The sequence below is a fragment of the Lygodium microphyllum genome, chromosome 8 (genome assembly GCF_053477565.2).
Source record: "Lygodium microphyllum isolate KBCC chromosome 8, Lygodium_microphyllum_v1.1.10, whole genome shotgun sequence".
In the NCBI taxonomy this organism is placed as follows: domain Eukaryota; kingdom Viridiplantae; phylum Streptophyta; class Polypodiopsida; order Schizaeales; family Lygodiaceae; genus Lygodium; species Lygodium microphyllum.
Genome location: NC_141142.1, coordinates 111115686 through 111187774, shown reverse-complemented (window position 1 = coordinate 111187774; position 72089 = coordinate 111115686). Strand labels below are relative to the sequence as shown.

Below are 72089 nucleotides of genomic sequence, written 5' to 3'. Positions count from 1 at the left end.
AGGTCAACCAGAGCTCAAACCGATTGATGCAACTCTTAATCCTTACGGGGAACACCCACAAGCACTTCTAGGGAAGTGCAGAATCCTTGTAACTATTGAAACAGAAAGCTTGCCACTCCTATTCTATGTTCCTCCCAATAGCGAGAATGGTGGAAAGGAAATCCTCCTAGGAAGGCCCTTCAAAAAGGCTACCAAGTGTGAGGCTGACTATGTAGCTCAGAGGATACACTTGACACTACCGGGGGTGAGAATAGTCGCGACCTTTAGCAAGGGTGACCTCAGCGAACCTCGAGGGAAAGGCAAGGAAGGTGCTGACATAACAGTCAAGCCTACTAACGAGGGCAAGGACTTGTTGGAAGAGTTGATACAAGCACAGGTCGAACAACGAGGACCAGTGAGTGAGGCCATGCTTGAAACAAAAAGGTCAGGAGACAAGGCCAAGGATGGAGTTGGGACTTACAGATATCGTAGAAGACCACGAAAGAAGTCCAAGCCTTATAGACGGAGGCGTCGATGGAGAGCTAGCACAACGCCACGATGGATATCCAAGGCGTTGCTTCGGGCTCAAGGGTATTACGCAGGAAACCGATGGATTTGGGTGCCAAAACCTCTTGTTAAACCTCCCTGGTCGACTGAAGGCCAGATCGTATCAAGAGCAAAGAAGCGCAGGAGGAGATCTAAACGAAAAACCAAGTCTCGAGTCAACAATAGTGGAGTGACCGAGCCCCTCATGGTCGAAATTAAGAAACCAAACGGGACCAATCGGAGGGTAGATCCTCAACCTAGCATGCTTAGCAAGTAGATATCAGAGGTAACTCTCAAGCGTGCACAAGGACCACGAGTGCTTAAGGAGCCTTTGATTACCCAAAAGAATAATGAGCACCACACGCACAACATGGCTCATGATAAGGCTGAATGCTCAACAAAGCAAATAACAAAATCATCTAAAAGCCAAGAGCAAATCTCCCAGCCAGAGTCAAAACCACTTAGGAGTCCCAAGTCTCCTACACCCTCTTCCCCTAAACAAACATAGGAAGCACTACAGCAGTTGTCAAGAACGACTACTCAATTCCAATCTCTATCTCCATCTAAGTTTCCAACCATCCAAGAGGTGGGACATGACGCCATCTGTAGCTCTCGACCCCAGGATATGCCTGAGCCACCTAATGTGACTAGATCAACTCATGTTTGATCTACATAGATGAGTGCTCAGAGGCCAACAAAAGACACAACCACTTCTGATCACCCTAGGGACTTGACACCGCAATCCACCAAGGGTAGCCAGCCCACTAAACCAGCTGCTACTACTTCCAATCAGGGATCACAATGGTCATAGCCCTTGGCCGTGACAATGCCCCTTGCGGAATGTGCCCTTAGTAGCTTACCTGTGGAGGAGGTGTCGCAACCAAATCCCTCAACAACTCCAGCACTTTTAAAGTGTCTAAAGCCTAGGCTGGAGGAGTTAAACACAAGGGAGTTGGCTGAAGGGCCAGACTCTCCGAAAAGGGAGGTAGTTGTGCTCTCACAACCTAACGAGGCTATTCAGCAGGCCACGGCCATGTCCCGTAAGGACACACTAGAGAAAGAGAATGCTGAGGCCCAACCAAGCACATCAATGGTTGACCTAGTCCAGGGTCTTGAGTCGTTGAGAGATGCACCTTCATTGACCAAGAAAAAGAGGAGAAAACATCAAAAACAACAGCAGCTACAAGTGGTTGTGGACCTCAAGAACATTGAGACGAAGGATGCTGGAAAGCTGATGAATAAAGCATCGAGTCCATCCACCAATGAGCCCACTGATGCCTCTCCTAATAGCGGTGAACCCTCAGACACATCCGTGTGCTCTGAAAAGCCAAAGCAACAGTTGCCATCAACAGTTGCTTGCAACACTCTATCCACTGACAATAGAACTCGCATTAACCAATCAAGAGTGGATACAACGTCAACACAACAGGGTGACAAATCTATACCAATCACATCCGAGAAGAACCATGACAAAATAGCAGTAAAACCTCAGGAGAAACGTGAGAACCCCAAGAGCATAAGAAATCCTAGCGTTGACCAATTTTGCTCATCTAGGCCTGAGCCCCCAGCCACGCTAAAGCCTAAGGAAACTCTTAGAACTTTGCATGAGATAGCAATCGAGCAAGCCCTCGTTGAACATAGAAGTGTCACAGAATGCTTAACTGAGTTGGATGTTAAGCTCAAAGTGGTCGCATGTGTCTACGTCCTTGCATACATGGGCACAATCCCCAAGGAGCAGCTTGGAGATTACTTGACCTTTCCTCTATCATGGGAAGAGCAAGAACATCTTGACGAGCACTATGACAGGCTCCTGCATGAACGCATGCGACTCATCTCTGACGAGGAGGCTGACGAACTGCGCTTAACCGTCTCGTTCAATGAAGTGCTCTGTCGACCGAATCTCGTAGACATAGAGTAACTAAAGCGACTGTCAGCAGGCCAGAGTCAATTTGAGCAGCGTTGGTGCGAAAGCCGCATTGTAATGGCCGAAGTAGGGGCTCAGATCATGACAGTCTCAAAGGAGTGATTGGCCAAATGGCGGTCTCAAAGAGACCCAACCTATGTGGCACCAACTTCCCTTCGAGTGCTGACTGCCATTCGGGGTATGGACTTGGCTAGACCTAGCCAAGAAAACGCTCTGGTTAATAAGGTTCTCATTGAGGAGGAGTTACATATAGCCAGTAGACTCGGACAAGGTTCCATGCTACTCGATGTGGCAAAATATCTATCGGTATTAAGTAAGGTGCCAACGAATACTAGATGTGTGCACCACGCTCCGGTACAACCCCAAGTTCTACACTTGGCTCTTATCCTCGTGAAGTGACATGGGTTCATAAATATGTATATAAATAAACACTGATTTTTTTGTCACCATGTATAAACAATGTCAACACACACAAGCAATGATAGTCAAGCGCAGGGAGAAGAGTTGGGTCTGACAAACTAAGCTCCTCAAGTCCTCCTCTCATCACGCATTTAAAAGCCGTGTGACCATCCCCACCTCCAAGTGAAGGACATGCAACCCACATTACTGCCAGAGGAAGCCTTGACCAACAACTCTGATGGTGTAGACAGGGTGTAGTCCCTTTCTATACACCTTCTTCCCTTTTTGGTCTATCCTTTCGAGGATGTGCCTTGTCCCACTTCATGACAACCAGTCCACACAACTTAGCATAAGCCAATATCTGCTAATGACTGGAGGCAAAACGAACATCATCATGGGGGCCATCCCTCTACAACAAACACTGCATGCCTCACCCCTCCCCTTCTTGTCATATGCGCTTGATAAACCACACTAAAATCCCTTCCATGCGAACAATTGTATCCTATATCAAGGTCTAACTCTTGGTTTGCACCTAGCAGGTCCCCCTACGAGGAAAACATGGAGAGCCTAGGGCAGCTGGCTTGAAAAGACGCTCTCCGCTTCCGACGGGAACATGCGGCGCGCGCCCCTCCACCGGAGCGCTATGTGCCCGCCCTCAAGAGGTATGCCAAGAAGCAAGGCCCTAAGCGACACTATCCTGGGTCGAGTCAAGAAAGTCGAGACTCAAAGAAACGCGCAGCAGGTGGCAATGCCAGTGGCACAAACCCCCAACGTACGCTCGGGCACCAGATGCTCAAGGGCAGAAAAGGTAGCCCGGGACAGGGAAGAATTTAATGAACTATTTAAGGACATTTTGGAAACGGTCGCGGCCCGGGACTACACCATTCATGTCCCGGCCGACATGTTCCCTGCCCAGCCTCACGGGAGCCCCGCACTAGCATCGCCTCGGTCGCCTAGCCAACCGGACTCACCCCGCCTCGTACCTATCGACTAAACCCTTATGATGTACAAGTAGCTCGACAAGTCAGCATGCCAGAACATTTTGTTTTTTGATGAGTAAAGGGGCAAGATCCCCACTTGTACACATTCCCGTTACCTCTCGTTAATGTATGTGACCTTAACATGTAATGAAATAGGCATCCCAATAGACATCATAGCATTCTGAAAAATTATGTCTTAACATGATTGCATTGGTCCGATGTACTTAATGCAAGCGATCATGTACTCTCACGAAGTGACAAGTTGATGCAAGATGACACAGGTCAATGTCTAGAAGCGTTTAATATCTAACGTCTCTTCATCATCCAGGATTCAATTCGCAAGATGCTCTGCCCTTGATCATGCACAGCTCACTCCAAGTGCTACCTCAATTGTTCGATATCTCACATGTTACAAAGAGGTTTGCAAAATCTCAAGTGTTTCTCTTCACCTCAACAATAGTTCCTCTAGCATCAAGGCTGGTGACACAATCATCTCTGTAATATCAATTCTTCATAGCCTTTGAATCCCAACATTTCTCAATTCAAATGAAAGGCTGACAGCCTCAATGTATGGCATTGATTGTATTCATTTTTCCCACCAAGAAAAAAAAAAGAGAAAGAAACAAACAAACAAACAAAAAAAAGGGCGAAAAAAGAAAAAGAAAAAGAAAAAGAAAAGAAAAGAAAAGAAAAGAAAAGAAAAAAGCACACACGATCACAGCACCGCACCTAGGGGTCCTCAAATTAGGTACATCTAGTGACCTTGGTCGGCTGGCTCCGTCCCTAATCACCTAGCCCTTTGTACATCCCCCACAATTGTTCAGGGCACATTAAGGGCAGGACATACCTAGGGAGCTCGCCTCGCCTATGGTTAGACCTGTCACCTTGAACCACTTGCACAATTCTTTTGCACTCATCTCAATGCCATTACAATCCACAGTGGTAAGCAAGGCATGAAAGACAATGGAAAAGTACACCATACCTTTCAAGCACTATAGGTAGTCACTAGCTACCAAGAGCTAGACATCAAGGAGCTCAATTATGCTACATGGCCTTGACAAGACCATAATGATGTCTCAAGCAATCTTCAAGTGTACTTTTCCCGTCTTCATCGACAAATTTTTCCATCAACTTAGCCCCTTGCTACACTAACCCATTGCTATACAAGGAACCCGGTCGACAATCTTCTAACTACGTAATATCTAAGTATGCACGAGCACTCACATAATATCTGCACCGAAGTATATACACAGTTTGGGTCCTCAAGTGCAGGACAATACTCTCAGCTTGCTTAGAGTTCGACCTGTCTCCCAAACTAATTGCACTCTGTCTTGTGCACAATAGAGAAGACTAACACTACCCTTAGGAAGAGATCATAGGAGAGGTTTTCAATTGCAGGTGTTGGAGACTCCAACGAAAGTGTCGTTCGCTCTTCATCAACACCCAACTCTGAATGCTTATCCCTTACCATCCGATAAGCCCACAAAGAATCGTCATGTGCAGAATCCCCAACAAACCACCACTTGTGCTAGCCCTCAATGCAATCCCCAACACAGAATAGCCCTACCACCAACTCCAACAACCATCCACCAGCCACCCTGGCCACCAACAGGCCCCCAGGACCTTCTTCCACACCACCACCAACACTCCTCCACGGAAACCACCGGCGTCCTTTTCACCCACGTCTTCAGTGCATGTTACAGCCTGCTACCTATGATGTTGAGTGCCATGGGACTGGCACTCGTCTAGAAGGGGGGTAATGTTAACCCCAACACAAAGAAAGCAAAATAAAGCAGAAAAGATGCAGGGCAAAGGTGGGAAAAAAGGTAGCCCGACTGAAGGAAGAAGAGGAAAAAAGACCAAAAGCGCAAGGGCAACCTTAAAAGTCCAAGGCGAATGCCGAAGGGGAAAGGCGCATTTTAAAATGGAAAAGGCGCACCCTGAAATATTGTAAAAGAGCACCGGGCTCTCACCCGTGCAATTTGTAAATGCAGACGGGCGGTGGAAAGGAAGCTAGGAAGATAGAAGGACAATGGGAAAAAGGGCCTAGGCTACGGCCAGCCATGTAAAAAAGGGAAAAAGGGGATGACCGCCCAAAAGGGATTTAGGGTTTTGTATATAAAGTTGAAAAGTGAATGAGAAGCTCATTCTTGTGTATGGCCAAAAGTAGCTCTCCTCTTCTTCTTCTTCTTCTTCTTCTTCTTCTTGCTTGCTTGAGCTTGTGCTTGAGAGAGGGAGTGTGAGAGTGTGAGGGAGTGAGTGTGTGAGGGTGAGGGACGGAGGAGGAGAAGCTCTCCACCTTCTCCTCTCTTCTTCTCTTCTCTTCTCTTCTCTTGTCTTGCTCGCGGCAATGGAGCTTGGAGCTTGGAGCGGGAGGATCGAGCTTGCTTGAAGCTTGCACTTGGATCGTGGAGCTACCGGAGTGCGCGGGAGAGGAGGTAACTCGAACGGCATGGAGGTAAGCTCACTACACCCGTAGATATGGATGGCGCGTCGGTTATGTGAGAGGTAGCCATTAGTGCTCGGCTTAGAGCGCTTGAAACAATAAGCGGTCCGTGGGTCTTGGCGGTTGAGTGAAAGCTCCCACAATGGGGTATGCTTCTCACATACTTGGTATACACATTATGCACAATCACTTCAAGGGCCTCATCTACTTTTCATAGAAGGAGTACATTCATAAAGTCCTTAAGAGGTTTTATATGTAATGTGGTAAGCCTATTGGTCCACCTAACATAGCATTTACAATGGGAGTTGTAGCTCATTATATAGCGACACATGGAAGACGACATTGGGATACCATGAAGGGTATCATGAGATACCTTAAGGGCACTGTGGATATGTGCATTTGTTATGGTGACTATGATACTAGAGTTGTGGGCTACACATACCTTGATTATGTAGAACATGCAAATAATAGAAGTTCCACTTAAGGCTATATCTTCACTTTTGCTAGTGGTGTTGTTTCTTGAATGTCAAGGGTGCAAAAATGCATGGCCTTGTCCACTACTAAGGTTGAGTACATTGCAGCCACGTCTACATTGCGTTCAAACTCTATGAGAGTCATTCAATTGGCACATAATCTAGTCTTCTGTGCAAAGACAATGCACATCGAGGTCCATTATCACTTCATCAAAGAGGTAATTGAGGACAAGCAAATAGAGCTTGTCAAGTGCTTGACTGGCAAGAATCCTGTAGATTTGCTACTCAGAGTCTCCCAGTGGAACATTATGCCTTCCTTTAGGAAGATGATAGGCCTAGGATGAGATGATGTCTATACCTCATCCTATTGTCCTTATATGTACATCTTATTCTTTGTCATTGCTTTCTAGTTTTTCTCCACACTCAGATACATTTTCCTTCAAGTGGGAGGTTATTGAGGGTTAAAGTTCACCTTGCCTAGCCACCTACATTTACTTATACTTACTGCTCGCACACTTGTACACTACAAGTGGCGATTGCTCATTGTCATTATCATTTGTTTCTTTATTCTTTCTATGCCCATAGAATAAGGGAAGGCAAGTCACACATTGTGATCGTTAAAGTTCCTACACATTATCTTGCTTACTTTTGCTTGGACCTCCATAGCTCTTGCTTCCACTCCTCGTCCAACTTTCAAGAACTAGTGAAGACTCTATAAGACTCATTAGGGAAGCATAAGACACATATGAGTTGAGAAGTAAGCCCAATGAACTTGATGCATATGTTTGTATATGTCTATTAGCATTTAAACAAGGTAGGACATGTGCAACTCAAAGCGACAATAAAGGAAAATTTTTCAAAACTTGTCCTAGTAGAACTCACTATGCAATATCAAGCCTTATGTGTCACTTGCTTGAGTTCATTTTAGTATTAGTATATTATTTAATGGGAGATATGTAACATACTTTATATTCCTTTTTGAAACTACAAATTTAAATGAATTTTCAACCATTTATTCGCAATTGTAGTCTTCTTTTAATTCTACCAATGCGATTGAATTTGTATAGTTTCCCATACTATGTATAAGCAACCTAGAAATTTTTAATAAGCCAACAAGAACTCAAGCAGACAAACATACCCAAGTCATGTGAATTCCCCAAGCAAAGCTAGGTAGATGCATTGAATGTGTGGGCAAACAATCTCTCTAACCATTAAAAGATATCCTCTCTCTAAATGTCAAAATATATTATTGATAACAAACATGACAATCGTATTAGAGGCCTACTCTTGACTTATGAGCATTAATAATGGCAAAAATTTGGCCTCTATGATTCATGATGGGATTGAATTAGATAGGTTATGGTAGAATGTCAATTGCACAAATAAAAAGGATTTGGCATAGGATCCAATATGATATGGATTGGCCTTATTATGGCACAAAGAGAGTTGGAGAGAGAGAGAGAGAGAGAGAGAGAGAGAGAGAGAGAGAGAGAGAGAGAGAGAGAGAGAGAGAGAGAGAGGGGGGAGGGGGGAGAATAGTGCTAGACACACCCACCACAAATGCAAAGATGAAGGTCAAGAATACTACCGATTGAGATCCAAAGACCTCCCAAATGCATGACTTTAGAGTACCACCTATGCAACCCATATATATATATATATATATATATATATATATATATATATATATATATATATATATATATATATATATATAAGTATGCGCATATGAATACATGTCGAAAGGCATGTTAATATACTTGTTGGTATAACAATGAGCATATTGGCAAAATTTCAAAAATATACCAATGTGCATATCAGCAAAAATATTTACACATGTAAAAAATACCTATAGTCAAAGAATTCTCTTTTGTGCACCATAGTTTGAGGTAAGTGCATAAAGCATGCTCCACGTTGTACATGTTTGGTTCCATGTCTTGCTTGTTTCTTCCACAAGTATGTTGACTTCTTGGGCAATGTACCTTGTTTAGACTATGGTTTGGTTGTTTTTTCAACTTTTTATTGTCATGAAAATAGTTATAGAGATCTTATGCATACAGTGCACACACACACACACACACACTCATAAAGAAAGAGAGTGTGTATATTGTATGCATTAATTCATTTGTTTTTATGATTGTGTGTGCCCTCCTAGAGCACATAATACCAAGATTGGATGCAAGTAGTGTGAGTAGGAGATGTTTGACTTCGAGCTTTTCATCAAGCCTACACCAAGTATGTGATCTATTTGTCATTGTACTTATTTTCTTGTTAAAGTATGTATAACAATACATTTCAGTACGTGAATTTAGTATGAAGGGTTTGGTATTGAAGATAGAAAGTTAGTAGGATAGTTAGTACATTATTAGAGTAAGGTTATTCTTTGGTAGACTAGTTAGTAGTAGGTGGGTTCGTATATTAGGCATATTATTTAGTGGATTAATATGATCATTAGTAAATTAGGTATATTATTTAGTAGATTAGTAGAGTAATATTATTGTGGTAGACTAGTAGTTCATAGGTTATGGTTAGCAGTTCGTGGATTATGGTTTTATTAGATATTAGAATAGCAGATTGGCTTGAAATTGCTAAAAGAAAGGAATTATTGAACCTTCTCAAAGCAATTGGGCTACAAAACCACACCTATCCACAAAGACAAATTGGCAATGCAAAATTTGTATCGATTTTTGACATCTCAATAGCATCGCACAACATGATGTTTACCTACTACTACCAAGCCTCAATACAATCTTAGATGAACTTGGGCAATCAAGGTATTTCACATCCTTAGATCTTGCATTGGAATATTGGCAAATCTCTCTCGAACTAAAAGTCACCCACAATACAACTTTTAGAACACCAACCATCCTATATCAATTCAAAAGAGTATCATTTGTCTTAACATTGACTTAACAAATGCAAATAACACATTCCAATGTGGATAGCCAATAACATCTTTACAAATTTGATTGAAAATAAAAACATCCTAGCATACTTAGATGACAGCACACACAAAAACATGGGTAGACCATAAAGAGATACTTATTGAAGTCCTCAATAGAATAGTAAGATACAACTTGCAACTACAATTAAAGGAGTGCAAATGGGTAGCAACAAAACTTAAATTCTTAGGTTTCATTATATCAACTTCCGACATTCAAATGGAACCAACAAAAGTGATGGCAATAAAACAATACCTAGCCCAACGAATCCAAATAGGTACAAGCTTTCTTGGAATGATCACATTTTTACCAAGATTTATACCTAATCCTGCAGATATAGCACGCCCCTTAATACAATTGTTGAAGAAAAATACAAAGCTCAAATGGACAAAGGAATGTGAAGAAGATTTTGAAAAATTCAAGCAACACATGAATGCTCAAAAGCCCTTAAGTACCGGATTACATAAAGCCATTTACAATGTACTGACAAAATTAGCTCAAATACATTCATGGCACAAAGGCCAATTCAAATGAGAGGCTAACTTGGCTAGTCCTTTCTTCCCTAATTTCCCTCATATACTTGAAATATACCAGTAATTTAATGCTTTGACTTTGATGACCTCCCATGCAACCTCTTGTCTAACCCCTTGAAATAGGAATGTGTTCCTAGCCTCCCAAATTTCTTCGAGGGTTAGAACTCTAAGTTGATTGAAAATAAGTACCATTACCCAAAAATACATGTCAACAACCTAACAATTTCCCATATATTAATTCCTAGGTGAGGCATGATATCTTGCCATGCATTGGCAGCTAGATGGCCATCTCGTAGAAGGTGCTTAATAGTTTCCTCCTCTCCACAAGCACATTCAAGATGCCTCTTATTTTCAATTCATTAGCTATTAGAAGTGCTTCGATGAGGACCATATCCATGAAAAATCCCTATCTTTCAGGGGGAACTTAATGACCATAGTTGCTGAAGTTTGTCTTCCTCTTGACTTCTAGATAGATTCACCCCAAAATTTTATTAGCTCTTTCCACCACTGAGTCTTTGTGTTACAGGATTTTCTTTATCTTAGTTGTGTACATATCATGCTCATTATAGCTTTACCTTCCAACGTAAGAGAGAAGATCTCCTGATTGGCTCCATTAATTGGGCCTCCCAATTCATTGAGCAATTGCTTTGCTACAAACTCTCACACAAGTTGGGAGCTTTTGTAAAGGCCTCTTGGAGCTGCTTCTTGATTAGTAACCTTGGAATTTTGGTCTGCAATTAACTAGTCCTCAATTTTGCACAAACCTTTTATGACCAATGAATAGCCTTTTTGACCTAGGACATTTTCTGAAACCCCTAAAGCCAAAAGGCATTATCATCTTTGTTGACTTCTTGTCCATGATCGCCTTGTTTTAACTTTGAAAGAGCCTTTCTCCAAGATGAAACTAAACTAAGTGTGAAGCCATGGGCTTTAGCTCCAAAAAAGGGCTATGAGACAACTAGGTTGACACGTGCAGCTCAGTAAAGGAGTATGAAGTTCTATATGCAATTCTTGCCACCTATTTGCACAAAATTATGACTACATGTTTCTTGGCATTCTTTCTTTGGTCAGTTTGGTATTAGCCTTGGGCTCTTTTGATGAAGAAGCTACACGATCCTATGTTTGGAGAATCGTGTCTCCAAAATATATCATTTCTAGGCTTTGATTGAAGCTCTTGAATAAATGGCCTTGTCTACATGCAAGGATGATGATTTTTTTCTTCTTAATAATAATTCTAATAAAATAAATAAATAAAAACAATAAACAATAACAGTACTTCAAAAACTTTAAAAAAGCTAAATGAAATGAAAAAACATGCTATATAGCATGTCGAAGAGTTAGCACAAATCTCTTCGTAATTAAATAATTATGGGAGAATGTGCCATTCTCGCGTCCATTCAAAATATCCGCTTTGTTGAAGTTTTACATTTTTATTTTTTTAGTACATTCGAAAGTTCGTTATGCTTTCGTTTTCACCATACGTTCAAAAGATTGTTTTCTTTCATGTTCATTTCACTACTATTTAACTATTAACTAACATAAGTCTATCTACTAATATTGCAACTATTAATTATACACTAACTATTACAAATACTATTGATATTACAAAAGTGTATCTAATTTACTAATTACACTAGAACTATTAAAAGTATGAATGAAAACTAAATAAATAATCATGTTGACTAATTATGGTGAACTAAGCTTGACAAAACTAACTATTTTAAGGATGAATGAAGACCAACTGATGATATTGACTAATTATAATAAACTAAAAAGACGAAGAAAATTGTTTAAACTAATCCTAAAAAGAACGAATGACGAAAATTTGAATCTAACCTTAATAAACTAAAAAAACAAAGGACGAAATTGTTTAAACTAATCCTAAAAAGAACGAATGACAAAGATTTGAATCTAACCTTTTATCTTGCAAACACCCAAGGAATTGATGTACGCTTCTCCACACACTTGTGTATGACCTTCCTCACACCTCAAATAAGAGATGAATGTCGTAGTGAAGAGGAATGACCCATACTAGTTTACTCTCCCCCTTTTATATAGGCCTAAGGCTTCCTAACGTTCAAAGCTTTTGTAGTTTACAAACTTGAAAAGCCTAAAAGTTTTCAAACGTTTAAGCTTTTCTTAAAATGCTTTTCTTCAATTTTGGGTGTGCGCTTATTTTTTTAACCCAAAAAATAACCAAAAAAAGATACTTATAAAACGTCACGTAACTGCACCTGTAAAAATATTGGAGTGCATGAGGTCTCGAGCCTCACAAAATTTCTTGTTGTTGGGGAATACAATTTCACCAAGTAGCGATGTCAAAGGCCCACTCTCGGCCCAACGCTTTAGTAATTTTAGTTGCAGAAGCATGTGCTCGTAAACCAATCCTCATGAGGTGCATGAGGTCCACCATATACTTTGGGTAATCGTTTCTTTGCTAACTTGCAAGCACATTGAATTGCAATGTACGAGTATTATACTTTACTCTTCTATCAAAGGCGGTGGAGTTTTGTAAAGCGGCCGACAAGGTTTGTGACTTTGAAGTTTAGGAGCAAATCAAAGGCGAGCTTGGGAGTTTAGGAGCAGATTGAAGGCGAGCTTATCAGCATTTAAAAAAGTAAATCGTTAGTAGTTATCGTTATTTGTTCTAAGGTGCTTATCTTTACTATTGTGTTTATACTATTTTTGGGCTGCAAAGCTGCAGCACGAAGGTGGCTATGGCCGCCTCCGCCGCCGCCGCCGCCGCCGCCGCCACCAAGAACAACGATAACAACAAAGCAACCACCAACAAGCCCTCCCTCTTGTCCCTGTCCTTGAACCAGGACCACTCCTGCATCGCCTGCGGCACCTCCTCCGGCTTCCGCATCCTCAATTCCGACCCCCTCCGTGAAGTCTTCCGCCGTGAATTCGACGCCGGCCCCCGCCCCTCGTCCTCGTCTCTGGAAGGCCCCGGCGCTTCCCGCCTCTCCGACCTCCGCCGCTACACCGCCCCCCCTTCCACCCTCGCCCAAGGTCTTCAAGAACTTACACAGTCACCATTGCCGCATGCGAACCCTGCTTCTGCAGCATCCCGCGGCGACCCCTTCTCCTGCCGCAGCAGCACTGCGACTCAATCAGGACTTGCCAGCGCAGCAAGGTCAGGCCTCCCCAGAGAACAACACCCAGGGTCCACCCCTGGGCCGGACATCCGCTCCTCGGATCGCAGCCAATCATGCCCACCCTTGCCCTTGTCTTCGCCCTCGCCCTTGCCCGCGACCGCCTGGGACCCTGGCTCTCCTGCCAGCGATGGCTTCACCATAGTGGAGATGCTCTTCCGCTCCAACATCATTGCCCTTGTCTCCCCCCGGTACTCCCTAAACAAGGTCCTTGTCTGGGATGATCACCTGAGCGCCTGCATCGGGGAGCTCCTCTTTCGGACCCGTGTGCGTGCCCTGCGCCTCTGTCATGACCGCCTTGCTGTGGTCCTGGAACACAAAATCTTCACTTATAGCCTTGCTGACCTCCGCCTCATCCACCAGGTTGAGACCCTCGCAAATTGGAGGGGGCTTTGTGCTCTTGTTTCTGCGGCAGGATACTGCATCATGGCTTGCCCTGGGGTGAAATGCGGGGAGGTCCGTGTGGAGCATTACAGTAGCAAGAAGACCCTATTTATACAGGCTCATACATCTGCAATAGCCTGCATATCTCTCTGCCGGTATGGGATGCTCTTGGCCACAGCAAGCACAAAAGGAACTTTGGTCCGGATATTCAATGCATCAGATGGCACAAAACTCCAAGAGGTAGGAATTCTATCAGCCAAAGAATGCTTTTAACCTCCCAAAAATCAGTGATTTCTGTGTCCTGTTTCTAGGTTCTCGATGTCAGTTCAGTTCAAATTGTTGAGGCTTAACTAGCTTTTAGAGTCCGAATCGCTGTGTCGTTCACCAAAGAAAACAAGATCTGCTTTCTGTTTAGCAAATTGAAGCAGCCAGTAGCTTGGTTTTCTGAGTGGTATCATGGGTTTTCTCTGTATTCAATATTTTGAATCTGTAGAGTAAAGCTTCAATTGGTGCAGTTCTTCTGTTTTAATTGAAAGCTTTCTATCATGGTGGCAGTTTCGGCGAGGTGCAGATCGAGCAGATATACATAGCTTAGCATTTTCGCCCAACAACACTTGGCTGGTGGTTTCTAGTGATAAGGGTACAATTCATGTTTTCTGTATCAAGGAGTCTTCATCTGGAGATGGGAGGCATGCAGATGGGCATAGGATAACAGCTAGCAGCGGTTATGTGAATCTACCTTCGAGCCTTTCAGCTAGTATAACAAACGGAATACAGCTTGCTCGTTCATCATTCTTGTCACTTGCTCGTCCCAACACAGGCTCTTCTTTGGCATTTATGAAAGGTATACTTGGCCAACTTCTGCTATATGCTGTCAGCTGTTTTGTTACCTGGGACTGGATGATATGGTCTGATAGTCATATTTTGCTACCTTTGTTGGACTGTATGGTGTGACACTTTCCATATTGGTTGAATTCTAGGTGTTCTACCCAGGTATTTCAGCTCTGAGTGGTCATTTGCTCAGTTTCGACTTCCTGAAGACAGTCATACAATGGTAGCCTTTGGATCTGAGAGAAATAGCATTATTGTTCTTTGTTCCAATGGAAGGTAAGACCTGAAGAAGCCATGTCTATATCTTTGCATTTTTTGTCTTGATGGTTACTTTTACACATTGTTAAATAAGTTTTGTTATATGCAGTTATTACAAGTGCTCATTTGATGTTAATCGAGGTGGTGAAATGGTCTTGGAGGAGAACATAAACATTCTCAATGCTCCTTTTGTATCATAAACTGGCCTGTAGCTCAATCATGGCTTAATTGGAGAAACCTGTACATATACAGTAACCAAAAGATCTAATTTGTTTCTGAACTTTAGCATGTGCCATATTGTATATAGAGATCACTGGAGGCTGAACACTGAAGTAGAAATAGTTTCTTTGTAGAGTCAACTGGGTAATGCCAGAAAAGGCTCAAAATCAAAGTACAGGAAACAATATGGATAGGGACAGGAAGTGAGAGACACCTAATATTCAGAGTTTTTATGCCGCATCATGTATGTGACCTCATTGGAAGGGGCAAACACATTCTTGATGCTCAGGAAGTTTCTGTCAAATCAATGTATCAACATTGTACAAGAAGGTGCCATGAAGGAGTGCAAACATCTCTCCTAATGAACAATTTGCAAATGGGTCCTCTGAATGCAGCTGTTGAAATTGCCCCTGTAATGTGAACTTGTGATCTAGTAGTAAATTCTGAATATCATAGTCTACTGGTGCCCACATAAAGCACTATTTAGTTTTTTGCGTGTAGTCAGACCAAAGCTTCAGAACCAGGACAAACAGAGCACCGGGTTTTCCCTGACTGTGTGTGGTGGTATCACAATATTTGAGTGCTTGCATCCTTTTGATTGCAGCTTTCTCAATGCAAATATATTTGGGGAATAGTTACAGGCAGGAAAATTTATCACTGGCTTCTGATGGCTAAGATGCAGCTGACTTCAAGGAGCGAGCACAGGTGCAGTTATGGTCAATGATACAGGTGATACTGGCTTGAATTTTGTATGTTAGTTTACAGAACATCTAGTGTGCTGTGAAGAGGCCTTGATAGCTTTGATTCTATCTTTGAGCTTATCACGGTAGTAAATCCAGATGCTGATGTAGTAAATCCATTGCCACACCTGAATGAGAGAAAAAATTTACTTGTACTCTCAAGGCAAGCTGAGGCGAGCAAGTAATTACTGGCAGTAGCACTAGAATTGACCCGAATGTGCATGCCTTTTGGACACATCTGAGGGATTATTATTGTTGGAATAAAATGTAGGAAGCAAGAGATTAAGGTCAATAGTTACAAGGAGTCCAATTTAGATTGTCCCAACTCCAGATAATCTGTTTAGCTCAATGCACATGTCCCTACTTTGATGTCAGCCACCTTTTGAATGGAACTCTCATTTTTTAGGTTCATGTTTTGAAGTCTTTGTGGTTTGGAAATTGTTCTTTTGCCGTCCATTACTACAATGGTCCATAACATGAACTTTTCAGTTGACTCATCTTAGTTATTTGTACAAGCTTCAATAAATTAGCAGTAAAGCTATATTAAATTGTCAATTCACATAATTTTAAGTTTATTTTACTTTCATTCTTTTGATTGGCTTAGCAGCAATTTTAATTAGGTGGAAGCGTTTTAAAGGCTGAAAGATTGTATTTCCAAAGAGTGGTTGAAGGAGTGTAGCCCGGTGGGCCTTGTGCAAGATGATCAAAGATGAGACTTAAGGTTGGAGGGCCTTGGACATATTGTTGTTTAAAGGTAGCCAAGATATCTTGAATCCTACTAAGCTCTATGTTGCTTTTGCTAGGTTGGGATTCTTGAATCCCTCCTCCCTTCTTATCTTTACTCCTCTCCCTAATTGCTTCATGTACCACGGTAATGATTGATATTGGACCAATCTAGGATCATGTTGTTAGCCATATCCTCATAGATTTTCTTTTGAATGCCCTTTGATGAAAGCCTTGATTATTGCCTTGGTGTTTAGCCTTTCTATTTTCAAGATTCTCTTATATAGACCCATGACCTTAGAGACATAATCTCACATATTCTGTTCTTCCTCCCGCTCCGCATTCATTAGCCTTACATGAGGTTATCCCCATCTCTAGCTTCTATAAAACATGCGATGAAGAGATCTCTGAGAGTTGAGAATTACGTTTCTTATAGTGTCTAGGCCCATGAACTACACTAATTCCTTCTTGCCTAAGCAAAGCCTAAAGGCTTCAGCTCTTTTCAAGTCCAAGGTGAGATTGTTAGCCGTATATACTTTTTTGAGTTGCTCCATAAAGAGATAGGGGTCATCCCCTATTCCATATTTGTCTAGCTATTTGGTGATTAAAGGGATCTTAGATTGCTCCTTGGTTCCTTAAACACCCCAATCCCATGAGTGTGTTAGCCATCTATGATCTTACTTCTATCATGATTAAGTGTAAAGGTTTTGAACTATGTTTGACAAGGAATCATTAAAAGATCGTGTCAACCTTGTGCTTACAATGAGTCTCTTGATGTCCTCAATCTCTTTTTGCACTCAACTCTCTCTTGTTGTGTTGCTATTGTTAGATCCGTAATTTTGATGAGGACGCTCTTACTAATGGTCTTTTAGGGTCTAGAGTCATTGTCTTATGGCTTTCTATGTCATTCCACTCAAGTCAAAGTCCAATATAGTCTCAATCTATAAGTTTCATGATCCTATCAATTATCAAAGGAATGGGAGTGTTTTTCAATCTCTAGCTCCTCTAAGGTGCATTTGGAATTGGGAGTCCTACTTTCCTTGGGAGTTGGTTGTAGAGCTTAGCATTTTGATGGAGTAGGAGAAAGCCAACACAACCACTTTAAACAAAGATCTACAAGAAAATTGCCAAGCCCATGAACAGCCAAGGGCGACCTTTATTGAGTTGCACAACACTATAGATACAACTTTAACAAGAGTAGCTAAGAGTGTGGAAGAGGAATCACTATAGGTCCATGAGGCGAGGGAGGAGTTCCTTAGGAAGATAGCTATAGATTTAGCGAGCACTTTGCACAATGATAGAGCCATTATGAGGAGAAGATTTCAACTTGTAAGCATATCAGCTCTATGCAACAAGAACTCTATAGAAATGCAATCCTCTATTATTGTGTCATGAATTAAAGATGTGAAGAAGCTAAAAGTAAAACTTTGAGTAGTTGTATACTCTCTCTAGTATGGTTTTCGCCAAGAAATTAAAGTACCTAGAGTAGGTCAAGAAAAGTTTGTTGGAGCATCTTAGACACATTTAAATGGGCAAGATCTCAAAGCTATAGAATTCTAGATGATGATGTCCTCATGGATGTCTATTTTGTTTTATTTTAACGTCTCTCAAGAGGTGACTTTTGACTTCAACATCTCTCAAAATCGAAGGTTTAAGAGAATTGTACCAATATATACCACTCAAACTCTCATCAAGATATTGGCAATATAAAAAGAAAGTGGTTGGAGAAATAAGCTGCAATTGCCTTTGAGAAAGCATGCAACAAGGTAGTATGAAGCCCGAGAGGTGTGGAAGATGTAATCCAAGTGGCACTACACTATCTTAGAGCCAAAGGAGTAGACTTGATTCACATCCTGTTACACCCTCCTAAGAGAAAGGGGCAATGTGCCTGTTAACCCTCTCGAGCGTGTAATGAGTGGAAGCATATTATTACTTTTTTGATAGAAGACATTGATCAGTGGAAATGATGGTCGGCTTACTCTCTTCTTGCACTATTTTCAAAAAATTGAAGCGAGTGTATGTGAGCACTAGAGTGCATGCGATTTTGGCGGTCGTGAGCTACTAAAGTGGGCACGGTGCACCAAAAGGGTAGAAACCCTAAAATGGGTGTGTAAAAAGGATGAGCACTAATGAAATTTCTATTGATGGTGGAGAGAAAAAGAGTGTTGTGTGAGAGAGCGAGATGTGAGCGACTGTCGTCTCTGTCTTAAAACGTTTAAGCGGAAGCCACCTGAAGCATTTGTAGCAGTGTCATTTCAGAGTCCCGACGTCTATGGGACGTTGTCTTCCTTGCCTTCGCTCCACCTTCACCCTCCACCTGCTGTGACCCGGCCTGCCTTCGTCTTCCCTCCCCAGCCACTACCACGCTTGCCTACCTGGTGTTGCGACCTCCCTAGCCCCCCCTCTCTACTCTACATCCCACCACCACCCCTCCATCTCCTCTGCACCCTGCCTTCACCAAAACTTGATAAGTGAAAACTCATCCACCATTAGCAACTTGTCAATGTGTCAATTCCAAACCCATCAAGGTCGAGACAAAACTTATCAATCCAATTTAGAAACTTGTCAACATTGAACTCGTCAACATCAAAACAAGACTTATAAATGCAAATCTTGTCAATCTAGTTTCTAACATTGAACTCCTCAACATCAAAACAAGACTTATCAATGCAAAACTTGTCAACGTCATCAAACAAAACTTATCAATGCAAAACTCATCAACAAGGTCCAAATTCATCGATGGATGGAAAACGCACCAACTTTTTGAAGCTTATCAACATGTCAGTATTGAACCCATGAAGACCAAAACAAAACTTATCAATGTAAAGCTCATCAATGTCAAACAAAACTTATCAACACAAACCTCATCAATGGTGTGTAAACCCATTGATCGATGAAAACTAGTCAATTGTTAGAAACCTGTCAACATGTCAACACCAAACCTATCAACGTCAAAACGAAGCTTGACAATGTTGAATATGTCAACGTCAAACAAAACTTATCAACATAAAACTCATCAATGGGGTGTAAACTCATAGGTGGGTGGAAACTCATCAACTATTCAACAAGGGGGAAACATATCAACATAATCTCACACGGCAACATCAACATCAAGTTGTCAATGTCAAACAAACCAAGTATGTCCACCAAACTCGTCAACATCAAACCAAACCTATCAACGTCAAACCTGTCAACATCAAGCTTACCTATTTAGCACTGACTTGTCAACATCATATGATACTTATCAACCCAGAAGTTACCAACATCAAACTTGTCACAATGAAGGGGAAACTTATCAACATGAAGAAACTATCAATGTGAAAGGTTGTAAATATTGTCAACATCAACATCAACATATCACCTCCAAACTTAATTGCCCAAAACTTATCAATGCCAAGCTAAAACTTTTCAACATCAAATTTGTGGAAGTGACAAACTTGTCAACGTTCAAAACACATCAAGGATGAGAAACAAACTTGTCAACATAACAAACCCAACACAAAAACTTGTCAACATACCAACTTAAAAAAACTTGTCAATATTAGAAAGTTGTCAATTGTTAAAAACTCATCAACAACAACTAGAAACTTGTCAACGTAAAATTCAATCTACATTAAACACAACTCATCATAGAAACTTGCCAACACAAGCGACTTGTCAAGGAGGGGAAACCTGTCAATGTTGCATTCTTGCCAATAGATACAAACTTGGTGATGGAACGACCATCATGATTGGGATTTATCTAGCAAAAGGAACTCTCAAGACCATCACAGTGGAATCTTACAACACCATAAACGGAAAGCACAAAACAAGGAAACTCAAAGAACAATAAATAGACCAATTTTGAAAGTGACACAATTGAGACTTTAAAACGTAGCACTAGCCAGGACTAGCACAATGGATAAGGAATCATTCTTGAGAGATGCACATGAGGAGTTGAAAGTAGCACTTGTAAATTTTAGGGCTATGGCCAATAAAGATGTGAAAAATGTGTCATTTTTCGGGTTAAGAGATCATTATAACACCTTGGACAAACAAAGCAAGGATATGCTTAATAAGTTGTTAGACCTGACCCATTACAGTGCCTGCACACATGTACACTATAGGTGGAGGCTGCCCATCATTGTTACTTTATTCTTGTTCTTTCTATGAAAGTAGAATAAGGGATGGCAGGTCACATATTGTGACTATTGGAGTTCCCACACATCCTCTTGCTCTCTCTTGATCGAACCTCCTCCATAGCTCTTGCTTCCGCTTGTACTCTCACCTCTTGCTCCATCTTTCAATTGGTATCAAAGAAAGCATTTGAGGAGCTTCATCGGCATTCACTTCAACTCAAAAGAGAGCTTCAACTCAGGATCCATGGTAACCCCACTTTAGTTAGTTTAAGGTAGCACCAAGTCCCCTTCTTTCCTGGCCTTCAAAGCACCTCCCCCCATTGCCAAGTGACCTAGAGGATCAGCCACAATAGGTAGAGCCCCAAGAGTAGTCCCCCTCAAATTTTGGCACATTTTTAGGGGGCTACATTGCTACTTCCTCCCTTGCCATTCTCCCTAATGCTTTGCCCAATCTTTGGGAGTCTTTCTAACTTCATATTTAGCATTGATTGAAGAGCATTGGATCATCCATTGCTCTACATTTCATGAGACCTCTTGTTCACTATTTGGACAGGAAGTATTCGTTTGGTTTATGCTCTATTGATGCTTATAGGGCCCATTTGTTGTGCCCCGGTGATGTATTAATGCTCGAGAAAGGCTCTTGGATCATTTAGAGCTTGTTTATTTGAGTTCTTGAAGGGATTTTTGCTATAATACCATGTGGGCAACAAGCACTCATTGTGAAGGCTTATGTATTAAATGCCTATAGATTTTTTGGGGATGCACATTGATGTATTGATGATTGGCATTGGTTATTATGCCCAAATATGCTTATCTTGAGTTCTAGGCTTTGGATTTGAACTCTAGTGGTTGCATGCTTGACGTGGCTATTTGGTTCAATGGTTTCCCATTTACAGACTTGAAGGTTTATTATGGATATATGCTCCCGAATGTATTGCTTCATGTCTTTGAGCACTTGGATGTTATAACACATGTATTGAGCTTTGCTTTGGTCTTAGACATGTTTCCTTCTTTGGGAGCACTTTGATATTTTGTTCTAGAGCTTGGAATCTTAATTGCTTCCCTTTGCTCACAAAAAAGAAAAGAAACAACACAATTCACATGCAATAATGTGCTTCAAATGTAATAATACATATTTTGAAGCTCTTTCAATGTATAACACAATTATTAGATATTGAATGTAGATGATATGTGAGTCGAACAATGCATACTTTCTATATCTTCATTTTTGTTAAAACCTTAAAAGTTGCTAAGTAGAAATGAATTTATTGTTATGAGATAGAGAAAGAGAAAGAAGCCTTCTCAATGCCTACAAGACTCATGCAACATACTTAGTCAACAACGATGGGGACAAAAAGGTTAAGATCCCATCCTCCACCTAATCTCTCTCTCTCTCTCTCTCTCTCTCTCTCTCTCTCTCTCTCTCTCTCTCTCTCTCTCTCTCTCTCTCTCTCTCTCTCTCTCTCTCTCTCTCTCTCTCTCTCTCTCTCTCTCTCTCTCATCCAACACTATAGATTTTTTTCATTGCTTGAGAATCCCTTAGTGCCCGACATGAACCCTTGTATCACACTCAATTTGTCAATGATGATGCCACCAAAAACTATGTTGCTTCATCTACTAGTGAATCCTAGATTGAGTGTAGATTTATGGCCAACCTTTGTCAATGTGAATACCCCTATGATGTCTTGATTTCAAATATGTCTCACTTGGATTGATCCATCATTAAGGATGAGATAGAATATATTTGAGAAAAGAGTAAATTCTTGTGTGTGTGTGTGTGTGTGTGTGTGTGTGTGTGTGTGTGTGTGTGTGTGTGTGTGTGTGTGTGTGTGTGTGTGTGTGTGTGTGTGTGTGTGTGTGTGTGTGTGTGTGTGTGTGTGTACTCGATTTCTTAACATCCCCTTAATTACTTCTCCTTCTATTTTCTTTTCCTCTTCTTCCATAGAATTTGGAAAAGTGGAGAATTAGTTGTGATATAAGAGAGAAAGGGAGGAGAGCCTTTCTGTGATGGAGTTTTGTGTGACAAAGTCCCGTGGTTGTATTTTTTGTGTCAACCAATCCAATAAATTGATTTGTCTTAATCCGACCCTTTCTAAACTAGCCATGCAATGTTTTGGAGTACCTCCATCATTGACAAGTCTCCTAATCCATAGCACAATGAGAGCATACATGACTCACAATTCAAATTCATTACACATGCATCTTGGCTTTCTAGCCAATGAGACAAAAATCCCTTACAATGCAATTTGGGTGATTGATCAGATTCATCGTACATGCATTTTAGCTCAAGAAGTAAAATCCATCTATTTGGTAGCCATAGGGGCCACCATTTTAATTACCTAAACTTTAATAACATCAATTTAATAATAAAACTTGAAGGAATAACCAATAAATTTGATCTAGAAAAAAACTTTAGATATTTACACTATAATTCGATGCCAAAGTGTAACACTCAAATTACAATTAAATCTTGCAAACATATCATAAACTCTTCGAAAGTAATAGTTTTTTTTTTAAGAAAAGAAGATTCTATTAATAACTCCTCGATGAAAACCTAAGATAAATACAAAGTAAAAGGAAATCTCTAAAGAGTAACTACATACATCATAAACAAAATGACTACATGAACAACCAATTCTATGGGTTACATGCCAAAACATTTTAGGTGCAGTATGGAGGAGAGTTTCAAAAGCAATAATTTATGACTTATGTGAAAGGTGACAATGTATGACAATAAGTTGGCAAAGAATATGATTGATGAACTAAGCAAAATCAAACTCAAGGACATCCGATAGACATATGCCCAAAGGTAGGTCCATCAAGGAGTCCAAACGTAAATCTGTGCATGTGCGTGTCCACGCACATGTGCATGCATGCATACCCACGTGTGCATCACATATTTATAACCTAGCCTTATTTACCCTCACAGCCCACATCAACTAAAGTGGTGATAATAGACAAATCTTTCTCGTAGTTCTTCTTGATAGTTTCAGAACATACATCTCAACCTTTCTCAATGGCTCCTAACAAGTCACAACACTTTACTATACAAACATAGGTAACACTGTGTAGTGGTACGCCCTCCAAACACATCTCTTCATAGTGACTTAAGGCATCCTACCATAAATAATGTTAAGCATATCTGAAGACTAACATAATCCACAAGACATCTTAAACCTAGAACATGTAAAAAATATTTTGTGCTTCCACAAGTGTCACATATCTACAAAACATACCTACCAATGTGGTATTAATAAATATCATGTTTTCTAGTCCATGACTAACAATTGAAGAATACAACTCTTGACCCCTTGAGAGATGTCATTTAAATGGTAGCAATCTTTCAAGTTCCTACCAAACGTAGTGTATCTAGAGACACTCCTTTCAATTGCATCTATTCAAAGAAGCTAAGTGCATGACCATCTATCCTAACTTTGGTGAATCTAGCAATATCTGCACTCAGAGAGACTAAATCATGTTATGGATACGTACTGCAAATGTTGTGCCCATGGAGAAGCATATGAACTATTTCCTAGTTCAAAAAGTTGTCGTTTGGGATGCACTTACCACTAGTTATGTTGAGCACAAGCTCAATGAGGAAGCATTGGAATGTTAGAATAAATGCAACAATAGAGTGCCTCAAAATGTGGTAATGTTTGTTTGCACAATGAAACCTTGTAGTATTGGAGTATTGAGGTCTTTAAGAAGGGACTAGAAATAGACCCTATTGTTGGCAAGGTCACCAATGATAGTAGATACATTTGGAAAGTGTGGCTCAATTGCACAAGTTGCTACAATTGAGAGAGGGGGAGGAAGAAGAACATGGGCATGGGGGCCACCCTACTCCTACATCTTAACCTTCATCACCTCCATCTCCATTTCCATCTTTGTCTCCATTATCACAACCATAAAAATTGCCTCCCACTCGCACATCCACCCCTTCCAAGTGTAATAAGTCTCGCACCCTCTAATTCTACCCTTTCCATTGTGATGCTCCATTTTCATCCTAAATCACAAGCCTCAAATTTCACCTCTCGGAGAACAAAAGCCTACTTATGCACCATAGGATGGATCTTGGAGTTGTGGCACACCCAAGTATATGGACTTGTGAATGTATTGTGAGGACTTTAGGTCTACATGACTGCATGCAAGTTTTTGTAGAGAGAGTGCAAAAAGGAAGAGAGAGAACATAAAAAGGAGGAGAGAAAAGCCCTATTGACCAATATCCAATCGGCAACTCCAACAAGTTATGGGAGTTCCCTCATTTTTAGAGGGTACTCCATCAACTCTCTAAATACTTATAGCCAAGTTGCACAAGTTAAAGTGTGCTAGCCACACTTTCCATAAACCCTACTTGTTCTGTAAGAGAGAGAGCAATAGATGGCTCAACGGAAGAGAAATTGGCTCAATCTTGGTCCAATGATTTGCCATAAATGAAGAGAATAGGATCTAAAGCTTTGAAACGATAATTCCCTACAAACATGAAAGAACTTAGCTTGAAATGGCTACACGAAACACTGCAAACTATGCTTAATGTCCACGTGTGTCATACTTCAAGAAAACTTAGCCATAATTGCATGTGAACAAGAAGTTTACACAACAAAGAATTGCATGATATGAAACTCATGTTGGCAGACATGGATACACACGATGTATGGTGGAGAACATCAAGAAAATGATCTAGAGATAGATTAATGGCAAAAAGATCCACACAATGTTACATCTCCACCTTTTATACCCTAGGTCCTAGTCCACATGGTTTAAGACTAAGAAATAAGGTAAATGTTACATTACAAGGTTATGAATGACAACCCCACATTTTGATCAAGTCTTACCCACAAACCCCACATTGTTAGCCTAAGGATTGATCATTTTCCTTCTTCTTTGGAGCTATTTCCTTCATCAAAACTCTATGGATAGTAGGGTACTTCCAAGATTTGCTTGAATTTTGAGCAATCTTGAAGTAAAATCTTTGGCAAAGAAGTCTCCTATAGCAATCTTATGAAAGCATTGAGTAGGGATTAAGCCTAAGACAATTATTAGAAGTTTGAAACTTCAATGGTACCCTAATTTGGGGGTTTCAATTCTTGAGGTTAAATTCCTTCCATTTGAGAATGGAGATGACTTGAGGATCACTTGAGAAGGGATCTTCGTTAGTTCTTAATCATCCATTGTACATGACTCAATTGAAATTGAGGCATCAAATCATTGACAAATCATTGAAGAGGTAACTCATTGGTTCTTGATCCCTCCACTTTATCCAATTGGTGAGCCTTATTCCACTTGTTTCGAGGCTCAAGATTTCAATTCCCCAATGTATGTGCACCATTTTCTTTGTTAGAATGCTTGATTCTTTTAAATCAATACTAAATGGCTTTTCCAAGGTTCTATTGAGTGCTAGAATGTCTAAATATTCTCTATCATTGGACCATTCATTTCATCCCTAAACTTGACTAGTTGGCATGAGTATTGAAGACATCTAATCCATTGTAAAAGAGGTAAGTGAAAAATTAGTGAGTCATTGATTGCCCTTGTAATCCCTCTTATCCCCAACCATTTGATCTCTTAAATTTCATCATTATTGCATCTCATGGAAGAGTGAAAAGCTATTTTCAGTATATACATTTCATAAATATTTGTTTAGCCTAGCATTGAATCTACCAATACCTAATGAGGAAAGAATCACATGCCAGAGGAGGTAGTAGGATAATAGTGAGGTGACTCTCTGTTGAGCTAAAACATGCTTTCCAGCTACTTAGCATTTTTAAACAATTCCAAGATACACTTAATTAATGAAAAATGTAAATTTGATGTGCAGTTTGAGAGAGTTTCAATGGTTCCCCAAACCCTTTTTTTTTGGCACCCTTCAGCATCTATAAATAGACAGGCTCCCCACCATTTAGCCTTATCCTTTTGTGCAAGTTTCTCACTCTATTGTGCATATTTCAACCGTCCACCACCTACCATCTGTTGTTGTCTAGCCATCTTTAATTATTGCCCATCACTATCCAACCTTAGGTGGCTTGTTTTCAACCACCCCATTGCCTTGTTGTTTGGAGGTCTCCATTTGTCGTGTCATCATAGCACCTAATCAACTTGCGTTTTCAATATCAAGTGCCAGGAAACAGACTATTGCCATCTCTCCCACTAGGCGACTAATGTAGTACATGCATTCTTACTATCCAACAAGCCATCTACATAAGCAAATGCCTCTCCTATTGTGGCCTCAGTTCCTTGGCACTCTGGTGGGTGATCACAATGTTTGGTGTTTCTCATACTCCAACACTCCAACTAGTGGTTACAACACTTGGGATCCGTCTCTAGTGGACGTCACTCTTCGACACTGCATTGCTCTATCCTTCGACATTTTGTATACTCTTACATTCATTTACAACATTCATTCACTTTAGAGTTTCTTTTCTCTGTGTTTGAGTTTTGATTTTTTGTGTTTTGTGTTTTGCATTTAGAATTTGAGTTTTGCTTTGTCTCTGTCCATTTGATTCTTTGCGTTTCAGTCTTGGTCATACATGTGGTCATACATGTGTTTCCTCAATGAAAACCCTAGCATATCTTCACATGGCATTAGAGCCAATGCTCTTCTAAAGAGTATCCTACAGTGATTGTGTTGGAGGCTAGTCTTTGTGCGAGACCCACACATGACTCGATTCTAACTCATAATGTCTCAAGCACCTTCTTCTTCAAATCCTATGATGCCCTATCACTCTTCTCCATCATTGGAGGCTCTAAGAAGACATTATGCTCTCAAGGAGGAGGTAGACACGCCTTCACCTTTACCATCTTCTTCTTCTTCTTCTCATTTTGGTCATCGTACAAATAAAGAGTTTGAGGAGTACTTGTGCATCACGTATAGTTCTATTTACATTCCTTTAACAAGTGCTACTACTCCGTCTAGACCAATTGGTGAGACTAGACATCTCTTTGGTCTTGGAGGGACCACAACATTTGGTGTGCTTGACAATCCATCTCCTTTATCTCATCCAAGTCTTATGTCAGGTTCATTTAATCCTTTTGAGTCATATAAGCCAAAACCCTCTCTTGTTTCTCCTTTTGGTGTGCAAGAGCCGAATGGTTTTCAGTATGTTAACTTTAATAGAGGAGGCTCTTGAAGTAGACACCCTTCATGAGGTATGTTTCTACCATATGTTTCATTTGAGCAAGTAAACCACACTTCTCAACTCCCTCCCATCCCACCTCTTTCTTTTCCACATTTTGATCTACTCGCATCTTCATTCCAAAATCTTAGATTACATTCCACTTCTGCTAAAAGCATACTAGGGGTTAGATCTTCCATCCCTGCTCCAAACACTTTCTCTTTCTCCATCCCACCATATACTACCCTCCATTTACTCCACCTCTTGGTGCATTGTTAGGGGCAATGCCACCCTTTAACACTTCACCTTCCACCTATCCACACTTTACCCCATCCTTCCACGCTAAACGGTTGTGATGGGCATCCCCTTCACTACCCTCGGACACTCATTCACAAACCCCCCACACGACCTTTCACATGCAAGGATATCCATCATTTGCTTATGGATTGTAATCACACATCCCTTGGATCACTCCTACACAAGGATTTCCATCCATTGCTCCCCATATCCCTATCTCTCCACCTTGGGCTTGACAGGTGGTTACCATGCTTATACCCTATTCGCCCATGCCCACACTTAGATCTAATGTGCACACTTCTCGTATGCATTGTGAGCACTTTGGGATTACTTCCCAAATGAGTGTACTCCACTCCATCTCCCTATCTACCCTACCCCCATTACACACCTTCTCCATATCTTAGTACTGTCACTCCTGTTGTGACAACCAAGAATGCCTTCACGAATAAGACTCCTTTTAATGGGTCGAATTTCACCACTTGGTCGAACTTCATGTAATAAGTGCTCGAATCTTAGGGACTTTGGGGCCTTGTGTTGTTGGTAGCGAGCCTATGTGGAACCCTTGATTAGCTCACCTCGATCACATCCGTTCACCTGAGATCCCACAATGTTGTAAAGAAACATGGATCTAGAGCTAGATTAGTTATGGTGGATACCAGTCAAACACACGATACATTATCAGAATGAGGAATTGTAACTCAAGTGAATTAGGTTCCAAGATAGATTAGCTTAGACTCATAAACACAATCTTGAGTAACTCAACCTAATAGTACCATTACATTGAAATGAGTGTCAAGTACATGCTTATATAGCTTTTGGGTAGTACCATTGTTCCTCACCATGCCTATGGGATTTTGGACATCTTTTCTTAGAGCATACAAAGCCACTTATGGGTAGGCCTCTTCTAGGCACACATCCAACCTCTATGGGTATACACATCAAGCATCATTTGCTATTTTCAACACCCCCACCCCCCCTCAAAGAGTCTCTACTTGTTGGCTTTTGCCTCCCCTACATGATGATATGGCCTGGGAGACTAGCTCTTTGGCAGCCTAGTCAAGTTAAGACTTGAAACTTTACATTTTGGTAAGGATTTCTACAAAATACGCTTTGGGAAACAAGATCCACTAAGGGAGATTCATTATAGAACTCTTTGTTTGTTAGTAGCGAAAATTTATTTATCTTCTTCTTGCTTCTTTGGCAACCTTTGGTGATCACGATCTTCTTGGTCTCTTTGATCTTCTTTGACTCCTTGGTTTTCATGCCCTCGTCCCTTTTGTTGATGCATGGTACTTTTCTTTTAGTCTTCTTGACACTATCGTTTTGCTTTATGCTTTTATGGTTGCTTTGCTTGACAAGATCTCTTTTGACATACATGTCATAGATTTTGGGATACATGATTTGTTGGATTTATTTGTCTTGGACTCATGGCTCATCATTACATTCGTATTGATTGTTTGAGCGTGGTGCGAAGAACTCATTTTGAATGTGGGAAGGTCTTACCATAAGTATACTCGAGCAGTGTCTAATCCCATTTTACAAGTGCTTTGACAGATATTGAGAAAGGACACAATGCTAGTGTCTAAAGACAGTTGATGGCAAAATGGTTAATCACTTGGATGTCCAGAATAAACCACAAAACATTGCGATGTAAATGAGATTTACAGCTTCAAGTGTGAAAGAGAAGGTGTGAATGGATTGGTTTGAATGGCCTTTAAGGCTAGGTCTTTAACCTTAGTATTAGCCTAAAGGTGAGGATTGAGAGAGAGAGAGAGGGTATGGCGTTTGCTCCTGCACCGACCTCTTCAGCAGCTTTCCCCATGCGCTCCTGTAGACGCAGAGGCTGCTAGAGATCGCGGTTGACTACTGCCCATAGGTTTGCGAGCATAAGGAGGAAGGGGAGATCGCCATCATTTTATTCGAGTGGAGCGGCTCACGTTGACGGAGCCACAACCGCTTTGAAGGTGGCACTTTCTTGGTGCAGATCCGGTGCCTCTCCCTGCGGTGACACCTACAGCTTCTACGTCTCCTCTGACGAGGGCCCATGCGACCAGGACAAGATCGACTTTGAATTCCTAGGCAAGGAGAAGTGCATCATCCAAACCAACTACTACACCACTGGCACTGGCAATCGCGAGGTCATCCATGACCTTGGGTTTGATTCCTCCAGGGATTTCCATGGGTACGCCATCCGCTTGAGCCCGTCCCACATCAAATAGCTCATGGATGTTGCCTGCTCCGTGTCGCAAAGAAGCAGGACGATGAGAGCTTCCCTTCCATGCCAATGTTCTTGTATGCCTCCATCTGGAATGTTGGCGGCATCGATGAGGGTAGATGGGCTGGCAAGTACCACGGATACGATACCCCTTATGTCTGCACATACAAGCGTGTGTGTTGTGTTTCTCTCTCTCTCTCCCTCCCTCCCTTTCCTTCCTGTAAAAATCCAAAGATAGAATGACAAAAACAACTGAAGGAGAACTTTGTGGGTGATCGGCATCGATCTCGTAAGGGTAAGTAGAGAAGTAATATGGGCTTGAGATGCTAAGTAGAGAAGGATAGGTTTAAATTATGGATATGGCAAAGGACCTTAAGGTGGGTTCAACTCCTACTATCCATTTACACAAGAGTATGACTTACTAGTGATGTTAGGACTAGCTCGCCATGGCTTTGATACCATGTAAAGAAACACGGCTCTAAAGCTAGATCAACTATGGTGGATACTAGTCAAACACACGATACATTATCTAAATGAGGAATTGTAACTCAAGTTAATTAGGTTCCAAGATAGATTAGCTTGGACTCATAAACACAATCTTGAGTAACTCAACTTGATAGTACCATCACATTGAAATGAGTGTCAAGTACATGCTTATATAGCTCTTTGGTAATATCATCGTTCCTCACCATGTTTATGGGATTTTGGAAATCTTTTTCTAGGACATACAAAGCCACTTATGGGCATGCCTCTTCTAGGCACATATCTAATCTCTATGGGCATACACATCAAGCATCATTTACTATTCTCAACACACAGCTAATGTTAAGTTTATGCACGGATTGCTTCTTAAGTTTCACTCTCAATTACAATACTTTTTCATCACATCTAAGCATTGGATTCATCTCATTGACCACTATGCAGCTCGAGATCGCACTCCACATATCAATCTTGATTTTGAGCTTCAAGAGTTTTCCATTAAGGAAGGGAATGACTTGAAGGTCAAGTTGACCTAGTGTTGGTGTTTACTAGTCGAATTTGCCACTACTAGCTCCTCGAAGTCAGATGGTAATCAAGTCACTTTCTTCTTGAACAAGTTGCCCAACAAATACTTCCATTCTATCCAAGACATTATCTCACTACCTAGATTGCCAACCTTCTAAGAGTTTGAGTATCAATGTTGCTTGCGTTATGTGGTGAGGTTGCATGATCAAGTCCACACACATCCATTCAAAGAGGCAAGGGTTGGTTTCCTCTTCTTCTGGAGGGAAAACCGCCAGTGGGACAAGAGCTCGCAAGATGTGAAGGCAAGCCAAAACAAGGGTGACACCACTTCCTCCAATGGAACCAAAGAAACTTGATCCCTTTGTGGCAACAAATTCCTAAGAAAAATAGGTTTTGCACACATTACTAGAGATCGGGCCATATGAACAAGGAGTGTCATACCAAGGCCCAAGGTCTTCCTCTTAGAAAACCATAATAGACTACTACAACTATCTCCACTCTAGCGGCTCTGACCAATCCAAAGGGTCTATGCCTCCCACTACTGCACATCTACTCCATCTGCCCTAGTGAATGGGATATGTGGCATGCAAATAGCCTCAGCAACCTATCCTTCATCACTCTTGAAGGATGGGCTGACTGGTTGACTAGTGACTCATCTATTACACTTTACACATCCATTCCTAAGACATCAACTTCACCTTCTAGGACCACTTTCCCACCTCGTCGTATGGAAAGGTAGCCACACACTGAGTCTTTCTCTTTTTAGTAGACTTCTGTTGCTTCCGTTGTATACTTACATACTCCTTGCATGCACTTAGCGTTGCTTTTTTTTTATTTTAATTTTTAATTTTTTTGGAGCATCTCACTACTTACCTCACTATTCACAGATTTTGAAATCTTTTGTAGGGTTTTATATTTTATTGTAGGGTTAACATATAAGCTTGCATTAGTCCTTCTTGAGCTAGAGACAAGAAATGCACGCCATTCCTTTCATGGTTCCATCTACTTGGATTTTTTCTTTTCTACTATCATGGAGACTTTCCCTCTCGAGACGGATCATGTAGCATCTCTCTTGATGCTATCATGGTGGTAACTTCTATCCTTGCTCTTCCAATAGGGATGCTTCACTGTTTTCATCCACATGGTTCTTAACACCCACATGATGACCGACATCCTCAATCTCCTCTTCCTTCTTTGGCATCAACATCCAGGTTGAGAGGGGGTTCATACTCTTCTTGGTATTCTACAAGTTTTGGCACTTGTCTTCGATATTAACCTTTCCGCCTTATTATACATTCCCCTATGCATTGTATGATTTCATCATCTTTGTACTAGGGCACTTAGACAAGTGAATAATTTTCCAAAGAGGGGCGATATCCAAGTGGCACCTGGTGCATGAACATTCTTCAGCATGTAGCATACTATGCATCCCATTATGTAGAGCACCACGACGAATCCTAAGGTATTTTCACCGACAGATTACACCACCATTCTTCTTCACATGATACTTCATCACCTTTCCCTTGTTATCAACATCCTCAAGTGGTTGGGTAAACTTGTACTATTTTGTGATGTGTTGGGTGTACATCCCTACTCCTATCTTCTAGGTCGGTGTTACTTAATTGGCCACCACCCCTAAATTAACTTTCCACCCAAAAAAAAACAACCAGAAAAAAAGCTCATTGTGGTTCCATCCGCTTTTTTAGGGTTTGGTAGGCCACCGGACAGCCGATGAGCACCCTTTATCCAAAGCCTTGATCTCTTTGGGGTGACTACTTAGACTCCCTGGGTAAGATAACCATCGCCTCTATAGTCTTGATAGACCACTTGTGCGTAGTCGACGTGCACCCTTTGTCTGATGCACTGGTGGCTGCTTAAGGGTGGGATGCCTTGGGGTTAACATTGCCAAACTTTTCTTTTAGACTGAGTTTTGGGCCTAAGAGAGGATGTTGAGATAAAATATACTTAAAAACTTATTACCATTTTCAAACAATCCCAAAACATGCTTAATTAATGAAAAACACAAATTTGGTGTACGGTTTGAGAGAGTTTTAGTGGTTCCCCAAAACCCTAAATTTTGGGAGCACCCTTCAAAATCTATAAATAGACAAGCTACCCACCATTTAGCCTTTTCCTTTTGTGCAGGTTTCTCACTCTATCGTGCATATTTCAGCCATCAACCACCTACCATCTACTGTCCAACCATCATCAACTCTACAATCCAACACTATCCAACGACCTATTTTCAGCCATCGCCTTGTTGTTTGGAGGTCTTCATCTATTGCATCATCATCGCACTTGATCAGCCTACATTTTTAGCATCCGGTGCCAGGCGACAATCTATTATTATCTCTCCCACTATGCAATTATGCAATACCTGTATTTTTACTAGTTCAACAAGCCATCTATATCAACAAACACCTCTCTTGTTTTGTCACCTCAATTCCCTGACACTCTGGTAATCAACATTTGGTGTTTCCTGCACTTCGACACTTCAATTGGTAGTCATAGCACTTGGAATCCATCTCCGGTGAACATCACTCTCTGACACACTACATTGCTCTGCCCTTGGGCATTTTGTACTCGTAAATTCATTTACATTATTCATTCACTTCAAAGTTTCTTCTCTCTGTGTTTGTCTTTGTGTTTGAGTTTTGAGTTTTTTCATTTTGTACTTTGTGTTTAGGAGTTTTTCTTTGTCTTTGTTTCTTTTTGTTTCAATCATGGTCATACATGATGTGTTTCCTCAATGCAAGGCCTAGTGTATCTTCACACCCTCCCCTACTACTAAAGGCTCCCAAGAGGCGTGCACAACCAGGCTTGAGGTGGAACTTTGCCCGCACCGCGGTGGTCCTAATCCCATGTAGGGAGCCTTGACTACCACTATACTCCTCACTACAGGTACTTGAGTAGAATTTGAAGACATCTTGATGCTCTACATCAATTCAGGGCAATATTCCGAAGTTATAGATCTATTACATGTCTCTATATAGATTATTACATGTCTACAGGTACCCACATGTGCTTAGGGGTGTCTACATGATTTGCAAAGATTATGTAAAGAAATTCCAACATTCATTTGATCCCTATAAGTTCCTAATAGTCTCTATAGATGCCCAATATACCCCATAGGTGCCCACACTATTTCCAAGTGTTTACAAGTGTTAAACAAAGGCTATTGGTTGTTCCAAGTGTGAAATTGGATCAAAATAGGGTGTTGTTCTATTCTAGACAGTTTTAGAAAATTGGTTCTAGAATTGTGCAGGGTGATTCTAATGGAAATATGAAGCTACTAGCTCATACAGGACATCATCCCCTCCATTTTAAATTAAAAATTTCATTATTTAGACACACAGATCAAGAGTGAAGTAGTGTCAATAGATCAAGTGGACAATAAACCTCTTATGGACAACAAACAAATAGTAGACAACCACGACAAGGAATACAAGGAAAATATCAATATTCAAAATTTTAAGGAGACAACCCATCACCGATTGATTTGGAAGAATGATTGAATAAATTAGAGATGTATTTCAACTTACATCCCAACAATGATGATACCAAAATCTATTATGATGCACTTCACCTTTGAAGGGTATGCCTATACATGGTATAGGTACATGATCAAGATTGGGCAACATTTTGCTACTTGGGAAGCATTTAAGAGTGCAATGGTTGAAGTTTTTGTGTCTCCATTGGAAAAAGAGAAGCTATAATGGAAGTGGTATGGATTGCAACAAAGGAGAATGCACATGAGGGTCTATTCAAACATGTTCTTGAATCTCTCAATGTATGTGGAAGGAATTTTAGATTCAACCAAGCTAATAAAGAATATTTTTGGGTTAGATTTAGCCCTATCTTTGAAGGTTGGAGCTATGTAAGCCCACAAATGTGCAGGAAGCCATTCAACTTGCTGAATATTATATCCAAAAGTACAAGAGAAATTTGAATAATTTTTAACTTAAAGTGATGGGATCTTCTCAATCAAACCAATCTACTAGAATAGGGCAATATTTCGGCCAATTTAGATATGGAAAACAAGGGATCAAATACCTACAATAAAATGCCTATTTATCCCATTGCTTGCTCTTGAAAATCGGGACAAATTACAAACCTAATACTAGGGTTAAAATAGAGTTTAATTGGGCTAAAATGGGTGCCAAACAATCATCAAATAGTACTAATAGCAAGCTCCTATCAAGTGACAAGCTTCGAGATATGCATGTGAAGGGTTTATACTATAAGTCTAGGAAAAAATGGACTCCAAAGACCACAAGCTAAAATGTAAAGCTAAAAATGCAAAAGTGAGCAAGATTCTTATTGAGAGTATTGGGAAGATAAAGACATTCATGAAGGCAATTTTTTGTAAGTTGATGCCAACTCCACTTATGAAGAGTAGCATGAGGTTGATGAAGAGACTAATGATGAGTTCTTTGATCATGGATGGTTTTCCATTTGACTCGAATGGGTCTCTTTGCACTATTTCACATGATGGTTGAATGGGATCAAGAGGAGAAAGAACGCTTTGGTTCAAATGAAATATTAATGGAAAGGTTTCCCCTATTCTTGTTGATACAGCCACATCACACATCGCTTTGTTCGATGCCAAATCTTTATACAAGCTAAAGTTGTTACCAAAGGATATGGATGTACCATTAAGGGGGTACAATTGGCAAATGGAGACTTTGAATCAAGTAAAGAGATATGTCCACAAAATTCCTTAAAATTGTCATTGATTCACACTATCCAAGTTGATCTTATAGCCTTGGCCCAATAGTTGATGTTGTTGGCTATGATTGGTTAAAGAATCTTGGGAAGTTCTATATGGACTTAGAGCACATGCAAATGGAGTTTGTTTGGAATGGGCAACAAGTAGTTGTTAATGGCATTAAGCAAAAGCAAATGAAGTTGATCACTAACGAAAAATTAAAACGAGAAAGTAATGCTATGTCTTGCATTTTTACTCCTCTGAGGAAGATTAGCCAACTTCTACAATGAAGAAGGATCCAAACTTGACCAAATTGTTGGAAGAGTATAAAGACATTTTTCAACCTACTTCTTCTTTGCCTCCTAAAAGAGAAGTGGACCACACAACTGACTTAGCACCAAATACAAAACCCATCAAAAAATCACCCTATCAACTATCAAAGTGCAAGTGTAAAGAGGTGAAAAGGCATGTCAAAGAATTGGTGCAAATGGGGATAATTTACCATAGTCAATCACAATTTTCCTCTCTAGTATTGCTTGTCAAGAAGAAGGATGGGTCATTTAGGATGTGCATTGATTACCAAAACCTCAACCTCAACAAGTTTACCATCAAAAATAAATACCCGATCCCTCGCATTGATGATCTTATAAATGAGCTCAAGGATGCCAAGATATCTACAAAGATAGATCTTCGATGGGTTTATCATCATATACACATGGGGGAGGGAGATAAGTACAAAATAGCATTTCAAATGGAAAGGGGTCTCTATCGCTTCTTAGTCATGCCATTTGGTCTCTCAAATGCACCCGCCACATTTCAAGCATTATGAACAAAGTGTTATAGCCCTTCTTATACAAAATAGTTTTGGGTTTCTTTGATGATATTCTTATCTATAGCAAGACTCCAAGAGAACATTTATAGCATGTGAGGCAAGTATTTGACACTTTGAGGAAGCATAAGCTCTTTGCCAAGGAGAGAAAATGTACTTTTATGGTGAATGAGGTAGAATACTTCAATCACTCAGTTGGTTAAAAGGGCATCAAAGTGAATCCCAAGAAAGTGCAATGTGTCAAAGATTGGTCTACCCTAATGAACTCTACTACTTTGCAAGGATTTCTTGGACTCTCTACATTCTATTGGTGGTTTATCAAGAATTATGCTCATGTAGCCCCTCCTTTGACCAACCAATTGAAGTATGAGGCATTCTTTTGGGATGCAACCACCACTAAAAGCTTCAATGATTTGAGAGAACTCCTTATTTCAATGCCTATCTTGGTATGTCTGGATTTCTACAAAGAGTTTAACATTTATGCATATGCTAGTGGTTGTAGGATTGGAGCTATTTAAGATCAAGACCATGGAGTTATTGCCTACAAGAGCAGGAAACTTGATGAAAGGAGTGCCAACTTCATGTGTTTGAGCAAAAAATGTTTGCCATCTTTCATGCCATTAAAAAATGACATCATTACATTTATGGCACCCATTTCAAAGTGAAGATTGACCATCGAATACTCAAATATTTCCTCTCTCAACCGAATCTATCTCCAAAGCAATAGTGGTGGTTGGCCACATTACAAAGCTACAATTTTGAAATATCATATATGGCAGGAAAAGACAATATTTTGGCCGATGCATTATGATTGAAGAAACTATAGCAAGGTGAAGATGAAGAGTGTCCAAACTTTTGATGGCATAATGGACTTCTTTGGTACAAAGAAAGAGTGTATCTGATACCAAAAACAACTCTCATGGACACTATTCGCCATTGGTGGGTCATCATGGATTGTTCAAGACTTTTGATAACATTCATAAGAGCTTTTATTGGAAGGATGTCAAAGAGAATGTTTGCCTTGTCAAAAAAACAAGGATTTTGTTATTTTGCCTAGTGGTTTGCTCCCATATTTACCTATTCCAAAAGGAAAGTGGATGGATATTTCTATGGATTTCATAACGTGGCTACCAAACCACTAAGTACAAATGGAATAGTATCTTTGTTGTGGTGGATAGATTGACTAAAGTAGCTCACTTTATCTCTACCAAAGTCCAATTTTCAGCAAACTACGTTGCGGAGCACTTCATGAAATGTGTATTTAAGCTTCATGGACTCCCATTGGAGATTGTATCTGATAGAGATGCCAAATTGCTCAAACAGATAGTCAAATTGAGAATGTCAAACAATGGCAAGAAGTCCATTTGTGACAATTTTTTCATGATACTCAAACATCATGGGATCAATGGTTCCACCTTGCCAAATTTTGTTATAATGATACTTCCCATGTGAGTATTGGAATGTCTCCATTATTCGATGCACTTTATGGATACAAGGTACAAGTACCCTTAGCCCTCTTCCATGAAGATGTGAATCCCCAAGCTAAGGCTGAGTTAGAGAAGATGGAAGCATTGATGGCTCAATGTAAAGAGAATATCCACAAAGCCCAAGCGTCATGAAGACGTATGCTGATGAGAAGTGAAGGCCTTTGGACTTTGAAAATAGAGAGCAAGTTTTTCTCACGGTTTCTAAATCCCAATATGCTTCTCTTAAGGGCAGGCAACATAACAAGTTGGCTCACACACTTTATGGACCTTATCAGATCATTAAGAAAGCTAGGGACCTTACCTACAAACTTGAATTGTCTTCTACTACCCACATTCATGATGTTTTCCATGTATCTTAGATCAAGAAGTATGTAGGTCTAGAAATCAAAGTTCTTGAGGAGCTACCTCCAATGGATAAGGACCGTCTTATCATCTATGAATTAGAGGTGATCATCGAAAAGCAAGAGAAGTTTTTAAGAAATCAAATAGTGTTAGAATATCTTATTAAGTGGCTTGGTTTACCTATGGAGGAGTCCTCTCAAAAACCCTCATACTATCTTGACTCTTTCCCATGGCTTTTGCATGAAGAAGATTGAATACAATGAATAGAACATGTTGTTGTATAAAATTTATGCATCAAAATAAAAATACTATAACTTTCTCAAACTTGGATTTCTATGCTTCAAGGAGATGCCTCTTATTGTCTACTTTCCAGAGTACATCATTTGCATCATTCAAAGCTCTTTGTGCAAAGTTATGGCTATTTTTCTACCATCAGTCTTGTTCACAAAATTTTGCAAAAAATTCATTGGATGACCTTCTATTTGTGCTTTCAATGAGCAATCTTCATCAAATTCATTTATATCTTTCTTCAATAAAATATACATATTTTGAAGGTAATTCTTCAAGCTTCCATTGTCTAGCCTATATGTCTCAGTTTTGAGGATAAAACATTTTCAGGCCGAGATGGCTTGTCGTGTAGCAGTTACCTTAGTTTTTAGTCTTAAACCATGTGGACTAGGACCTAGGCTATAGAAGGTGGAGATATAACATTGTGCGAATCTTTTTGTCATTAATCAATCTCTAGATCGCCTTCTTGATATTCTCCATTATACATAGAGGTGTGTATCCATGTCCACCAACATGAGGTTCATATAATGCAATTCTTGATTGCAAGCTTCTTGTTCACGTGCAATTATGGCTTCCATGTGTCATGGTTTACTAGAATATAATAATCATGACATGGCTATGGCTACATATTCTCATGTTTTCTTAAAGTATTTCTAGTTTCTTTGTGTTAAAATTGTGCACCATTACATTATTGTCCCTAGAACCCTGGCTGAGTCCTCTCTTCATTCGTACCTTACTAATAGATGGAAGACAATAGCAACTTTTTAATTTAATTTTCTGATAGAAAAGATATAATCAAGGGTGGATTATCATATGGATGCCACATAGGATCAATCCTAGCTTTGGGATATCCATCAATTATAAGATAATATAGATGTAGATAGCATACATGGTTTGTGGTTCTCAACTGAGAGGATACTCGTGCTAATAGATTGTTTAAGAGGTAAGACAAAACTATATATTAAGTTTTGAGCTAACATATCTCAAAGGTATTTTTTTTTCATAATGATCATGAAGTTCTAGGGCACTTTTTGTAGTTAATATATAGGATAATTAGTTATAATTCTAATTTATATATGATCAAATGTAAATTTCATTATAGTCAATTAGCGAATAGTTTATGGAGGAAATTGAAATTATATAGCTGTGGGTTTATTAAGAAAACCAATTAGATGGGCATGCATGAGAGTTTATTGTGCATAAACAATAGTAGGTCATTTGATGTAGGATTAATCTCTCAACAACACAATCCTAGACAAGTCGTGGTTGCTTTACAATTGTGATGGATTCTTATCTGGATGTCTAGGACACAATTGCTAAACACTCAAGAACATCAATATTATTTTCTTGCTAGTAAGTTGAATGAGGATTCTACAATAGAGTATTTGAATTCTTTGGCCATAAAGTAAGCAACAATTCTTAACTTTAACCCATCATTGTGAATCATGCTCTAGCACTTGGAGATGGTGGCAATGTTAACAACAAAGTGAGCAATCACAACTTCTAAAGGTGGATGTACATGCAACACAGAGAGAACTATGGTAGAAAAGTTGTACCCACACATATATATTTTGCTTTTACTTAACGATTCATGTAAATGAGATAGTTGGTCATGCAAACTATAATTAGAGCATAACTTGGAGATGGTGGCAATGTTCACGACAAAGTGAGCAGTCACAACTTCTAAAGGTGGATGTACGTTCAACACATAAGAGGACTATGGTAGAAAAGTTGTATCGACAACATATATATATTGCTTTTACTTAATGATTCATGTGAATGAGATAGTTGGTCATGCAAACTATAATTAGAGCATTACATACCATCTTGACCCTCAAATGTATCAAATAAATCCTTTCCTGTGGCCTAATATGTTGTTCGAGCCTCAAACATGGCTAGTGTGCCAATGCCCATAATTAGAGCCAACAAACCAATTCAAAGTCTAAGCTAGAACAAACGAGCCCAAGCCATAACTAGAGCTAGAGCTCATGCATTCATCAAGTAGAAACTCTTATCCTTTGAAACTTGACCTCAATTTCATCATGCAACAACCACCATATTCTTACCAAGTTTGGGCCTCTAAAACTTGATGTGTTGGATTCATCATTGATAATTGCTCCCTTATAGGGTTAATAATATAGACACAAAAGTTATCATGTAAGTGTAGAGGTTAATGTTATTGCCTACATCTTAACATGCAAATAACCTTGTCTTCTTAATTGCACGTCTCTCATTTTCTTATTGCATCATACAATCTACTTTGAGAATTATATTTGCACCTAGATTAACCTTTAAGTAGATAGATGAGCCAACATCCATAGAAATACTTTGAAGAGCAAATAATAAAACCATACCTCTACTCTTGAGGGTTGACTTTTCCAAATACCACAAAACGCTCCATACACATTAGCAAAGTATGACTCAATATCACTAATAATGGTAGGTTCAAGTACCATATATTACAAGCTTTTAGACTTTAAAACCTAACCTCATATTCCAAACAATGTCATCCTACTCATCCTTCATGAAATGGCTTTGCTGGTGCATTGTAGATATCAATGTTACTCATCTTTACTGGTGCAGTTTAGACATGAAACTTAGGATCTATCTGTCCCTTGAACCATGCTTAATCAATTGTACAAATTCTTCACAACCTCCATCTATGCTCGATCTTGATCCTCCCTCATCCAAACATCCCACAATTTTGGATTCACAGGAAGAGCCTACTTCTTGATATGCCAAGGTAGTCAAAAGAGTCATCTGAACCTGTAAACAATTCGTCTCAATTTTCAGGGCTAGAAACCCTACTTGCCACCGTTCAAGATGCAAAAGATGAAACGCGTCCCAACTCAAAACAGCTGTAGAGGGCAAAACCCTCTTTGCCACCATTCAAGATGCAAAAGATGAAATGCATCCCAACTCAAAACAGATGTAGAGGGCAAAACATACTAGATCATGTGCTTTATTTACAGACTTTGAATTAGTGCTCTGTTAGTGCTACTAAGCAATACACATTATTGAATTAGATTGCCACTCCTGCTCTACATAGAATGATAGGGCATTTGCAAAAGGAATATAAAAACAAGGATTCCAAGAAGATCCTTAATCTTGGTAATCAAATTATTCATCTCAACCTGTACAATTCATCTCAACTTGTAAGGACTGGAAACCCTTTATCTAGCCCATATTCATGAAAAAAAAACAAATCTTAACTCAAACATAAGTAGATGGCAAAACGTTCTACATACTTCATGGACGTGCTAAGGGCCAGACTAAACTTGTATAATAGATGGTGCTCCTAATTTTCTCTCACAAATTTTGAGGAACTGTGTGCTCTTTAAGTGCTACTTGGCAATAGCAATGGACATTTCTTTTTTTTTTAATAATGTGTAGAAGATTGCATTAATATCTAAAGAACAGTTGAATTGCAGTTTCTAATCTAGACAGAACAATAGGGCAGTTGCTAAGGGAAGTGACCTTACTCAACAAACAACCTATTCTTCTTTGTAACTTCTAGATATTTAACATGTCCTTTTCATATCATTAACGAACATGAAAACACAGGTCCCACCTCTCCACTACAACCTGACTGGTACACTCAACATTCAGCCCACCTAGAGAGACCTTAACATTCACATGTATTATCAACATCAAGTTCGATGCTGCTCATTATGGTGAGCATTCGCACTTGAATGGTACACATGCTCTCCCCATGTCCTCCAATACCCTCCTCGACATTCAGCACACTATGGAGTAAGTAATTAGAGTTACAAGCCATCATCCACAATGCCCCATGATTGCTTTCATACCAATTACCTTTCGTTCAATTTTGTCAGGTTCTGAAGACACACTTCAATAACTGATTCACTCAAAATCCAGTTTCAAATTATTTTCTTCAAAAAATTCAGATCCATGACAGCCACACAGAGTTATGACCCATGGCAGCCTTCACAAATTAGAGCCATATACGCCAATCTCCCACCTCACGACAGTCCAGCAAAGCTCACAATCAACAAAGTCACCCTGATGCACTGAGCATTCAAAACAAGAGCACCTTCGGGCAGACTACGATGAGGTAACATCCCTACTGGGACCAGCTATTAACTTCACCAGTGCCGTGCAGATTTGCCTCTACTAACAGCTGAATTGTTGAAAGACTACTTAAAGATTGGACAAAGTTAAGAATCATCTGGAATGAGGTTGGGAGATCCATAAAGAGTCAGCACAATATTTTGAAATCAAGCTCCACCCAAATATATCCAATAAAGAGATTATCACCTGACATTTTCAGTAGATTTTTTTGAAGCAAAAGAGAGGAAGATAAGGAGAGAATGTTTTTAGGGTGAGTGTTCCTACAGCTGTCAAATACATCAACCATGTCAAATATCTATGGACAAAAACCAAGACCATCACATACAAGAATGTGACAGAGTATACCACCTAATCTTTTCAACAGATTATAATACAAGTGAGCAATTTTAAAAAGACACTCGTTAACATTTACCTTCAGTTACTTGGATAGGCAAGAAGCCTTGACTTAGCTCAAAGGTTGATGTACGCCTCATGGCACATGAGCTAGGAAATCGTAAAAACCCACCATGTCAACACAGCTTTCCGACCTTCCATAAGCAAAGATCTTTACATGCACTTACTCAAAAAGGTCTGTGACTCACAATGTAGGAAGCTTGACCACTAGTTTACTCTGGTTAAGTCTGCCACCGCACAATCAACTTCTTATTTCTCAGAGCCATAGATCACAAAAACATTGGCTGCAGCTTGTAGAGGAAAAAGACAAAGATCTGACTAATAACAATATGTTTGCCATTGGGGGTGTGTGTGCCATGGGAAGGCAGGGAGACTGCAGCTGCCAATTAGATTCATTCAGTCGAATCTCTCTGAAGAAACGTCATCACATGTAAGAGAACAAGAGAGGTCATCACCTGATCTTCTCACCAAATTCCAAGAGTAGAGGAGCAGTATATGAGACATTTCTTTCACATATATAATATTCATTCACATATACTACCAATCAATAACTTGGATAGCCAACAATTAAAATGAAGCCTTGCTGATGCACTTAGAAGCTCAAAACCAACCTGCATCATGATGCACAAACTAGAACCCATGACCTGCAAAAGCTGAGTTGCATTCCTTCAACTGCCTGAGACAACAGCATCCATGACCTTACTCCAATAAATTTGTGACACTAACATGCAGAAAGCCTGACCACTAATACTGAGATATAGAAGCTTAACCATTAGTTTACTCTGGTTAAATTTACCACCTCAGTACAATCAACTTCTAATTCCTCGCAACAGGTGATCACCAAAACATTGGCTGCAGCTTGTAGATAATAAAGGCAATTCTAAAATTGACAAACAAACAATATGATTCCCATTGAATGACATAGGAAATGATCACAAAAAACATGGGGATACCGAATACAGCTATCCAGATCAGTAACTTGCGGAAACATGCTAATGAGTTGCCAGATCACTGGATTTTGCTCTCTAGCAGATGCTAAAACATCAGCAGTAAAATCAACCGCAGTGAATCACTTGTTACATGTCTGGTGACATGGTCTGCACTTTATGTTTAACTCCCTGCAGCAGAGCCATCTATGCTATCCAGACCACAAGTGTATACACAGTTCCTCCTTCGAAAACAGTTAAAAAACAAAAGTTAACCACCTCTATGCTCATGCACCAGAGTAGATTGCACCTTAGCAAGATTATCAATCTTCTGTCCATCACAGCAGCGGAATCCAACCATTTTTGTTGGCATGAAGTTCCCACAAAACCCTCAGGCAACAGGCTCATTAAATACTTGAACACATTACAGTAAAGACTCAACTCTGAGCTGTCTGCACAGCTGACTGGGCCAGTCCAGCAGCAACATTTGATGAGTCAAAAGTCCCATTGCCTGCACTGGCTGTTGCATCACTGGATGAAGGATAGTGTGATTGAGCAGCATAGGCTGGCTGAGCACCTTGGGATGTCTGCGGTGCATAGGCAGGCTGAGCCCCTTGGACCCCCTGTTGAGCATAGGCCTGTTGAGCACCTTGGGCACCCTGTTGAGCATAAGCCTGCTGAGAACCTTGGACCCCTTGTTGGGGGTCAAATGTGTATCCATCGCTATAGGTGGCATATCCACTCTGATATCCGTAGTTGTTCACAGGTGCTTGCTGAGAGTAGCCTTGCTGTGCAACAGTTTCTTGAGATCCGGGTTGCCCAGAGGTAGGCTGGGCAGTGCTCTGCTGGGTATATCCAGGCTGCATGGATCTGTATGCAGGTGAGACAGATGGTGGCTGCTGCTGCTGCTGCTGCTGCTGCAAAGGCACCTGAGCTGCATAACTACCAGAAGTGGGGGTTCCTTGCTGTGGATAGCCAGAGAGCACAGATTCTTGCTGCCCATAAGTTTGAACTTGACCATAGACAGGTTGAGTAGACCCTGGCTGTCCGTAAGGTTGTTGGCTGGTGTCCTGTTGGACATAGGACGACTGGATTGAGACCTGCTGCTGTGGAGTTCCTTGTGGCCTGTAGCCAGCCTGAACAGCAGCTCCCTGACCATACACTGTTTGTGGTACTTCTTGCTGCAGATAGCTTGGTTGACTAGAACTTTGCTGGCTATATCCTAGCTGCTGATTTGAACCCTGTTGACTGTAAGATTGAACTGGCCCTTGCTGTCCATATGCTGGAGAGGGTCCCTGCTGAGTATAACCAGGCTGAGTGGAAGCTTGCTGAGGAGGTGCTGTTGTACCATACCCAGATTGTGAGACACCTTGCATTCCGTAATTCGTCTGACTATAGCCTGCGCAAACAAGACAATGGTAGAAGCCCATGTCAATCTGAGTAGCTTTGTCACTTCACAATGCATCTAACCCACAACTCAAGTTCTGTCAGCATTTCTCAGAGCCCCAAGCCCCATCTCAATGAAGCCATCCCCTAACTAGCTTCAAACAACATCTACAAATGTCAAACTGAAGAAGTGAAGCAAGAACAAAAAGAGTTAACGAATCTACTCGCATAGGTCCCAACAATTGTACAAAGAAACTACAGCCAAAAAACTAGCATCAAATTGTCATTAAAAAACAAAGAGATAGAAAGCAAATGTCATAACTCAATAAATTCAAGGGCATTGGTAGCTGCAAACACTAAACCAAGAGGAGCCTTGACTGCGATTCCAAAAACCAAGAAGAAAGCAATGGGACCAGAAATTAGTCCAGTAAAACAATCTTCAGCCCACCATGCATATACAGGCTGGGATGATGATGTAATTGGGACATTGAAAAACTGAAATCTTTGTGGACCTATAATGGTGAAATACAGTGAGACAAAGTGAAAGACTCTAACCAGCACTCTCTTAGAAGAACCTAAAATGGTTATTGGACTGTTTTATGTGAATAGGTTCTATCCTCTGTAATGGGAAAACTTGGCCCTTAACCATCCCCACATACTATTTGAGTCATGGATTAAAAACGGCCAGAAGAGTGAACTACACACGCAACATCAAAACACTCCTTTGACACCGTGCTCTCTAAAAAAAGGCAGTACTCACTATAAACCAGTTTTTTTCAAGTCCAGATTGAAACCTTGAGAGGGAGCTGGCTGGCCATAGCTTTGCTGCTGCGTAGATACCGGCTGACCATAAGCTTGCCCGTATGGCTGTTGAGCTGGCGTCGACATCCCAGTGCTTTGTGGACCAGGCATTTGTTGCTGTGGGTAAGAACCCTGTGGCCCAAAACTTCCCTGCGACTGATTGTATCCAGTTGAGCTATCTGAGGACCCTGTCAAAGGCTGATTGTAATAGTTATAAGGACCAGTCTGCTGAGGTTGTTGACCTGTAACAGGCGAGGGCTGTGAATAACTTCCATATGATTGAGAAGGGGCAGGAAACTGTTGAGATGAGCCTGCAGCAGTTGGTTGTGCATATCCTCCATAGGATTGTGGCTGGCCAGGGTACTGTTGGGGTACTCCTGAATAAGAATTCTGCTGTTGGTAGTTATAACCTTGTGGCTGCATAGGGGCTCTAGGAGCACCCCATTGTGGTGGTCCAGGTGGACGAAAACCTTGCTGATTATAACCACCTGGAGGCATTCTTGTGCGGCTCTGCAGAAAAGCAAACAACTCAGAGAGACAGGATTTTAAACAACACACCCTCCCAGAAAAAGGCATATATATTTTTACTGCGACACAAAAAAGTTCATGATTTGAAAATTCGTCTATCATAATAACAAACCAGTTAAGGAGGCAAGAGGGGACAAAAAGAAAACATCACACAAATTTTCAGAGCCTAAAATTCTATCTACAATTGCAATCATATTTGAGAGTACCAAATTCGTGCATCATTAGAAGGAGACTGAGAACCACAGATGCACTCACCTCATTGGAAGACTCGGTATATTTCAAGTTAACTCTAGTCTCAGATGGTACCTACTTAAGAGCAGTTCCCAAATGTAGGTCCAACTCATTTGAGAAAACCTGAAAACAGTCTCCAAAAGATGCCAGTGGACCTTAACAGCAGATAGTTACAGATAAGCACATGCATACAAGCCAGCTTCAATGGAGAAACTCCAAAATGCAGGACAGAATGTTTTACAAAGGCTTCTTATACATGTCAACTCCAATAAAGGAAGAAACAGTCCTCTTAGAATCAGACATTAACAGTAGTTTTATCTTAGCGATGACCTTGTCTAAATAGAAAGACAAATATGTCCCCATCAAAGCTTCTGAACCAGGTGACCTGTTCATCCTCCCTGCAGAGTTCTGAATGCAGGTGCTTACAAACTGAACAAATATATGCTGCAGCAAGTGTATAACACGAGATATTCTAATGGCGATCATACTGAAGTTACCCATAACGCTGAAAGAGAAACTACTCACATCATTGAGACCCATGAGTTTCTTTCTTCCCAGTCTAGTTTGAGATGTTACCTAAATGAAGCAGTTTCCACTTCTGGGCCCATATCATATGAAAACCTGCCAGGTATCAGGGCCCATTGGCTCCATAAAAGCACAATAAATGAAGCAGTTTCCACCGCTGGGCCCATATCATATGAAAACCTGCCAGGTATCAGGGCCCATTGGCTCCATAAAAGCACAAATAGAGATAAGCACATGTCCATGAAACAATACTCTGTACAACGCTACAGGTTACATGCCCTCTTCTTTCCATCAATCATGTAAGAAGGAAAAAGACCCTTCTTACATGACCACATCAAACTTAAAACTTGAGTAGTGAATCTCAGCAAATTTCCTGCAGATTTCTCAAATACTGGAGTGGCAATGGACAATATTACACCCATAGTTCAAACGCTCTAAAAGCTGATACTACTTTTCAGAACAAGTCTCATCATGTAAGATGAGGAATCCAGACTACAACAATGCACAATACTAGTTGAAGGACAACATGATATTAGAGGCTCTTGAGCTTAAATAAACCTGAAAGATTTATCTCCATCAAGAGTTTTCAAACAAGTCTATGGGTGAATCATGGTAACAGAGATCCAGGCTGCAAATAACTAATTGACCATCTGCACCACACAAAAAACCGGACATAGCACAGCATTCATCACAATTACAACTTATACAAAGATCATGCTAGCTAAGAAGCTCTAAGCCTAAGACATATCTGCTCTTTCAAAACTCTGAAGGTCTGGCCTAATTAGCCATTCATACACACCAACACTTCTGAGACAGTTCTTACAATAGCAAAGAAAGGTCAGGTCTATCTGTCTGAGGCCTGAAAGATCAGAAGCACTATAGCTGATACAGACATAAAATTCTGAGTACAAGAAAGACTGAGTTCCATCACATCACAATATAAACTATGTAGGCTGCAAGTTTATTAAGCAAACTCACCATGCAATAGAAAAGAGAACCAATGACAGTTTACATGGATACTTAACACTGCTAGCACAATCCAATGCAAAAACTACATAAAGACTTGCCTCACAGAAGGGCCTTTCCAAGTCACTTCCAAACAATTATATCGATACAAGAGAACCAATTTAATAGCCTGTTATACACCAACTGAGCTTATTAAGGACCAACAGAACAAGCTTGTATGGTAAAGCTGCTCCACATTCTGATTTGAATTCAAGCTTTCAATTTTCATCTCTTTTGAAAAAGTAGTAACTCCAAAACCTTTAATACTACAACAGTCACAGCTGTGCTACAATGAGAGGGTCATATGCATCAGCATTGAACTTCTTGTGATAACCTAACAAACTGCCACGTACAAGGTTTGAGGTGCCATAGAATAACAGCCTGTCATAAAATCGGACACTTTGCTTTGACCTTCATGATAACAGGACAGTGCAAGGATACTAACAGACTACATTAGATGACCAATTTAGTGTTTAATAAAGCACCTCCACTTTTATTTTTAAAAAGCAGAATTTTAGTTTCTCAGCTAAGATGAAAAAAAAAAAACTTCATGTTAAAGCACAATAACTCAGTACTAGAGGTTCCAACTTTCAAATAATAAAACTAGACTAACACCACATTAAGCCCTAGATTTGCATGGATCTCTGAGCAAATGCTGCTAACCTTAAGATAGTAATTAGAGAAACAAGAGACTATTTAAAATACACTGTCCTGGAAACAATTCAATGAAAAAAATGACTTACAAGGCCAACAATTGAAATGGAAGAGAATTAGCACACTGTAAAGATGAGCTCAAATCACCCACAGTTAGAAGCCTACCTCACTGATCACCTCTTTGATTAACTCATTTGCCATCTCAATCTGTTGTTTATTGCCTACTAAAGTGATGATTCGTTCTAGACCAGAGTCAGGTCCCATGTCAGCAGAATGTTGAAGCGGAACAAGCTGTCAACAACAGCAGCACAACCTCAATCTTAGAAAGAGAAAAGAGCATGTTTCCCAAAACTAGCACAGACCTAGCCCACATTCCTTTCACTAATTACAGATTCTAGGGCCTTACCTGAATTCGAGCCCCGGTTTTACTTTGCAAGTTCTTTATTGTATCTCCACCTCGACCAATTATAAGACCAACCTTTAAGACAGCATTCTTGTTAACAAAAAGCATGTAAACGACTTGCAAGTACTACATATTTTAATGCTGTTGTTGAACAAATTGCACTCAGGTAAAAGGCCTACACCTTGCTATTTGGAACCCTTATTTCCATCTGTTCTGCACCAGGGCCTGAACCACCAAAACCACCACCCATGGGACCACCCCCTGAGCCAACCGCATCCGCCTAAAAGAGAGAACATTTGAGACTTGAGAATCCACTGGCATGCTAAAACAGGTCACACATCAAATGATCATACCTCTGCAATAACATCCCTGATCAGCTGTTGAGCACGACTAATCTGGTCAGGTGTCCCCATGATTTCAACCTGTCGATTTGGAATGCGTGGATCGTGATCAGCATCTCTGGTCACCTGTATTCTGGCACCTGACTGATTCTGCAAATATTTAATGGTTTCCCCTCCTTTCCCGATTATCAGACCAACCTGAGAAAACGGCATGTAGCATTACAAGGCTGAATTCAAACTCTCTTTTCACTTAAGTGCCATAAGCTCATGACCTACAATACCCTGGCATTAGGAATATCCATCTTCTGGGACTGGGGGTATTCTTGCATTCGGTAGAAGTTTCCACCCTGAGACTCGGTCTGCTGGGGCACTTGACTTCTATCTTGAAACATGTGGCCCGGCCCATGTTCTAAACAAAAGACAAGAAAACAAAACTTGGTTAAATTCTAAGCGTGCAGGCACATGCTATGAAAGCTTCCTCCGGGTAGAAATCTCGGGATTCAACAGATCATACATCTAAAATAACCAACCAAACCAAAACCTATGTTCCATTTCATAGTCACAGATAGAAGAAGCTACAATAACGCTAAGGAATGTGTCTTTTGAAAATAGCCACTAGTGTTCCTTCCCAGTCCTTCAAAACATACGAAGAATCAACCCCTGCCATCGGGCCAAAAGATGACCCAGATCAAGCTGCAACAGCAGCCACTAATAGGACACAAGCACAGAAGTTGGAATAATGTACCTTCACGGCCATAGCTAGGAGGTTCCTGGCTTATGACACTGGGCATGCTAGGAGGCTCTTCAGGAAGGCCATCGACACGGGGTCGTTTTGAATCCTGGGCGACAAGCCGTGCTGCAATCTCTGCAACTTTTTGTTTTGCTATCTCAATAGGGCTAAGTCCTCCTCCCGGCCCACTGTTGAATGACTCAGTAGGAGGTCCAGAAAACCCAGTTTTCCGATCCTGTTCACCTGGAGGCCCAGAAAATCCAGTTTTACGCTCCTGTTCACTGGGAGGCCCCGAAGAAAATCCGGATTTTCTCTCAAAGTCAGCTGGGGGACCTGAGAACCCTGTTTTCCTTTCGTGGTCTCCACCAGGGGGACCCGTGAGCGGGGGTCCAGAAAAGTTAGTCCGCCGCTCACGGTCATTACCAGGCGGCCCAGAGAAACCTGTTCGTCTCTCGCCATCGCCACCTGAGAAGCCTGTCTTCCTGTCAAAGTCTTTCGGAGCTGGCGAGAAGTTCGTCTTTCTTTCATCCGGTACGGCAGAAAAGCCTCCTTTCCGGTCAAGATCAGCAGCAGCGGGCGGGCCTGAGAAGCCGGTTCTCCTCTCGCGATCGCTGGCGGGAGGAGGTCCCGATGAGAAGCCTGTCTTCCTCTCGTGGTCACTCATGTCGTCGTACTTGCGCTTCTGGTCCATTCGGGGAACATTGGGAGGGTAGTCGTCGAAGGCAGGGCCATCTTCCGCCATAGCTACTGTAGGGAAGAAACGCTGTGAACCAGGCCTTGATGAAGAAGGCGATGGAAAACCCCCCTGGAAACCCTAGAAACACAGAAAAATGAACTAGAGACAGTGGCGACAACGTGAGAAATATCTTTAGCCTAACCTGGAGTCCAAATGGTTTAAGGAAAAAAATCTTTAGCCTAATGTGATCTTTTGCAAATAATCCATCAATTAGAGACAAAGATTGTAAAGGGGCACGCTCCTCATTAGCTAAGGTGGGAAATTAGCCTTGCAGTAGGAAGCGAGGTGCATCGTGTTAAGCAAGTCCCGCTAGATTGTACCACAAGTCATGTCTATCCCCAAGCGGCATGCAAGGGTTAAAAGACTTCTAGACTTTCTAATTGTTTCTCCTAAGAGCGAGCAAGCTCAAAAGGCAAGGTGAACCTCGTCCATTGAGCAAGTGAAGAGACCTGCCTATGATGCACGCAATGTGTTTGAAGTAATGGCGAGTGATCCCAGTGGGATTTCTACTGCTCAGAGGAAAGCTCTAGGTGAGGATAAGAGAACTCATAAAGTGCAAATCTTACTATCCATGAAGTCAACGTGCAATAGAAATTTTAATTATGCTACTTATAGGGCTTTTATGGATTTTATGTGCAAAATGCCATTAAAGATAAGTTCCCCAAATGGTTCCTTGGGCCTTTTCAAGTGAGGTGCACTATTGCTCAATACAAGTTCATCAATCAAGGTTTTTTTTTTTGTGTTAGTTGGTTCAACCAAGGAGAGAGAGTACTCTGGCTTCTTTCTTGTGAAGAATCAAGCTCATCTATCTTGTCCGGCTATAGGTTATTAGATGGATGTCCTATGATGTAGAGGAAGAATCTAACTCTAGTTAGGAGTATGGTTAGGTTAGTATTATGGTCTGCACTCTATTGCAATTGTGTATAATATGTGGGTTACTAAATGAATAACGAAGAAAACTATTGAGAGCACTCTGCTCTCTAAGCTTGCCTCGGTTTGTGTGTCTTTCTCTCCCTCTACATCTTGAACATGGTATTAGAGCATAAAGGCCTTGTGTGGCAATGAGCAAAAGCTAAAGAGTGACCTTAACCTGCAACTTGAAGAAGGAACCCTGTGGAAGTGCATTGACAGACATAGCCTGCACCTAGAATGGTATGTATCAGTGTTTTTAATCTATACTTGATAGAGCCGATTGAGGCTTGGAAGGAGGGATCATTTCCCTTCACTAGAGCCGATGAATGAGCTAAAGAAAACCATCACCTTCATCGGCAAATCAACATGATTTGGCTCCTGGATTGGATTGAATGGGTAGCATTAGCAAGTGGTTCTCGTGACCAATAGGGCTTACATACTTGGCATTATTTAGGGCCACTTGAAGCTCATCAATAATAGGACATATAGCACTTGTGAGTGCTCATTAAAATGTCATTAGCAATAGCCACATGGTCTCCATAAATCAACGTGGAGTTGGGAATTTGCGCATGTTTTATGGCTATCATGACCAGAGGATTTTAGCCAATCGTTGCTTGACTTTGGCATGTCTAACATCAAGTGGATAGTTGGCAACTAGTGTGCTATCATTCGTGTATACTTAGGGCATTGGTATGAGGATCTAAAGGTCAATTCTAAAATGCATTCATAGTACTAGAAGCTTGATAGATTGCACTTGAAATATTGGAGCATATTGAAGCTTGGTTGGTACCTGCAAATGGTTGGACCTTGTCACATGAGTTGTGGGATGTACTAAGCATGGAATACTCAGATCTAGATTAGCTTATTTTGCTGATTATAACAAAGGTTGTTATTCTCATTTGTGAACTAATGTCTACAACATGTTTAGATGAGCTGGACTAAACTAGTTGTAGGGTATCAACAAATGTACATATGGTACTTGAATGTTATACAAGAATCTTGATCAAAGATTAACTTGGTTTGCAGCGAGTCACGTTGTCTGTTTTAATAGTGCAGCAAATACATAGAGTTGTAAACATGGCAAATGCAAATATATCTAACAGTATTACATAGATAGTGGGTGACAAGCTGGACAATAATAACTATGCAATATGGAAATTTCGACTGGAAAATTTCATGATTGGCAAAGGGTATTGGGACCTTGTTACAAGTGTTGAAGCTAAATCCAAGCTTCGAAAAAAGAGTCCAACTGCTAAATAGCTGAGAGCACATCACGCTTGGCTAGAAAGAGCTTGCAGAGTCCTGCATTGGCTCTCCTTGTGTATTTTAGATGCCATGGTTATGCCCTGTGTATTTTAGATGCCATTGGCTCTCCCTGTGTATTTTAGATGCCATGGTAATGCCCTGTGTATTTTAGATGCCATTGGCTCTCCCTGTGTATTTTAGATGCCATGGTAATGCAAATTATGAACTACAAGACACCAAAAATTGCGTGGAATATCCTGATGAGATATTATGGTACTACTAACTAGTGCAAGGAAAATACAACTAAAACAGAAGTTCAATACCATGGAGAGGAAAGGACGCTCCATTCAAGACTATGTAACATAGATAAAAACCATAGCTAATCAATTGGCAACTATCGGAATTGAAGTAGAGGATGAGGATTTGGTTGCAATGACCCTAGATGGCCTTTGACTTGAATACAAGTCTTTTGACACACATCTATATCAATGAGATCTAAGATGCCTAACTTTAATGAGCTAATCTCATTGCTTATATGTAAAGAGGTTAAGTTGGGTTTAGCTACTAGCTCAAGAGGCAAAGATATAGTATCTTATTCAAATCAGAGAGGCCGTGGCAACCATTGTAGGGGGTCCTTTTGTGGCCAAGGGACTCAACAAAATGCATCTTAGAATATGCAAAATTAGCAAGAACATAATGCTAGAGGTGGTGGATACTCCTGAACAAGGCGGAGATCCAACTCTAGAGGTAGAGAATCTTGGCACAGTCGTAGACTATGAATGACAATGCAAACAAGAATAAGGATTATTACTATTGTGGGAAGTATGGACGTGTTGCTAAAGAATGTTGGAAGAGGCAAGCAAATCAAAGAGACAAACAACAGGGTCACTATGCCTTATCTAGTCATGTAGAGCATGAGAGTGATGATAGGTTATTTGCTATATACTATGTACGAGACAAGGGTACTTAGCAAGAAAAGTCAGATGGCATATGGTATATTGATTTAGGAGCGTTAAACCATATGACACCACATCGGGAGTGGTTTGATGAAATGAAAGTAGGAACAAATGGCTATGTATGCACAAGAGATGGCACTTAGCATGGTTAAGCTCATACATGAGTTGTTACATTGATTATGTTGATGGTAAGAATAAGAAATTGTATGATGTTCGCATGTTCCATCAATCACAAAAAAATTATTATCTATTGGCTAGATGCCTAAACAAAACCTACAAGTATGGTTTAACAAAGATGGCTATTTTATAGAGGAATATGGCAGAGGTTACAAGCTAATTGCAATGGGCAAAAGACATGGAAGGATGTTTACCTTGAATGAAAATATTCCTAAGATGAAAGCTGCAATGTTTGCTTATGATGATGCAAGTGTTAGAGATATAGATATTTGGCATAAACACGTTGGACACATAAATATACAAAGGTTCAAAAATATACAGCAAAAGGATATTGTTTCAGGATTGCCAAAGTTCGGGACAAGTATGTTCGACTTGTCAATTTGGGAAACAAGCTTGGTTTCCATTTACTTAACACACATGGAATAGCAGTAGACCATCGCAGCTTGTTCACTCCGATGTATGGGGACCTACTCATAATGTATCTCTTGGAGGGTCTAAGTATTATGTGACCTTTGTGGATGATTTCAGCAGGTATGCTTAGGCATACATTTTTGTTAGGGGTAAAGGTGCCTCTGCCTAGCTACCTGTGTATTACTATACTAACAAAACCCATGTTTGCACACTACAAGCAGTGGACGCCCATCACCATCACTTTATTCTTTATTCTTTTAGTGACATATGAATAAAGGGAAGGCCGGTCACACATTGTGATTGTTGGAGTTCCCACATTGTGAGTCTCTCTCTCTCTTGCTCTTGCTCTCCTGCCATACCTCTCCCATGCAAGCTTCGATCCTTCTCTCCTTTCAACTAGTATCAGAGCATGGTTGCTTGAGCATTCAAGCTTGGTCCACGACTCCTTTAGCATTCATTCGAATCCCTACACCATTGGTTCTCACTCTTGGCAGCCATATTCGACTCCTTCGAGCTCCGATCACGAGCTTCGATCACTCCCCAGCTTCCTGAGCACCTACCCGGCCCATTTGGGTACCCTTAGGGCATTCCTTCAGAGGTATTGAGGTATTCTTTTGAGTGTTTATTTTAGTTTGTAAGGTACAACAAGAAGGGGCAACCATAGCTCCAACAACTTAAGCTCCCCCATGAAGGGGAAGTGGAACCTAGGGGAAGAAGCTTGGCGGTGAGAGCTATGGCGGATGGAGAGCAAGAGCCAAGAGAGAGAGACTCAGAAGTGGGAACTCCAACAACCACAATGCGTGACTGGGCCTTCCTTTATTCAAACGGTCACTAAAAGAATAAAGAATAAGTGATTGTGATGGGCGCCTGCCACCTGCAGTGTGCAGTGACGGGGTACTATCAATGTAGTAATACACGGGCGGCTAGGCAGAGGTGCCTTTACCCCCAATAACCTCCCAGTTAAAGGCGAATCTACGCCAGTGAGAGAGAGAAAAAAGAAAAGACAGTACAACATGTACACATATACAACTGGATGAGGAAAAAGACATCATTTTATCCAATGCCCATCAATCTTCTGAGGAAGGCAAAGCGCTCAGTAGTGAGGCTCTTTGTGAGCAAGTTTGCAGGATTCTGCTCAATTGGAATCTTGACAAGGTCAATAGACCTGTCCTCAATGACCTAATGAAGTGATACCTCACCTCAATATGTTTCGGCTTTGCATGGAAGACCGGATTCTTGGCCAACTGAATGGCACTCATAGAATCCGAATACATTGTAGGCATAGCATCTGTCATACCAAGGTCTGCAATCAAACGGCCTAACCAAATAGCCTCCTTGCAAGCCTCTGTGACTACAATATACTCGGCCTATGTAATAGAAAGGGCCATACACTTCTGTGCCTTGGACATCCAAGAGATAGCCCCTCCAGCATAAGTGACCACATAGCCAGAAGTGAACTTCCTACTATCTGCATGTCCTGCATAATCAGAGTCAGTGCACCCCACAACTCCTGTATCCTGGCTGCCATAACAAAGACACATATCTGCTATGCCCTTCAGGTACCTCATGATACCCTTCACAGCATCCCAATGTTTCTTGCCAGGTGTAGCCATATAACATGCCACAACCCTAACTACAAAAGCAATATCTGGACGGGTGGCTATCATGGCATATATAAGACTTGCCCACGGATGATGCATAGGGAATCTTGGCCATCTCGGCCCTCTGCTCATATGTCTACAGACAATCGGCCTATGAAACCTTCACATAAGAAGGTAATGGATAGCCAATAAGCTTAACATCCTGCAGGCGGAAGCGCTCAAGGACTTTATGAATGTACTCCCTTTGTGACCGATATAGTAGTCCCTGAGATCGATTGTGCGTAATGCGCATACCAAGTAAATGAGAGGCCTATCCCACGTCTTTCATCTCAAAGCTCTTCTTGAGCTGAGCCTTAATAGTATCTACCTCCTCATGAGCTCTCCCTGCTAAAAGCATGTCATCCACATAGAGTATCAAAATCAATAAAGAACCGTCACGGGCTTTCTTGGTGTACAAGCACGGATCCATAGCACTACGACTGTAGCCCTGTGACTACATGAATGCATCAAACTTATGGTACCATTCCCTAGGTGCCTGCTTTAATCCATATAGACTCTTCTTTAGCTTGCACACTAGGTGTTCCTTGCCAAGGTCTGCAAAGCCCTTAGGCTACTCCATGTAAATCTCATCATGCAAATCCCCATGTAAAAAAGCCGTCTTGACATCCATCTAGTACAAGTCCAGGTCAAGTTGTGCAACCAAGGCCAAGACTAAGCGTAGGATAGTCATATTGACCACAGGAGAAAAGACTTCATCAAAGTCAACACTATGCTCCTACTTAAAACCCTTAGCAACCAATCGAGCCTTGTATGCTAGCTTGGCGAGTCCAGGGCTACTTTTCAGCTTGTACACCCATTTGCATGGCAAAGCCTTTTTACCATGAGGTAAGGAAACCAAATTCCAAGTCTGATTCTTATGCAACGAGTCAAGCTCAGACTGCATAGCCCTCTCCCAAGAGTGACAATCACCCCTGCGCATAGCCTCATCATAAGTGAGAGGCTCTCATGCATCTATAACCAATACATAATCCATAGAGGGCGCAAAATAGTAAGGAGGTTATCTATCTCTAGTAGAACGCCTCAATCGAGGCTCTGCTGCCTGACCAACATCATGTCTAACATCAACATGTCTAGTATCTAGGCCATGAGCATCAGGTGATGTTGCACGCTATCTAGCTAGTCGTAGAGCGGGCTGAACGGGAGTAGGTGGCTCCTCCTGAAAGATAACTCTACGTACCTCAACCATTTTCTCAGGCTGTATATGCATTTTGTCCTCATGAAAGATGATATCATGGGGCTGTGGATCACTTTTCGCGCCTGCGGATCCCATAGACGGTAACCCATCTCTCCTGCATCTCCATAGCCAATGAAAATGCATTTGATACTTTTAGGATCTAGCTTATTGAATTTGTCCTTAGGCACATGGCAGAATGCCTCACATCCAAAGACACGCAAATGATCATAAGAGGGGGGCTTGCCTGCCCATACCTCCTCTGCAACCTGAAAGTCAATGCCATTGCTAGGTGGCCTATTAATGAGAAACACTGCAATAGTAACTGCCTCAACCCAAAAGTATTGCGGTAAGCTAGCCTGGCTAAGCATGCTACGGACCCTTTCCTGAATGGTCCTATTCATGCACTCAGCCATACCATTCTGGGGTGGGGTGTAAGGGGCAGTCAACTGACGCTTAATACCCTGCTCATCACAAAACTGCTCAAAAGCACGTGATACATACTCACCCCCATTATCTGACCTTAGGCATTTGAGCCTTTTTCCAAACTAGTTCTTTGCCAATGCAAGCCAACTCTGAAATTTGTCTAAGACATCAGATTTTCTCTTTATGGGATAAGCCCAAACCTTATGTGAGTAATCATCTATGAAAGTAACAAAGTACTTTGCCCCACCAAGTGACTGATAGGGCATGAACCCACATACATCTGAGTGCACAAGAGCCAAGGGCTCACCCATGTGTTTCTTGCTAGACTTTTTATGCGTATTTCTAGTTTGCCTGCCATACAAACAAATGATCATAAGAATCAAAATGCGAATAGTCAAAAGGCGGAAGATACTACAGAGCACGGAGCATTTTCATTGCTTTAAGAGACATATGCCCCAAACGAGCATGCCAAAGGGATATATGGGGAATAGAACCCATATACAAAACATGATCCAATGTATCTCCAGATACAAGTAAGGGATAGAGACTATCGGACTTGGCACCTCTTGCAAGTACAAGCCTGCCACCACGAGTAATCTTCCATGCAGAGTCTCCAAAAGACACAAAATACCCTACATCATCAAGCTGTCTAGTTGACATAAGGCTGCGAGTCAATGTAGATACATAGCTTACATCATGCAAAGCAAAAGAACTGCCAGAAGGAAATTGCATCCTAACATCTCCAATGCCCACAATGTCAAGAGACCTGTCATCACCAAGATGCACAGAACTAGACATGGTACGATAGTTATGAAACCAATCTCTACAGGGTGTCACATGAAAGGACGCACCCGAATCCAAGAGCCAGCACTGCGCATACATAGAATGTATCTCAGAAGTCTGTAAGGCATCGCATGAAGAAGCTGCAAGTATGTAATCATTATCTGAATCAGTGGCCTGCATTATGATTTGTCTACTCATGAGACTTTGATTAGCTGTGATGTGGTATTTGATGAGTTAGCATCATGGTATGGTTATAAGCATGTAATACTTCATGACGATACTTCAAAAAGTACATATGGTGAAAATGAGGCGCAGGACACTCCTACTACTAGTGGACCTACACATGATGTATCTACCAATATGAGTTCTTGGACATGACAATTATGCAGTCATGGTTCTCATTCCACTAACACGGATATGTTAGTGAGGGGGAGATTGGACATGGATAAAGGCAAAGAGAAGGCATTTGATGATGTAATAGGCCCATTGACATCGGGATATGATTCCATTGATAGCTTGGATAGCGAATTTGGAATAGATATCATCATTACACTTGGTGTTAAGCACATGTATGTACCGCCTCGTGAGAGAGCAGAATCGCATAGTGCACCACAACTATGAAGATCATAAATAGTCAAAAAACTTGTTGATGGATTTACTTATAGTGGATACTCGAGTAAACATTATGTGTACATGATAAAATTAATGAGTTACAAAGAGTCCACATCATTTATAGAAGCAATCAAAGATGAGAATTGGTATACAGCAATGGATGAAGAGAATGATGCTTTGCTGAAAAATGCAACATGGGATTTAGTCAAGGCAAGATGTCTATTGCATGCAAGTGGGTCTACAAAGTCAAATGCAAATCAGATGGCTCATTTGAAAAGTACAGTGCTAGGTTTGTTGTAAAGGGTTATGCTCAATAGTATGGGGTGGTGGCTTATGAAGAGACATGTAGTCATGTTGCAAAGGTGGTAATTGTACGAACAATCATTGCATTGATTGCATCCAAGGTTGGAAATTATATCAAGTGGACATAAAGAATGAATTTTTGAATGGTGATCTAATAGAAGGAGTTTATATGGATTAGCTGGAAGGCTATATACATCTTGAATATCCATCTTATGTTTGCAAATTGAAGAAAGCACTGCATGGATTGAAACAAGCACCATGTGCATGGAATGCAAAAATCAGCTTGTACTTACAGAGATGTGACTTTCAAAAGGGTAAAACTGATCATAGCTTGTTTACCAAGAAGATAGAGAAAGGATATGTGATCTTGGTGGTTTATGTAGATGACTTCGTCATATACAGGTGATGATATATATGGGATTGATGAGATCAAATCTATGTTACAGGAAGAGTTTCAAATAAAAGATTTGGGAGAGCCAATATTTTTCCTTCGAATTGAAGTCATAAGCATACCTCGATGAATATGGATGTTATAAAAGTAGTATGCACATAATATGCTAGAAAAGTATGGCATGCTAAAGTGCAAGCCCATTGATACCCCATTAGAACAAAATGCCAAGTTGACAGTATACACGAAATGAATTTGAAAATGTAACCATGTATAGGCAAATGGTTGGTAACTTGATCTATCTTACCATCACTAGACCTAATCTAAGTTATTTAGTTGGGTTGATTGGTCAGTTTGTGCAAAGACCAAGGAAACCTCCTTTTAAGATGCAATGAAAAGATTATGAGGTATGTGAAGGCTACACTATACTATGGATTGTTTTATGAGTATGGTAAACCTCTTGAGCTTATAGGTTACAATGGTGTGGATTGGTCTCGATGTGCATACGATAGAAGATCAACAAGTGGACGCATTTGGTATTGGCAATAGCATGATTAGCTAGAGTAGTAAAATGCAACACACTATGGCTCTTTCTAGTACTAAAGTAGAATATAGAGGTGTAACCTTAGTTGCATGGAAAGTTGCTTGGCTGGTTAAGATGTTAGATGACTTGGAAGTACATGTGGATAAACCAGTCAAGCTGCATCGTGACAATATGAACAGTGTACTTTTGGCAAGTAATCCTATTTATCATGCTAGATTTAAGCACAAAGAAGTGCATTATCATTTCATATGGGAAATGGTACTTGGAGGCAAGATAGACCTTATCCATGTGAAGACTAAAGACTAGATAGCAATCTTTACCAAATCACTTGGTAAATATAAGTTTACTCATTTTTTATTGCTACTTGGGATACAACAGGATCACTTGAGCTTGAGGGGGAGTGTAAAGAATCAAGTGCGTCTATTTGACTCCTTGTCAACTGGATGTCATGTGTGAAAAATCAAGCTCATCTGTCCAACTCCTTGTCGCTCGATGTCAATTATGCCTCAATAAATGAGTTGGGACCTAACTCTGGTGAGGAGTATGGTTAAGTTAGTATTATGGTTTGCACTCTATTGTAGCTTGCTCCATGTCTTTCTCTTGCCCTTTGCATCTTGAACATTTATTGCTTAATGGCTTACCAAGGAGATTTGGTCCATTGTTTGTCATGGCTCACATAGTTCTTCCTAGAGGGTATGCTACTATCCAAGTGTTTGGTGTGGGCTTTGTTCGCAACCTCCACATGGCTACTTGAAAATGAAGTAAGGACCATTGCAAGTTAATTAGGGAAAGTACTTTATGTGCCTCCTACCTCTATCAATCCTAAAGGAAAGGTTGTGTGTGCTATCAAGCTTTCACATTTCCCCAACTCATGCTATGTTTGCCATGAAAATGGACACTTTGTTAGAAATTGTTCCAATAAGCAAAATACGAAGATGGAATGTAAGAATGAGGAGAAGCAAATGGAGGAGAAACCCTTAGACAATGCTGACTCTTCTCCTTCAATAGAAAAGCCAAGAGAATTGGCCCCAATAGAAGCTAGGGACAAAGGTAGTACGAGAAGAAATTAAGAAGACACAATAGGCAAATTAAATTAAGAAGCAAAGTAAGTCTAAACAATATTTTGACGATAAGGATAATGCAATTCCAAATCAAGCAGGTGGCTCAAATGGGCAAATAGTCTCTAAGTCCAAATCTAGAGATCTAGTCTTACTAAAAAATTTGTCTAGGAGAGGCCAAACTTTTGTCAACTCTATGCATCATTGTTGGGGGAATTGGCCAGGAGAGGCCACAACCTCTATGTGCCATTGGGAGAATAGGATACAAAGACTTAACTTAGCCATGAAAGACTCAGGGTGATGTCTTAGAACATTCAAGGGGTTGGAGCTAGCATCAAGAAAGTGGTTGTAAAGATTTGATTGATAAAAGGTAAAAGATTTGATAAAGAAAAGAAAAATGGATGTGATAGCTCTACATGAGATTAAAAAAGGTGGCAATTTTACTTATTTGATGATTACTTAGTGTATATCGATGCCCCATAAAGAGGGTTTAGGGTTACTGCCATACTTTGTAAAAAAGTTTTTGAGCCTAATGTAATCAACCATAGTAAGATGGGCAATTTTGTTTTGTACTCAAAGTCAAATTTAACAAACAGAGAACTAGCTATTATATATGTCTATGCACACAATCGTTCCATGAAAGGGCTATTATGTGGGATAAGCTCACCTCAATAGATATGGATACTTTTATGATTTTTGCAAGCACCTAGAATATTAGGGTGTCCTCCACCAATTGTTCAAGTGATTCAAAGAGACCAAAACTTTCAAGGAGGTTCAAGCATGGGAGAGGTTCTCAATCATGCATGATTTGAGTAATGTTGTAGAGATGGATTATGAGGGTGGCTCTTAAAAGCTTCTCATGGAGAAATACATATGTAGATTTGTATTGGCATGCAACTCATCTTGATAGGTTTTACGTCTCAAGTGGCAGATGGTGGGATACATCCTACTTCAATTTGGCATGGTAGTAGTTTATCTAATCACTTCCCAATTTGGGCACAATTCAAATTTCTTGAAAATAAACTCATTAGTTAGTCCTGCCTCCATTTTAGATCAACATGTCACTTTTAAAGAAGCCTACACTTTAGAGTACTATTCAAGGCATTTGGCAAGAGAATTCAAGCCATCTAGAGTTGATTGCTTGCAGGTGATCAACACACAAGGAGGTCAGTGGAGGTAGCCAAGAAATTTGGAAGGAGGAATGATGCTCACATAAGATCAACTAATGCTTTAGTAGTGATGGCTATTTGAGATAATTGGCTACAACTTAATTTTACCTTTTAATACAAGAAGAGGAGAAGATCAAGGGTCTTAGAGTTCAAGCTCATCTCAATGGCTCCAACTTAGGGACTGCCCACCGATTTCTTTCTTCTTCAAGTCGATGAAGCAAAAGAGGATACGAGACCTTGATGTGTTAAGGTTAATGAAAATTTTGAAATGGGTGATAATCACTTTCTAAAAGCTACCCAATTATTGGATCAATCCACAACTACTTCCCATCAATAAAGCATTGAGCTTGGATTGGCCTTTTAGTTCGAATAAATAAAAGAGGTGATATTCATGACGAAGAAGTGTTGTTCTTCTGATGCTTGGTCCTTTCCTGCTCTGCTAGTTTTCCCGTAGTTTTACATTCATCTCTTCCACCCATGCCATTCTTTTCTTGAGCTCAACATATTGTTGGATGAGCAACTTGTTGCCCCATTGCTTGGCCACCAGGTATTGGGCTTTGTCTTCTAGCCTTTGCCTTAGGTGATCTTCATTCTATTGCACGTCCTTCTGTGTGGCACTTAGTTGCTCTTTCAAGTTTCGGATTTCTTTTTGGTGCTTTGTGGCTTGGTGTGTCATCTCTAACCTTAGCACCGTTGAAACTTCCCTCTCGACCTCTAGCTTTGCAACTGCTACCTTCTTATCTTCTTTGGCCTTTTCTAGCTGGGCTAGGAGTTTTGCTACATAAGCATTGTAGTCTGTCCTACTAATGGTGCACACTCAAAAAGGTCCTAACCCTTGAAATTTCATTTTTTGCTTGTGGCCCTTTACTGAGTAGAGCAAAACAAGGTCTCCCTCCTCAAAGTCGCGTTGCTTGACGTGCTTATCGAACCACATCTTCTGTTGTGCTTTCTCACAAATCAAGGCATGTGTGGCTAGGATCCGAGTCTCAAAGAGTCGTTCCAATTCCATGAGACGGTCAGTCCAAGCTTCCTTCCATTCCCATCTCTCCTATACTGCTATCCACAAGCTAGGGACAAAAAAATCTAAGGGCAGAATTGCCTCAGTTCCGTAGGTCAGCCTAAAGGGTGTGTGTCCTAGAGCCGTTTTATAGGCTGTCCAATAGGCCCATAGTGATGCCATAGGCTTGTTGTCCCACTCACTTCGAGAGGTAGAAACTACCTTCGTAAGGATATTGACTAGGATCTTGTTTGTGGACTCCGCTTAGCCATTAGCTTAGGGCTAATAGGGCGAGGATTTCCTGTCGATGATTAAGAAGGTTGAGAGCATGTGGGCAATCACTTAGTTGATGAAGCGTGTGCCTTGGTCGCTCATTAACTCAATAGGGTAACCAAATTGTAAGATAACCTACTCCCATAAGAACTTTGTTGTGGTCCTAGCGTCGTTCTTCTTGGTGGCTTGTGCCTCAACCCATTTCGTAAGGTAGTCAGTGGGGCTACAATGATGTACCGGGCTTGTGAGTATTGTGTTGTAAGACTGTGAGTATTGTGTTGTAAGACTGATGGGTCCCATGAAGTTGATTCCCCATTTCTCAAAGGGTTGTCGTGCAATAACAGGGGTCAACTCCATCTTATCCTTGTGCGCAGGCACTTTAGTCCTCTGGCACTCATCACAGTGCTTTATGAACTTAGCGGCATCGCAAAATAGGGTGGGCTACCATAGTTACGATTGCAACACCTTGTGGGCTATCGTATCCTTGCTGACCTAACCTATAAAGTTGACCATTGGTAAGGTTGGATTTTTAGGATAAGTCGAGTAAGACTGTGGCCTTCTTGATAGGTCTCTTGGGTGGCCATGGTCGGCCACGTAAAAAAGGGAATAAGGGGATGATCGTCCAAAAGGGATTTAGGGTTTTCTATATAAAGTTGAAAATTGAATGAGGAGCTCATTCTTGTGTGTAGCCAAAACTAGTGCTCCTCTTCTTCTTCTTCTCCTTCTTCTTCTTCTTCTTCTTCTTCTTCTTCTTCTTGTTGCTTGCTTGAGCTTGTGCTTGAGAGAGGGAGTGTGAGAGTGTGAGGGAGTGAGTGCATGAGGGTGAGGGACCGTGGTGGAGAAGCTCTCCATCTTCTCTTCTCTTCTCTTCTCTTGCCCACGGCAATGGAGCTTGGAGCGTGGAGCGTGAGGATGAAGCTTGCACTTGGATCATGGAGATATCGGAGTGCTTGGGAGAGGAGGCAACTCAATCAGGCATGGAGGTAAGCTCACTACACTCGTAGAGGTGGATAGCATGTCGGCTATGTGAGAGGTAGCCATTAGTGCTTGACTTGGAATGTTTGAAACAATAAGCGGTCCGTGGGTCTTGGCGGTTGAGCTCTACAATGTCGTTGAATAACCATCGTCCCCAATGTAAAAGATTTGAGGATAATGTATTTCATCTCCTTCAAACATGTGAAATGGTCAGTTGGACTTGGAAAAAGGTGCAAGATTAGCTCAACTAAGCCTAGTTGCATGATGTCATCCCTTGGAAGTTAGCTTTGTTAGGTCAAAAGGATTAGATGTCTGCAATAATGTGTGAGGTTTAGTAGTTAATTAGAAGTGTTGTGTTGGTTAGGATTTGGGAAGGAAGGAACCTTTCCTTATTTCAATGGAGACCATGGATCATGTTTGATTCAGTTGATCACCTTGGTAAGTTCTTTGTTTGGGTATTTAGTTTGCTTAAGGTTAAGGCCAAAGAAGTTGGGCTGAATGCTGTAATCTCTAAGTTACAAAGTTCAATTAGAGCTTGATCTTCTTTTACGTAAATCTATACATCTTAATAGAATATTCTTGACTTTGCATTTAAAAAAACTCACTAAGATGTGTTTTATTTCTCTAATTTATATATTTAGCCTAATCTCTCGATGCTACAAAATTAATAATAATTAGGCCGTAGTGCTGGCAAAGCTCTTCTAGAGCTTGATCTTCTTTGATATGTAATACTATAGATCTTAATAGAATATTCTCAACTTTGCATTTTTTAACATTTCAATAGAATGGGTTTTACTACTCTAGTTAATATCTTTAGCCTAATCTATGTGAATGCTATAAAATTTTAATAATTATGCCCTAGTACTGACCACCATCATGTGACACGTTTTGTTTACCTTCATCTTCTCTAGATTTGAAGTTATCCTTGATCTCTTACTATAGGCACATGAGTGGAAAGGTGACAATAGGTAGCCTTGACGTGCTAGCCAAGAGCCTATCCATGGAATGGGCATAAAGAAATCAAATTTCTCCCTACTATGAATTGATGAGCACTCAGAAAGCCAACAACAACAAGGTTATGCTTGGCTCTCTCCAATTGGTTTTCTAGGCCTTATTAGAGCATAATAGAAAATTTCCATAGCTACTTTTGGTTGGCCCACAGCAAATTACTTAGGGGAATTCAACATGATAGGATGCTAGGACCTAAGAGAATCTCCCAGATTTATGTTGCCTATCACACACAATATCACTTATTTTCCCTTGTTATCCAAGTGTTTTCACCAACCGCAACCTTGTCTTGGTTGATGTCAATCTCTTACAAGTTGTAGGAATATATTCTTTATGAATCAATATCACATGATAAAAACCATGCCCTATTGTTTTTAAGTGTAAAAAGTTGTAGATTGTATCCAATATCCTTGAAGGTGAGCATTTAGAACTCCCCTCGGAATAGACTTGTCAAACAACAACCTAACAAAAAGAGTCCTTAATTAGATTACTCACCTAAAGAGAGCATTGGCTACTTCCTAAACATTTCCTTTCTACTTAAGACTCCTTAGGTAAGCTAGTAGGTCCTCATTCAACTTCCCTTTAATCCCCAACAAAGCATGTCTCATGTTTACTTAATGGTGGAGGCCTCTCCATGGCCTTGGATATCTCGTTCCAAAGAGGCTTAAATTCACAACATTTCTAGAATAGGTGAACTACAACCTCTTTCTTGTGACCAATTGCTTGCTTGCTTGGGTTAACCTCCCTAAGTGATAGGCCAAACTTATTTAATCCTCCCTAATGTCATCTATAACTTCCTAGCCTCATGAAAGGTTAATCCGTGTTATCTCCATATGCTCATGAGCTCTTTTGTTGAGGTTGCAATTGTCACCTTTTAATGCCCTTCTTTTCCAATTTGGCCAAAATATTTTAGTTCAATTACTCTACATGTTGTTTTACCGGCCCGTATTGACTACAATAGTGACGCATCTCCATGTCTCCCTTCCTTCCCTTTCCACTGTTGTGATCACTCTCAAGATGGGCATCTAGCACATAAGCAAGGCTTGTGTAGTTCTTGATATAGTCATTGTGAGTTTCACATCCTAGATCCTTAAATTCTGTATTTGACTTTTCTATCAAACTTTAAAAATTTACAACCCATGGCCACTAGCTGGCAAGGTACATCATGGCTAAGAGAGAAAGGAATTAAAATTTTTATTAATTAAAAAGTGTATTTATAGAACACGCAAATATTGCAAATGATACCATGCATGAAATGAAGTTTTGTCTACAACTCAGATTTATGGATCACAACATCTTAAGGGATCTAGCATGTGAAAGAAGGGCTTAGTCATGAAAGGGGAAGGGTAATTGTGGTTGTGAGTCTGAGAAATGCCACTTATGAGAGAAGGTAAGGGGCCTACTATAAGTTGAGTAATTGGGATGGACTTATGCTACACAAGCAAAGATCTTGAGCTACATCTCTAAAACAAGGAGTCCTTGCACATGAACAACCCGTAGTGTTGATGCACATCAATTAATTTAGCCCCTTATTATAAAAATAAAATAAAAGATATGTACATTTTTTTTTGGGGGGGGCTAGCTTTAGCACCCCTCCCCCCCCCCCCCTCCTTCTCTCATGCATTCACCATCACCATCTCCATCTCCATTGTGAGCACCTTTCCCCCCTTTACTGACTTTGTCTCCACCTTCTTCCTCCTCACCTTCATTGCCTCTACTACATTTGTTGAGTGGTGACTACCCTTAGGGCTAAATCAATCCACCTTGCAATCATACATCACCATTGTTACTACCCTAAGTCTATGCAGAATGCATAACATGACTGCATTGTTGTATGAGAATTATAGCAAATTGCTGCAAGCATTACATCAAACCACCCCACTACATAAGGAAATGAACATAGAAAGTGATAATAACATTGGAGAATATGAGAAAAGACTACATAATGTTCATGATAGCATTAGAGAGATAAGAACAAATAATATTGTTCAAAGAAGACAAATAAATAGAGCATCTCCATCACAAGCACCTTTCTCTCCTTTATTGGCTACATCCCCACCTTCTTCTTCCTCACCTTCATTGCCTCTACTGCATCTACTAAGTGGCAAGAACCCCTTGTGCTAAATCAATCCACATTGCATTCACATGTTGCCGCATTGCTGTGTGAAGAATTATAGTGAATTGCTACCAACATTGCATCAAACTACTCCATTATATGAGGAAATGAACATAGAAAGCAAGAATAACATTGGAGAACACGAGAAAAGACTATATGATGTTCATGATATCATTAGAGAGACAAGAAATAAAGAATATTGGTGAAAGAAGACACAAAAATAGAGCACAAAATAGGTTAGAAACTATCATAGTGTATTTCCATCACTAGATCTCATAATCTCATACAGTGTGATCAATAAGACAAAGAATAATCATGTCTCTTTAGGCCATGTCTATTCTAATTGTGAAAAAGTACTAATCATATGACTCTTAAAGTCTACTGACATGAGAAATACAAGACTGAGATAAAGAGACCAAGGCTAATATGAGGCTAATACAAAGTACTCATCTCATAACTAGATATGATGTCTAAAGTTGTGGCTAACACCTAGCATAGCCCGATGGTTGGCTAGCCATAGCTAAGACTCAAAATCTTAGCCATAGTTAAATGCCTTATCCAAAAATATGGAAAAATCTATAGAGACAAGGTTATACCTCACCCAAAGCCTTTCACTTCAAAGTGATGAGCCACACAGAGAAATCATGAACAAATCCTCTCTACTAGGATGTTCATAACTCGCTAATGTAGCTACATAACCACTCTAAAGATAGCCATTAAAACCAAACGCATGCATATATGATGATGAGATACAACACCCAATGGTAGTCATTGTCCAGGCATTTCAAGAATTAGAGTGCTCATGTACATCATGGGAATAAAAAATTGAACCTATATGAGGCTGCTCATCCACATTTGCCTCATGAACAACCAAAGTTACAACATCCCTATCTTGTATTTTTTTAGGACTTGTGTCCCTTATCTTCACTTGATGATTAATATCCATCAAAACCTCATCTATATCTGATTTAGAACCATCAAAAGTGTGCATTTCTTCACTATTTTCAATTGGTTTAACACTTTGCAAGGTAGAGAGAATCTTAACCAATTTATGATACTCTTTCTACAATACATCCATCTTCTCTTGCAAACTGTTCTTCTCATGAATAATAGACTCTAAATTTTTTGATATAAATCCTTTTTGAATAAGAGCATAAGGACGAATGATTACATGAAACATTCTATTAGCCATTGCGTTCCATTGCTCTTACATGAGTTTAACCAAAGTAATCTTCATAATAGTAATATCTATGTGCATGAAAACTGAGCCATTAAGGTCAATATCCATATCCTGCAACATTTGTTTTTCCTCTCACAAAATAATGGCTCAAGCCTAGCATCCCAAAACACTCTTTTTGTTCTCACTTGAGCATTGTAGCCAAGTGTCGTGAGCTTACCTCCATGCTCAATCAAGTTGCCTCCTCCCTCAAGCACTCTAGGAGCTCCACAATCCAAGTTGCAAGCTCGATCCTCAAGCTCCATGCTCCATTGCCGTGTGTGAGACAAGGGAAGAGAGGAGAAGAGAAGAAGAAGAGAGAAGAAGATGGAGAGCTTCTCCACCATGGTCCCTCACCCTCACACACTCACTCCCTCACATGCCCTCTCTCAAGTACAAGCACAAGTAAGCAAGAACAACAAGAAGAGGAGAGCTAGTTTTGGCCGCACATAAGAATGAGCTTATTCATTCACTTTTTGCCTTTTATACAAAACCTTAATTCCCTTTGGACACCCATCCCTTTTTTACATGCCAGACCATTTTAGCCTAGGTCCTCTTTTCCTATTCCCTTTCTATTTGCATTGTGCATTCACCCATATTCCTACATTTACAAATTGCACACGAGGGAGCTGAGATAGCTTGGGATTTATGCTCCGGATGTACTCTACTGTGATTTGGCATGTCTAATGCTATGTATTAGAGCGTTGCTTGCTCTCTTTGCATATCTGACTTCACTTCTAGTGGGAGACTCTTGGTATATTCGGATGTACACAGAGTCTTATTTATAGATGAGCTTGAGCTTGTGGGACAATTACATGCATTTGCTTTGTTGAGAGCTTTATGTCTGTAGTCTGTCAGTAGTGGGCTGATTTGATACGACTATTGGGGCAGGCACCTATCTCTGTCATAGGTTTTTTAGTTTTGTATGCATCTTGGATGGTTATGTATTGAGCTTCTTGCTCTATGAGTTGTGCTTGTGCTCAGTCTCTTCTTTTACCTCGAGACCCATTACATGTATAACTTCTAGACCTATGAGATGTCTCTTGCTTGATAGGTTATTGGTTTGACAGTTCTTGGTACCCTCTTGCCCCTAGAAACTCACTGTTGGATGTATCTTGTTACCTGGAAATTGCAGTGACATATGTACCAGTGATTGCTTCATTTTGGGATAGTTTTACATATTGCTATCATTTATTAAAGCAACCTGAAATCTGCAGATTCTGAGCACTTCTATGAGGGTAATGCTTTCTATTTGATGTTATCTTGGTCATATTTGGTGGACAGGTGCTTCTCTTGGTGAAATCCGCTCTTTCAGCTAGTTTTAGCAGTGGTTTTAGTGCATTTTCTGCTAATTACAGCAACCTGAAATTTTACTATTTTGCATTGGTTTGGGACATCATGGCTGGTCATTTGAAAGATACAGCTCTCTTTAACATTGCCAAGTTGGATGGTACCAAGTATGGGTATTGGAAGTCCCAAATATGGTAGGTTTTGGTGCAGAAATTGCAAATTAAACCCTTGCGTTTCAAGGGTGTCAAACTTAAGGATATGGATGATGATGTTTGGATGGAAGTTGATGAGCTATGCAAGTCTACCATTATTTTGTCACTCTCAGAAGAGGTCCATTGCAATGTTGTTGAAGATGAGAGTCAAAGTGCATGGGACTTATGGGAGAAAATTTAGGAGCTTTATGCGCAACAGAGTCTTGTGTCATAGATGTATTGGCTGAAGTAGTTAATGGACCGTTGCATGAAGGAGGGGTCATCCCTATCATCTCATTTCAGTTAGTTTCATGCTATCATGAAGAATCTGTTGTCACAGGGTATTGAGCTCAACGATAACTTGCACCCGTTATTTTTGCTTGTTGGCACCCTTCCTGAATCATGGGATGTATTCTGTACTGCCATATGCACGAACAAGCTTGATGGATAGAAAATCAAAGATGTTGAGAGTGCTTTATTGACTGATGAAATCAATAGGAGAAACAATGATGCTTCTCGCTCT

General features: G+C 40.5%; 2 protein-coding genes and 1 pseudogene across 3 annotated transcripts; 2 read left to right on the top strand and 1 right to left on the bottom strand.

Annotated features, from left to right (window-relative positions):
• The first annotated feature begins 12680 nt into the window (after positions 1 to 12680).
• LOC148032739 (autophagy-related protein 18d-like) lies at positions 12681 to 15519 on the top strand. Of its 2 annotated transcripts, XM_087683393.1 has the most exons (5): positions 12681 to 12839; positions 12921 to 14001; positions 14317 to 14605; positions 14742 to 14868; positions 14960 to 15519. In XM_087683393.1, the coding sequence occupies exons 2-5, from the start codon at positions 12940 to 12942 to the stop codon at positions 15048 to 15050; spliced, it is 1569 nt and encodes a 522-aa protein (XP_087539519.1). In that variant the 5' UTR covers positions 12681 to 12839; positions 12921 to 12939; the 3' UTR covers positions 15051 to 15519. The 2 variants fall into 2 exon arrangements, with proteins under 2 accessions (XP_087539519.1, XP_087539517.1); XM_087683391.1 differs by lacking the exon at positions 12681 to 12839 and having other exon boundaries at positions 12879 to 14001.
• A 14233-nt stretch (positions 15520 to 29752) lies between these two features.
• LOC148032738 (putative xyloglucan endotransglucosylase/hydrolase protein 8) lies at positions 29753 to 30542 on the top strand (annotated as a pseudogene).
• Positions 30543 to 44304: 13762 nt separating this feature from the next.
• On the bottom strand, positions 44305 to 51827 carry LOC148032737 (uncharacterized). The gene is made up of 8 exons (XM_087683390.1): positions 50964 to 51827; positions 50500 to 50627; positions 50231 to 50416; positions 50059 to 50157; positions 49881 to 49952; positions 49640 to 49765; positions 46525 to 47041; positions 44305 to 45743 (listed from the first exon to the last, which is right to left on the bottom strand). Exons 1-8 carry the CDS (start codon positions 51688 to 51690, stop codon positions 44782 to 44784), a joined length of 2817 nt encoding a protein of 938 aa, XP_087539516.1. The 5' UTR covers positions 51691 to 51827; the 3' UTR covers positions 44305 to 44781.
• Between the last annotated feature and the right edge of the window lie 20262 nt (positions 51828 to 72089).

Bases quoted from the DNA above. Each gene is read 5' to 3' on its own strand.
- LOC148032737 (XM_087683390.1), bottom strand. From the start codon at position 51,690: ATGGCGGAAGATGGCCCTGCCTTCGACGACTACCCTCCCAATGTTCCC. The intron at 50,628-50,963 runs GTACATTATTCC...TCTTTTGTTTAG, and splicing joins TCCTAGCTATGGCCGTGAAG to AACATGGGCCGGGCCACATG. The intron at 49,766-49,880 runs GTAAGGCCCTAG...TGTTGTTGACAG, and splicing joins AAACCGGGGCTCGAATTCAG to CTTGTTCCGCTTCAACATTC.
- LOC148032739 (XM_087683393.1), top strand. From the start codon at position 12,940: ATGGCCGCCTCCGCCGCCGCCGCCGCCGCCGCCGCCACCAAGAACAAC. The intron at 14,002-14,316 runs GTAGGAATTCTA...TCATGGTGGCAG, and splicing joins ATGGCACAAAACTCCAAGAG to TTTCGGCGAGGTGCAGATCG. The intron at 14,869-14,959 runs GTAAGACCTGAA...TGTTATATGCAG, and splicing joins GTTCTTTGTTCCAATGGAAG to TTATTACAAGTGCTCATTTG.